The 72,089-nt window shown below is 46.7% G+C and overlaps 3 protein-coding genes, 1 long non-coding RNA gene and 1 pseudogene across 4 annotated transcripts; 2 read left to right on the forward strand and 3 right to left on the reverse strand.

Moving 5' to 3' along the window:
- LOC125536389 (UDP-glycosyltransferase CGT pseudogene) overlaps positions 1 to 522 on the reverse strand; it is a 1,739-nt pseudogene extending 1,217 nt beyond the window's left edge.
- Positions 523 to 5,931: 5,409 nt separating this feature from the next.
- Positions 5,932 to 14,983, forward strand: LOC125521740 (uncharacterized). Its single transcript, XM_087538871.1, has 10 exons — positions 5,932 to 6,244; positions 6,346 to 6,570; positions 6,871 to 7,015; positions 9,301 to 9,366; positions 9,448 to 9,464; positions 9,555 to 9,726; positions 9,806 to 11,208; positions 11,278 to 11,455; positions 11,537 to 12,915; positions 14,633 to 14,983. Exons 1-7 carry the CDS (start codon positions 6,216 to 6,218, stop codon positions 9,905 to 9,907), a joined length of 756 nt encoding a protein of 251 aa, XP_087394997.1. The 5' UTR covers positions 5,932 to 6,215; the 3' UTR covers positions 9,908 to 11,208; positions 11,278 to 11,455; positions 11,537 to 12,915; positions 14,633 to 14,983.
- On the forward strand, positions 7,244 to 8,983 carry LOC147991925 (uncharacterized). Its single transcript, XR_015606885.1, has 3 exons — positions 7,244 to 7,913; positions 8,020 to 8,466; positions 8,566 to 8,983. It is a non-coding gene; the product is annotated as an uncharacterized LOC147991925 (long non-coding RNA).
- Positions 14,984 to 25,968: 10,985 nt separating the features above from the next.
- LOC125521775 (uncharacterized) lies at positions 25,969 to 27,397 on the reverse strand. Its single transcript, XM_048686841.2, has one exon. It carries the CDS (start codon positions 27,301 to 27,303, stop codon positions 26,086 to 26,088), a length of 1,218 nt encoding a protein of 405 aa, XP_048542798.2. The 5' UTR covers positions 27,304 to 27,397; the 3' UTR covers positions 25,969 to 26,085.
- An 886-nt stretch (positions 27,398 to 28,283) lies between these two features.
- Positions 28,284 to 29,506, reverse strand: LOC147991926 (uncharacterized). The gene is made up of 2 exons (XM_087526529.1): positions 29,027 to 29,506; positions 28,284 to 28,940 (listed from the first exon to the last, which is right to left on the reverse strand). Exons 1-2 carry the CDS (start codon positions 29,504 to 29,506, stop codon positions 28,284 to 28,286), a joined length of 1,137 nt encoding a protein of 378 aa, XP_087382655.1.
- Between the last annotated feature and the right edge of the window lie 42,583 nt (positions 29,507 to 72,089).

Below are 72,089 nucleotides of genomic sequence, written 5' to 3' on the forward strand. Positions count from 1 at the left end.
GTGCAGCTCCTTCTTGGCTATGGGGATGACCTGGGAAGCCAGAGTGACGTCGGTGACGAGGGCCGACGCGCGTGGCGTGGCGCCGGCGATGAGCGGGCCGAGGAGGTGGGCGGAGCGGCGCAGGGACTCCCACCTCAGGACGAAGGGGTCCGTGCCGGCGAGGGTGGCGTCGTCGAGCGGCAGGAGGTTGAAGTCGATGCGCCGGATGGCGGGGAAGGCGGCGAAGAGGGCGGCGAAGTGCTCCGACTCGGCCTCCGAGACCGTCGGCAGCGCGGTCACGACGGAGATGTCGACGTTGCCTTGGCTCGCGAGGGAGCCGATGAAGCGGGAGAAGGGGAGCAGGTGGCCCATGCCGGCGCTCGGGATGAAGACGAGATGCAGTGCGCCTCTGCCCTGGTCGCCGGAGCTCGGCGTCGCCGCGAGAGCCATTGATGTGTTAGCTTGTTTTGCGACTGAGAGCTGAGAGGCCTGGCGGGTGTTTGGTGTCGGGTCGGCCAAAGCAATTATCAGTTCTGATCTGCTGGCCGGAGTACTATATTGCTAAGAGCATCTTCAACATACGCGATAAAAATCTTTTACAGCGCCAAGGGGCTTGGTTTCTTTTCCAGAGCATCTCCAACAGGACGCAGCTCCTTTGACTGCCGTTGGCTCACTAACATGTGGATTCGGGCTCATATGTCAGTGGCCCAACGACAGAGCACCGTACGTGAGAGGATCCTTCTCCCTCCAACAGAGGTGCCTATATAGCGCGCGTGACAAAAACAACACTTGAGCACAAGCTGTAAAATAGAGCACGCACAAAAACGGGGTTGTAAATTTAGCGCACCCAGACTACGAGGCTGCAAATTTGAGGCGCCGATTTGTGCGAGTGGCCTGCAGTATGTGGGGCCGCCGAATTGGACGTCGTGTTTTTGTGCGTCTGGTAAACCTTCCGCGCGCAAAAACACTATTTCAGCACTGCAAAACTTTTTTAGCTTGTCCCGCTACCGTGTGTCTGTTGGAGATGCTCTCAGGCGCTGAAAATTTTAGCGCGTTGCTACAGCATAGGCGTTGCAAAATCCAGCGAGCGCATAACACAAACAGTTTCCATACGATGCAATGATAGTTCAAATTCAAGCATAAAAACTAGTTCAAATTGATGCAACTCAAGCGCCACACCACAAACTAGTTCATAAAATGCAAATAAAACTAGACAATGATTGCAAAAAAAACTATACTGCTCCTCGTCCTCCTTGGTGGTGTAGTCCGATGACGTAAACGCGTCAACCCACCAACGATCATCCTCGTCCCAGGTCGACGCAGGTCCAAGCTCACACTGGGCTTCTGCATCGGCCTTCCGCGCACGGTTGTCCGCCCGACGCGTGGCTTGATCCGCCCTCCTCCGCTCCTAGAACTCGGTTCGTCAACGATGTCTTGCAGGCGTGCTCATCCGCCTCGGCGATGAGGACGCGGCACTCCCGCCTTCGTTGGACGCGGCAATCCTCGTCGGTGATGAGTCTCGGGGGAGGCACGAGTTCCTGCACCTACTCGCGTGTCCTCACGTCGGAGAAGCTCATCTGTGCTCGTGGCCTCCCGAGGCGCCACGCTGCCGCGTCTTACGCGCAGGCGGTCTCGTGGGCGGTCTCGAACGTCTCGAGCCCAAGGCGTGTATCACCGGAGCAGATCTCCGCATAATACACGCCGGACGGGCGGAGGCGGACACTGCGGAAGCCGGAGCAGCTTCAGGGGCGCGGGGGCATGGCGGCGGCGGCAGGGCACCGACAGAGGCAAGGAAAAATATGACGGCGCGAAAAAAGAGGTGATGGAGACGGCAGTTGGCGGGCGCCCGCGCGCGGGTTTTATATAGCGCGCTGGACGCCGCGCGCCAAACTGTCGCATTTGTTATTGTTTTTTCACGTGCACAGTTTTTTAAGCGCGCCTCCGCGTGCCAAATCTAACGCGTCCGTGGGAGATGCTCTAAGAAAGCTAATGAGTAACTATATTTGTGCTGATGACATAGTGATCACCATCAATCAATGTTGGTTGCTACGCTCGTTCTGTAAAATAAAAAAAAGTGTGGATCTTCTCATCTTGTAGGTAAGGCTAGTCATAGTGGGAGTAACTTAGGTAGTAACATAGCGCACTACAAGAAATGTTTGCTTATGTGGCATGTAGTTAATGAGGAGAGGATTGCTGTAAACATAGCGCTTTTTGAGAAAGGATGAGTCTACAAACTAATAAATGAAGTCATCTATGACACTACTACTATATTACTACGCACTAGTATGAAAGTAATAGTGAGCTTATAGCCCGCTTACATGACACTTTTGTCTATATGGAGGAGAGAGGTGTGAAAAAGTAAGGGGAGTGGGCTCTCATGTAAGAGACTAGCTATATGCACATTACTAGGTAAATACAATAAATGTGAAGAAAAAGATAGAGTGGAGATGAAAAAAGTACTAGTGTAATAGCTAACCTTATCAAAATTGCATAGAAGCACCTGCGGGCGGAGCCCCCTAATATCTCACCATTGAATATGCATAAAGATCTGCACCACTATATGTATTCATCATTTTAGTTGCATGTATGTTCTGATGTAGAGATGCATAGCGTTGTATTGATGTATTCTCTGCATGCACTGGCCCATTCAACAGCATGCTCCTACTTTAGCCGCCAACATCCAACAACTAAAGCTACATTTATTCAAGCAATGATCACATCATCAGTTAATGCCTTTCCCATTGATTTCATCTATCCCGTTTCATCTTTCTTCAACTCCTTCGTCTCAAACTTAAAAGCCATTTCACGAAATCACACATTTTTACGATACTTATTCATGCGAAGTTATCTAATTAGATTTGAGAGGGTTTCTAAGATATTTTATAGTATTTGTTTTTTTTCTGTTGATTGAGAAACTAAGTACTTATGAGAATAATTCTAAAAACCTATTCTATAATAATCTCAGGTATTATCCTGTTTTAAGAAAGCTGAGAATTTAATGTACATGCTCTAACTCCGGTGTCATCATGCTGTTGGAACTATGCATCTATCACATGTACGTGCTCTAACTCTGGTTCCATCATGCATCTATTACATGCATGTTCTCTAACTACAAACCTCCGGTTGTACACTCCATTTACTACTCACGCGGTAAACCGGTAACATTTCTTCCTCAGCACACTAAACTCCGGCCACAATCATCCATTAGCAGTTTAATACTACATAGTTCTAATGTTCTATCACTAATGAACTGACACTGGATGCCCTATACGCCCCATAAAAGATCAGAGTCATCTAAAAGAAGAACAATACTTGGATCGACATGCCTTAATAGATAACAGGGTTTAGAACTTGTTGTGTTTGGTTTATCTGGAAGACAAATCTGCTCAAAGGAGCTTAACTTGTGTTTGTGTAAGCATCAGCTTCTCACTTAACGGGTTTTACTTATAAAGGAAAATTATCTAATATTAATTATCATCTCCATCCAACAACAATGTGGTATTAATTGCTACATTTATAACTGGCACCCGTATTTTTTTCATGCAAACATAGGTGGTATTTATTGAGAATATTGACTCTATATACGGAGGAAAGGAGTCACAGTGTATCATCAAGTATTTGATATGTATCCGTAACTAGCAAATTCATTGTGCCTTTAATGCAGCCATGCCATTGCAGGAACTCAATGACACAGATATCAGGGTGCGGCGTTGCCGAGAGCCATTCGTCCGCCTCCCCAACCTTATAGCCCACATTATTGTATGAATGCATATGGATGATGGCTATAGATGATATGGCGGTTCCTTATAGCCATCAGCTGGCTGTATTATGAACAATGCTTTTAGACTAGTGTTATATGCATGACACTAGTGTATGTAACTTCTCAGTATGACTAGCCTAAGCTTCACGTGAGCACCGAAACATTTTTCTAAAAGTTAGCACTCAACAGTTGCTTTGCCTCGATTCTTGGAACTGAAAGCTTGCCTTCTTTTTTTTTTTTGCGGGGTAAAAAGCTTGTCTTCTTGTACAGCAAGGGTTCCACGGGTACTGCATTTCCATCATATTACGCCGAGCTCATCTTCCCAGGAAAGCTTAAACTCTGTGCATTACGTGTTCTTAATTCCGGTTGGAACGCAGAATTGGGAAAGATAGAAAAGATTAAAGTAGAGGAGGTCGAAGCGCCGCGTCGAACTCGAGAGAAGGTAGCGAATGGGTCGGCCTGGGCTGCTGCAGGGGCAGGGCGGTCACCACGGGAGAGGGTACGTGGTCACTGGAGCGGGAGATGTCCAAGTCTCTGCCATGCCCTGCTCGTCTGGTCCTCAGATCTCAGTATGGCTGCGCACAATCGCTGTCCAACGCTTTGGCTTTGCCGTCGAGCCTCCGTTCCATTTCGACTATACCTACTACTTCCTCTATCCCATAATATAAAAATGTTTTTAACACTACATTAGTGTAAAAAATGTTCTTATTTATATTATGGGACGGAGAGAGTAATAAAGTAATGTGTGTTTTTGTGAATTTTTCATCCGTTCACTTTCGTTCGGCGACGATTTTTTCTCTCCGACGTAGTACTAAATTTTTGTGTGTTCGTCTATTAGAAAAAAAAACGATTTGTTCATAATCTCGTACCTAGGCCAGGCGCTAAGGCCCATTGAAGCCAGCCCATTTATTTTCTTGCTCATGCAGCCGGGAGAAACCCATTCTTGCTTACACGATGCGTCAAATAGTCAAAGCTTCGCACAAGTCACCCAATACTGAGTCAGGCCGTTTCCCGTGTTCTGTTTTTTTGTCCCTTTCTCTCTTTCTTTCCAATTCCTTTTACCGTTTCTCGCAAAACATATTCCTTTTACTGTTTTTCCCTTCCAAGTATAATTTCATTTTTCATTTTTCATTAATTCAAAATTTTCAACCTCAGCAGCTCAATTTTGTTCAATTTTTTGATAAATTTTCCAAATTCCAAATAGCTCCCATTTTAAATAATGTTATGAACTTTAATTCCTTTTTGTCATTCCAAAATTTGTTCAATACAAAAAATGTTCCTGTTTTTTCAAAAAATCATTGTGTTTCCACAATTATTTGAGATTTCCAATAATTGTTTTTGCATTATTTTCTTAAGTATTCTAGCTGGTCGTTGGTTATTAGGACTTCTGTGTTCGACTAGCTAGTAGCATGTCGTCGGGTCTTTGATATATGCGCTAGAACTAGTAATCCATTTGGTTACGCCATCGTACGAGACATCGACAGCCCCACCACTATGAAGATCTCATGGGCCAAACATGGCATGGGAGAAGACCGCAGCTCCTCGCTCTATCGGCCATCGCTGCAGAGTCTATTTTCGGAGGACACATCATTTCTCTCCCGTTGCTTCTCGTAAAAAAATATCTCTCCGGTTGCAACGCACGGTCATATGTACTAGTAGTAGCTAAGAAATGGAGGCACCATATGAACCGGCCCGATGTATTCAAGAATGATAGAAATAGAAAATGCCAAATGGCGGTCTTAATTTGAAAACTTCAAACTTCAAACTTTTCAGTTTTAAGACATCCTAAAAAAACACATTACATCCTTATAAACATGTGTATTATTTTATAAAATTTTGAAACTAAAAAGTACTGTATGAATTTTGAAATTTTGAAATTAAAGCCTCCATGAAGCCCGGTCTTCAAAAGGACCTACTACATGGGAAATTTTAGACCAGACATTTGCTCAATTGAGGACCACACTGATCGTTAGCCCAGTGGTCACTTCTCTACCCTCCTCGAGCTATTTGTACACTAGCAAATGTAAGTATCACTAGCAGGAGAAGGCGTTGCCGCGGAGCAATTGATCACGAGCTCACAGGAGCTCGGAATCACACTCGTCCAGAATTGCTGTAAGATTTGATACATTGAAAGGAGGTGTCAGTCGGCGGGCTCACGCGGAGTGGGGAAAAAAATTGATATATGCCCATATACTGGCCTGACATATGGGACCTGGTGAACGGAAGTTTCGACGTCGTCGGCGGAGAGAGCCCCGAGCCGTGGCTCGAGATGTCGCCAGAGTCCTGATCCGTGGCCCAGATCACCGGGTTCCGGTAGCACCGTCAGAGTACGCAGTAAATGCGTTTAGGTTGGCCGCTTGGTGCTTGGGCAGATAAGTCGGGTTAGGTATTCTTCCCAGGCGGCGGGACGGCGGCGAAATCTACTGCGCCGACGGTGGCTGCGCTATCCAGGAAGCTCGGAAGTTCACCGGCGGGCATGGAGTTCCTGATGCAACCTATAAACAGGTCAGAATCTGGATGGCTACCCCCTTGCTGATTTCGCTGGATTCGGTTTATTCTGACTGACTGCACTTTTGCCTTACCGAAAATTTGTGTGGATTATCTAGAACACTGCTAGAGGAGGTGAACGAAAATAACAGCAATATGGAGCCGATGCGGTTCCCGGTGAGCGCGCCGACAGAGGTTGAGCTGCCAGCCCAGGCAGCTTCAAGTGCGGACGGCCAGAACTGCCCTGAAGACGCCGCTGCAGAGGCAAGAAGTGCAAGCAAGGCTCAGTGTTCAGAGCAATTGATAGAACAGTTGGACCCAAAAACCCTAGGCTGGACACAAAGGTACGAACGATCGCTGTTGAAATGCATGATGAATTGCACTTCCAGTAGTACAATAAGCTGATAGAATATATGTGGACACTAGGATAATCTAATAGTTTCAGTACAGAATCTAAATATTGTTTTCCTACGTCATATACTGTAGTTGGTATGTGCATCCAATTCATTTATACGAACTTGCTATGCAAATTATCTTCGAATGGAAATCTGACAGTAAGCTGGTTACTATGTCAGTCAGATATATTTCAGTTTCAGCAAACTGAACCAACCTCTCATTTTGTGCTTGTTTTGACATGGGAGCAGAGTGTGTGTGGGTGCTGCTGCTCCAGGCAGGGCTCCTCGTGCAGACAGGGTGACAGCGTTCGAAAAGACCGTTCGGCAATTTGCAGAGGATCCAGGGGACATTGTCATAGTTCCAAAAGATAGGAACAAGTTTCGACAGTTTTGGTGAAGCCTACGACTTTTAAAATTATATTCGTGAGAGAAAGGATTTGGCATTAGATATGGAAAGAGCAGGCTGAATGTGAACCGGACGAAGTGCATGCAAGAGATAGTGTGTGGATTTGCGGTAAGATAAATCATTGTTACCACATCTGATTATTACTTATGTATGGAAATAGCAATAGATGATTTGTACTAACTATGCATTGTTTGTTTGTTTCGGTCCTCAGGGGAAGCCAATCGTTGAAAATACACGGTCTTGTCGCTGTCAATGTCCGGCACTCATAAGACTTTTGTGCTCCAAGGATAATGGGTGGTACATAGCTGAGCATCGGGATATGCACAACCATGCATTGTCGCACACGTATGGACAGACACTGTGTTGGTCATCACACAAACATATTGATCAGTACAGTAGGAACCTTGTGAAGCAGCTAAGTCAAAATAATGTCAATCTTGCCAAGGTGTACAGCATTATCAGTAGCTTATTTAGGAAGATGGAGAATGTACCTTTCACGAAGAGAGCTTTGCGGGAATCTGTGCAGAAAGATAAGCCGTGGTCAGTCCGAGGATGATGTGAGGAAAACAATGGAAGTATTTCAGAGCTGTGTGCAAAGGACCCGCAGTTCACATATCGAGTTCAAGCTGACAATGAGGGCAGAATCAACACTCTGATGTGGGCTACTGGCAACAGCCGGCTGCAATACAGTTTCTTTGGTGATGTTGTTACATTTGATACAACCTACCGGGCGAACCTCTATGACATGCCTTTTGGTTTATTTGAGGGGGTGAACAATCACTTTCAGAGCATTATCCTTGCGGGAGTGTTGGTTCAAAGTGAGACAGTTGAAACATTTGAGTTATTAGGATAATGGGTGGCAATGCACCACAAACAATCCTGACAGGTAATCAAAAAGTGAATTGATATTAGCTCAATTTCGATGCAGTGGAATGATGTAAATCCTGAAAATCTAATACACATCAACTTCAAACTTGTGCTGATCAAAACAGGGCTATGGAGGTTGCCATAAAGAATGTGATGCCTGGCAAGCTCACCGATGGTGCAAGTGGCATGTGCGAAAGAAGGCAAAAGAGTCACTTGGTCTGTTGTACTAAAAAAATAGTGATTTCCGTCCAGAGTACCACAAGGTTGTTAATCACATGTTAACCATAGATGAGTTTGAGGAAGGCTGGAAGTACCTCATAGAGAAATACAACCTGAAGAGCCATGATTATATGACAAATTTGTACGAGATAAGGCCCAAGTGTGTGAAGCCATACTTCAAGGGAGTCTTCTGTGCAAAGATGAGTAGTACGCAACGGAGTGAAAGTGCTAACTACATGCTGAAGAACTATGTGCCTCCTGGAAGCCCAATGCATATCTTTGTCAGGAAGTATATGAGCTTAATATTTGACCGGGAAGCAGAAGAGAATTATGAGGAGAAGCGGACAACAATAGTAAGCACCGTGTACATGATAACAATTGGTATAGTTTAGTTATAAACAAAACGAATAAGTGATATGAGGTACTGATAATCTTTTGTTTACTTTTTCCAGGGGAGGCCACTAATGCGAGCAAATTTGGCTACCGAGAGGCATGCTGGGAAAATATACACTGGGGCTATGTTCGAGCAATTCGGACATATATTGTATGAGTGTGGTGCATATCAGGTGGAGGAGATCGATAAAGGTAAAAACTGTGTTGCAATACATAAAGATGCAGCACGGAGAGAAAAGTGGTGTAAAACTTCATACAAAGTAACAATTATGGAAGGAGGTGATGAATTTGTCTGTCAGTGTGGGCAGTTTGCACACATGGGGCTGCTGTGCAGCCACATCCTAAAGGTGATTTAGATGGCATGGTTATCGGGATATGTGCTCTTTTTGCAACGATCAAGTTATGTGTTCAACCATAGTGCTAAGATGTTGTTTTGTCCGTTAATTATGTAATCTGTTCTGGGCACAAACGCACAATCTGCCCAGAGCGCGCGCGCGGGGGGGGGGGGGGGGGGGGGGGGGGAGTGGGGATGTACCCAAATAGCCTCGTAAGCCGGCGAGATGCAAGAACTGTGGCATTGAAGGCCACCGCCGGAACAATTGCCACAAGAATGCAGAACTAAGGCTGAACTAACAAACTGGAAGCTTAAGAATTAGGCAATGCTAAATGATCAAGTCCTCCTTTTAGTTGTGAAAGAACCTGTGATATGCTTGAACTATGCCTAATCGAGTACTTGGTGTAACAAAATATGTGTATTGTTTCTGTCAGCAGTGTATGTTCTGAATTTTATGAAGATTTTTCTGAAAGTGCTGCTGAAGTGGTTGTTGATTATCATGTATGACCACACGCTGAAGGAGAGTGTACGTACATCGTGCATAAGGATGGTGTGAAGAGCAAAAATGCATTTAAATTCTGTATGACAACTGAATAAATATCCACAGGCTGAATTGATTTTGCAGTATATCTGCCAGCCTCTCATAGACGTACCTATCTGTTTGCTTGCTAAATTAGGGGCATAACTAAATGTGGATGGCAACTGTTCTGTCAGGTGTTGGAGGGTGGCGAGTGTGTACAAATGGGGGTTGCGTCCAACCACATGGAGTAGCTCACAACCATTCAAAGGTGTGAGAGTCCTAATGGCAGATTCAGAAGGGTCTGGGACTGCATCTTCCTTGACCGGGACTAAAGAATGCTCAGAGGCGTGCTATGGTCTGAATCAGGTACGTTGCCTGTGCTGATTCCTCACTGAATGCACGTCTTCCTCGCCATATTGAGGCAACAAATTGCTGTTCATTGCAGGAAAATTGCAAGAGGCTGTGTTGGATCCCCAACTATAAAGAGGATGGACGAGGAGAAGTGCTGGAGAAGATTGGGACCTGCCAACCGTGGGGCCATAAATGAGCACAACGGCTCAGTTGGAACATAATGTACTACGATGGAACGGTCCAATCCGTCATCCTCCGTCTGATCCGTCACGTTGCTAACTCACGGAGTGAACTGAGCAGTGGGCCAGGTCCTATTTCGCTGAAAAGCAGGCAGGAGCATATACCTGATACTATACAGACTGCAGCACACATCGCAAGATATATAAATGGTCCTGATTCCGAGACCCTGTGAGCTCGGGCTCACATAAGCATTTTCGCATTGCATGCTACTTTTGTTTGGAAACTTGAGTAGAGAAAGCTTAGTAGAGGGTCGATGTTGCATCGGTAAAATTATAATCAGGAGCATGTTGATTAAATATTTCAACCCTGGTGGATTAACCAGTTTGTGAATTGTAGATTATTTTGTTGCTGCAAAACATGTGCATAATACTAAATCTGTATGTATATATATATTTGAACATCATAACTTCTAATAGTAGACATTGTAATTTGTAAGGCCGATATTTACACATTTTAATTAGTTTTTCAATATGGAAGTTTATTTATGGATTATGTTTTAAGTTTATATTTGAAGAAGATAGTTTTTTCATCATGCTAATACTTTTTAACATATTTAATCAAGCAGAAGTGTTGAAATTTATTTTTTACATGAGTATATTCTAATTGATTTGCAGTACTGAACGTATCGGCATTATATATCAATGTTTGAGAAGTAGGAATTGCAAAAACGAATTTAAGAGGGCGTACATTTACTGGTTTTCTAAGTATGAACTTACTAGTTGAGTTTGTAGACCAAGATTTTTTGTAGATATATATTTAAAAACATTATAACTGAGCACTTTTCAGGCGCTCCCAGGACCCTATCAGACCATCAACATTTTCAGCCGTTTGATCTGGACTTGTGAGCATTTTTGGTCATTGGATCAACCTCTGATCACTGCAGTTTCCGCAAGTTGGCTCGGGCAGCTGCTCCCGTAACAAAACTGCAATTCTGTGGTGAATTGGGCCAACATGGGCCTTTTGAATGCTTCCTCGGGTGCGATGAGGAAGAGCCGCTTCAGTCCCCCGCATCTCTCTCCTTTCACGCGAATCACAAGTTCATGACCGCTGCGACCGCGTTCGCCCTAGGTCTCCTCGCCGCCATGACGGTTTCCCCATGTCTGAGGCTTCACTCATAGACATCTCCCTCCCGTCCGCCTCCTCCTCATCCGATCCGTCGCATCACTGGGAAGATTCTATTTGGGACCGCAGTGTCAACGTACCAGGTGCGCATGAATATCGATGCCGGGAGGCCGAGGGCCTTCATACAAATTCCAGGTAAATTACCCTACCTTCACTACATTCCTTCTGCTCACATGACTTCTGTTGAAAAAATTGTGTTGATAGATACTACTATGTCGGTGGAGATGAGAAGGCAGTGCAAGACGCATCCCTAGAAGCTCCTTTTCAGCGGATGCGGCGGCGAGAAGCGTCCATATTTCCGTGTCCACCTCCTTCCTCTGGTGGGTGCCTTAGGTGTCTTCTCTGCCCTGCCAAAGCCCAGATCTGGCCGTGGTTGCCACTGGTGAGCCCCGTTTCTACTCCTCCTTGCCCCTTCCTTTCCATTTGTTCTTGGGATCAATGTCCATGTGCTGATATTTGTCAGGTCTTCCTTTTGAGAGACGAGACTGGAAGAGGTTGATTCATGCAATAAGAATCTTCCAAAGGCTCCGAGGTTAATTTTTGTTATGCGATCTCTTATGTGGTTATGACTGAATTTTCACAACAGTTACTTTTGTAATTCATGATGTCAAGGTTTCCCCCATAGCGATGAAGAAAAACTTAACAATCAGCATTAATCAATGTTCTACCTGCACTTGCATACTTACCATCTTTGATTGTCTGAACGATAAGATGAAAACTGTGTGATGGGGCACAATCAAGATACCATCTCTTGTGCATTTTCTGTAGCGTATTAGCATATAAAACCTCTTACGTCACGACGAACTCTAAAACAATGAATTGCGGCCCTGCTCTGTTACGATTGCGTCGCCTGACCATGGCCTCGGATTGCATCGGCGACTGCGCTAGGTTTGCACGGATGAGGCGTACAGCGCCTCTGTGGACCGTTCGGCCGCACGGACATCATTTGGTTGCACGGACGCTAGCGGCACAGCCGGATGGGGCACATACGCGAGCAGCACGGCCGGATGGGGTGTGGCGGCCAACAGCCATGAAGTTCAATCGCAAACGATGATTGATTGAGAGGTTAATTGGCCATTAATGCCAATTGATGCTCCGGACAGGTCAGTTTCATCGCCCATTCATATTCATGCCAATTGATTAATTGAGAGGTTAATCCTGCATTCCAAATGATTAATTGAGAGGTTAATTGTGTCTCCATATATTCATGCGTGCCTATAAAATCCCAACCTTGCCGCTGCCCCTTTCCTACTCTGCTCATTTTTGCAAACCAATCTCCAGTACAAAAGCGATGGGTGATGCTTAGGTTCCACCTCTGTTTGGTTTCAAGGTGATGTGCTGGTTCCAATTCTCAGTTGTTCTCTACATATATATACTGATATGTTCTCTGTCTAATTCTCAATTTGAAATGATTACAGCTTCTCTCCAAGTAGGAATTTTAGCTACGGACTGGTTGGTTTCTTTGGTTCTTTGAGCTGATCCAATGGCAATTTTAGACGCCTGATGTTAAGTCAGGCCCAGTGGGCTCTCTGTTGACTGTTGTAGCACTCTCCGTCTGGCATTAAACCACGCCGCTCCTCCGTCCTTTCGTTAGCAAACCCTCTTGTGGCGTCCGAGGCAGGACGGGCACGGCGGCGCCCGTCCTGCGCCCCTGACCTCGAACAGCGGAGGCAACTGTGACTTGCCAGCTTGCCTTGTGTCCTGATCAGTTCGTCTCAATCGATCTCCCTTCCTGTAACACAGGTGGTTGCCATTGTTTGCTGGGGGTGTGCCGTGACCATACATGCCGGTTGACGTTGACGGCGTGCTTCCTTCCAGTAGCACTTCTCCTCATATTGATCGGTAAGTTCTCCTCATCGGAACCATTATGTTTGTTTTTCATTTTGTACTACTGCCGATAGACACTTCTTTTTTGATATGTGCAGCAGTTATCCAATAAAATATCTTGTTTGATCATGTCACCTGCTACAGATCAGCATATGTACATGAAGTCAATTGTCTAGAGCACTTGACCTTTGTTTAATTGAACATCTGAATTGGCAACAAAGTGAATGCATACGTTCAACCACAAATTAAACACATCTAATGATTCAGAGTATTTGCTCAGTTCCTAAGATGGAAAAACCTAGGTATAATCGCCCATGTTGTTTGCTTACACATCTTTCTTTTTTCCTTTATACCACCTATTCAGTTCATTGTATCTGAATATTATTCAAATAATGTTGAGCCGGTGCAGGTTATATGGATTTGTGATTAGCTCTTCTCAAAATCTATGAACCTAGGCTTTGGAAATACACATGCTGTCTTGACTATTCCTAGGTGCCTGCCTATTTTACCATTTGATGATCACAATTACTATATCATAGTTGCTGTAAGATGAGTTATAAACATATGGCACCTACATATATTATGAAGTATGATTTGATATATATTGCAAAGAAATAACAATGCCTACTTGTTCTGGATATAATTTTGTATCAGTTCACAGCTGATCGTACATATTTATTTGTTAACATAAGAAATCTTTGGCTTCTCCTCATTATACCATTTTTATTTGTACATAAGAAACCTATGACTTCTCCAACCACCGAGTACTGAAGTTTCTATATGTCTGGATTTCTCAATGGTCAATCAATTTGTTACCATATAGTTGAGCACTTGAGCAGTCTGCCAATATACGATTATAATTTTACTGGCAGGAAGCTAAACAAGAAAATATAATTAACTTTGTTAGGTACGTGGAGCAATACTAACTCCTATAAATCATGTGTTAGTATTGTACTAGAATTTACGAAGATTTGTAATTTTGTTCCATGATACATGTTATTGCATGCCCACATTATTTTTCTCCAGGTATTTTTGGATGCTTAAAAAATTACCTCTCAATGGTTTATTGTACCAGAGATTTTATTTTGAGGCATGCCACATTTGAGTTTAACACAATAGAGAATATTTTAATTCACACAAAAAGGGAAACAGCAGCTACATGGGTCAGCCGTATAGTGGTTTGCATGTGCATTATAGCGACAATACGTCACAAAAGGCGATGAATGGGATTTTTCGCCCTCGCTTGCATATTGTTTTTTCCTCCGGCAATCAAGCCAATTCTGCTAGGTTGAAGGCGAGATGGCTGGTGTTCCTGGTATGGACTACTCTGAAAGCCCAAGCCAGTCTTTAGCAGGGTTTTTCCTCTCAGAAATGTAGTTTTTTCTATAAGAATAGATACTGAATCCCGAATATTTTGGTTGATGTGCAGTGAAAGTACCGATATTCACTAACCTTTCTGATTCAGCCCATTGAAGTCTTCTATGTAATGCACTGAGCCATTGGCAGTGTTGAAATTGGAGTAAAGAACAACGTTGAAATTGCTCTGATTATTACTGAATTATGTTGTATTCCTGAACTTGTTAGAGGGTGACAACTTAGAAGTTTCAGGTCTCATTTGTCCATTTTCATTTAGTCATTTTAATTCTAACTTTGAGAGGGCGCCATGATCTTATTAGGAATATCAGCTTATTTTGCATGATTAATTGATGTTTTTTACATTCATATTTTGCAGCATTTTGCTTGGGGTGCTCATGCCTTTTGCCATGCGCAGAGATCAAATCTGTTACAGGCACATGCCAACAGAAATATCGTTAGCAAGACACGTAAGCAGGGGATTATGCAAAAGAATAGTAAAACGTTTGTTGCAAGAATTATATCCTGCTGATGTGCTGCGTATTAAATTGTTTTTCTGCCTCTGAAATATTTCCTGCGTTATTTCAGTCAAACACTCCCAAAGGAAATTTAGGCTCAATTGTATTGTATTGAGACACACATATTTCGTAGACTGTTATAGCAAGATTTAGAGAAAACATTGGTGTGTCAAATATTCATGATATTCCTTCAGTCAATACTTACCCATGTACATGGCTCTGGTTTCCTATATAAATATCAATATTTGCCATCACATTTTGATACACCATATCAGACTAAAATGTATCACCCGCAACATTTCTGCCTTAGCATGCAAAGTTATATGAGAATATCACCTGCAAAAAATATATTATATAAGAATAGAGAATCGTACTGAAGATTGTCCCTGCAACATTTAACGCACGTACTTTTAAACTCATCGGTCAAAGATATGCTTTTTTTCGCTTTCATGTCACATGCCTTCTGAAGGGGGATTGGATGATTTGCCCCACTTTACAAGGGGTTGGATGATTTGCCCTGTGATTGTCTCAATGACAGTGGCCCCGGGCCCCATCCGGTAACCTCTAGGGGGGGGGGCAAATGATCTTATGGGGAAGTAAAGTGGGGCAAAAGATCCAATTTCTCGCCTTCTGAATGTGGCGAGGCGCTTGGCACTCGACTAAGTCCCTAACATTAAAATGATTGCCTCAAATATGTTTGGTTAAAATGAAATTATGCAAAAGTATATACACATAATTGGATACTAGAGTACTAACTTTTGACATTTGGATAAAATACTTCCACATTATTGCATCAACCCCTAACATTTACTATTGCTGAAAGACGGGCGCGGCAACGCGCGCCATCGATGATCTAGTTATCTCTATAAGGCAGTGAAGGTCTATGCGTAGCAGAAAGAGAAGTGAAATTATATGGCAGTTCTTGATATGTATATTGAGTTGTAAGAATATTTCAATTATGAAAACAAATATGAAAGAAATAATATTGGATTAGTGGAAGAAATCATAGTACTGCCTTTCAAAATGTTTGAACATTAAATTATAATAGTTTTGCAGACAGTGGTGAGGCAGTACTGACTCAGGAAGCAGGATAGGTAATAAGATCAAACATGAGTAGTACAAAAGAGTACAAAATGACATTCTTGCATCAGCAGGACATGTGTACGAACAATGCGATACAATAGGAGTAGGACAAGCCTTACAGTCGACAGATCAGAATATAAAACTACTAAGTTGAATATCAAATTCGACCGAGAAACATGACAACGCCTTCAGTATTCTAGTTCTTGATGAATATCAGTATGTCTCGAACTTGGAATTTGCTCCGCTTTAGTACTTCTAGCCGGCCATTAATGATGTCATGATCATCAACAGAACATGTGCAGGTATGTGTGAAGTTATAGTGGGATGTAGAACAATCCCGAGGAAACCTATGCCGTCTATCAGGTTAGGCATGGCATGTTTTGGCAGTTTCTGTCATAAGGAAATTTATGTAAGGAAGCAACAATTACATATACTATAACGAAAGTTTGTTGAAAACATAAAATGAAAAATAAAGCTTACCAAGAGTTTGTTCTTAATGTTAGACTTCGTCAAAGTGTGCAACTGTGCAGTAGTGAAATTTATGGATGATTAAGATACTAAATGTTGTATTCATTTAGAAATGAGTAATATCGCTTAATAAACATAATTGCATTGCCAATGTCTTCCTAGGTTTTTGTTGTACCATCTGTAGTATCAACCCTCTTCACGATTTGTTTCTATGCTTTATCCAGTATGAAATAAGCTAGGACATATGATATAAACCCCATCTTTTTATCCTCGATGGCAACGATACAATACGTGCCTTGCTGCCTCTACCGTCACTGGGAAAGGACACCGCAAGATTGAACCCAAAGCTAAGCACTTCTCCCATTGCAAGAAAGATCAATCTAGTAGGCCAAACTAAACCGATAATTCGAAGAGGCTTGCAAAGATATCAAATTATGCATATAAGAATTCAGAGAAGAATCAAATATTGTTCATAGATAATCTTGATCATAAACCCACAATTCATCGGATCTCGGCAAACCCACCGCAAAAAGTATTACATCGAATAGATCTCCAAGAACGTCGAGGAGAACTTTGTATTGAGAACCAAAGAGAGAGAAGAAGCCATCTAGCTAATAACTATGGACTCGAAGGTCTGTGGTAAACTACTCACACATCATCGGAGAAATTATGGTGTTGATGTAGAAGCCCTCCGTGATCGAAACCTCCTCCGGCAGATCGCCGGAAAAGGCCCCAAGATGGGATCTCACGGGGTACAGAAGGTTGCGGCGGTGGAAAAGTGGTTTGGTGGCTCCCCTGGATGTTTTCAGGGTATAAGAGTATATATAGGCAAAAGAAGTAGGTCGGTGGAGCTACGAGGGGCCCACGAGGGTGGGGCGCGCGCCTCCCTACCTCGTGGCCGCCTTGTTGCTTCCTTGACCTCCACTCCAAGTCTCCTAGATTGCGTTTGTTCCAAAAAAGATCCTCGCGAAGGTTTCGTTCCGTTTGATATTCCTTTTTTGTGAAACACTGAAATAGGAAAAAACAGAGCAATTTGCACTCGGCCTTCGGTTAATGGGTTAGTCCCAAAAATAGTATAAAAGTGTATATTAAAGCCCATTAAACATCCAAAACAGATAATATAATAGCATGGAACAATAAAAAATTATAGATACGTTGAAGACGTATCAAGCATCCCCAAGCTTAATTCCTGCTCGTCCTTGAGTAGGTAAATGATAAAAACAGAATTTTTGATGTGGAATACTACCTAACATAATTTTCAATGTAATTCTCTTTATTGCGGCATGAATGTTTAGATCCAAAAGATTCTAGACAAAGGTTTAATATTGACATAAAAATAGTATTACTTGAAGCATGCTAACCAAATTATGTCTTATCAAAATAACATTGACAAAGAAAGCTTATCCTTACAAAATCATATAGTTTGGCCATGCTTCATTTTTGTCACACAAAATGCTCCCATCATGCACAACCCCGATGACAAGCCAAGCAATTGTTTCATACTTGGCTTTTTCAAACTCTTTCAACTTTCACGCAATATATGAGCGCGAGCCATGGACATAGCACTATGAGTGGAATAGAATATGATGATAGAGGTTGTGGGAGAAGACAAAAAAAGTCTCACATTGACGCGGCTAATCAACGGGCTACGGAGATGCCCATCAATTGATGTCAATGCAAGGAGTAGGGATTGCAATGCAACAGATGCGATGCACTAGAGCTATAAATATATGAAAGCTCAACAAAAAGAAACTAAGTGGGTGTGCATCCAATTTGCTTGCTCACGAAGACCTAGGTCATTTTGAGGAAGCCCATCATTGAAATATACAAGCCAAGCTATATAATGAAAAATTCCCATTAGTATATGAAAGTGACAAAATAAGAGACTCTCTATCATGAAGATCATGGTGCTACTTTGAAGCACGAGTGTGGAAAAGGGATAGTAACATTGACCTTCTCTCTTTTTCTCTTATTTTTTTGTTTGAGCTTCTTTGGCCTCTTTTTTTATTTTTATTTTTCGTCCGGAATCTCATCCCGACTTGTGGGGGAATCATAGTCTCCATCATCCTTTCCTCACATGGGACATTGCTCTAATAATGAAAATCATCACACTTTTATTTACTTACAACTCGATACTTCGAACAAAATATGACTCTATGTGAATGCCTCCGGCGGTGTACCGGGATGTGCAATGAATCAAGAGTGACATGTATGAAAGAATTATGAAGGTGGATTTGCCACAAATACGATGTCAACTACATGATCATGCAAAGAAATATGACAATGATGGAGCGTGTCATAATAAACAGAACGGTGGAAAGTTGCATGGCAATATATCTCAGAATGGCTATGGAAAATGACATAATAGGTAGGTATGGTGGCTGTTTTGAGGAAGATATAAGGAGGCTTATGTGTGATAGAGCGTATCATATCACGGGGTTTGGATGCACCGGCGAAGTTTGCACCAACTCTCGAGGTGAGAAAGGGCAATGCACGGTACCGAAGAGGCTAACAATGATGGAAGGGTGAGAGTGCGTATAATCCATGGACTCAACATTAGTCATAAAGAACTCACATACTTATTGCAAAAATCTGCAAGTCATCAAAACCAAGCACTACGCGCATGCTCCTAGGGGGATAGATTGGTAGGAAAAGACCATTGCTCGTCCCCGACCGCCACTCATAAGGAAAGCAATCAAAGAACACCTCATGCTTCAAATTTGTCACACAACGTTTATCATACGTGCATGCTACGGGACTTGCAAACTTCAACACAAGTATTTATCAATTCCACAATTAATAAACTAGCACGACTCTAATATTACCATCTTTATATCTCAAAACAACTATCAAGTATCAAACTTCGCATATTATTTAATGCACTCTATATGAAAGTTTTTATTATACCCATCCTAGATGCCTATCATATTAGGACTAATTTTGTAGCCAAAGCAAATTACCATGTTGTTCTAAAAGACTCTCAAAATAATTTAAGTGAAGCATGGGAGATAAATAATTTCTATAAAATAAAACCACCACCGTGCTCTGAAAAGGTATAAGTGAAGCACTAGAGCAAAATTAATCTAGCTCAAAAGATATAAGTGAAGCACATAGAGTATTCTAATAAATTCCGATTCATGTGTGTCTCCCCAAAAGGTGTGTACAACAAGGATGATTGTGTTACACTAAAAAGCAAAGACTCAAATCATACAAGATGCTCCAAGCAAAACACATATCATGTGGTGGATAAAATATAGCCTCAAGTAAAGTTACCGATAGACGAAGACGAAAAAGGAAGATGCCTTCCGGGGCATACCCAATCTTAGGCTTTTGGTTGTCCTTGATTTTTACCTTGGGGTGCCTTGGGCATCCCCAATCTTAGGCTCTTGCAACTCCTTGTTCCAAAATCCATCAAATCTTATCCCAAAACTTAAAAACTTCACAACACAAAACTCAACAGAAAATCTCATGAGCTCCGTTAGTATAAGAAAGCAAACCACCACCTTAAGGTACTGTAATGAACTCATTCTTTATTTACATTGGTGTTAAACCTACTGTATTCCAACTTCTCTATGGTTCATACCCCCGATACTAGCCATAGATTCATCAAAATAAGCAAACAACACACGAAAAACAGAATCTGTCAAAAACAGAACAGTCTGTAGTAATCTGTAGGTTTCGAATACTTCTGTAACTCCAAAAATTCTGCAAAATTAGGACGGCCTAAATAATTTGTATATAGATCTACTGCAGTTGGAATTTATATTTTATCGCTCTTTGGTAAAAAATGAAAATTATTCTCATGAGCGCAAACGTTCTGTTTTTTACAGCAAGATCAAACAATAATCACCCAAGAAGATCCTACCGGCTTTACTTGGCACAAACACTAATTGAAACATAAAAAACACAATAATAATAGAGGATGGATGATTTATTTATTACTAAAAAGGAACAAAAAGCAAGGAACAAAAATAAAATTGGGTTGCCTCCCAACAAGCGCTATCGTTTAACGCCCTAGCTAGGCATAAAAACAAGAATAGATCTAGGTATTGTCATCTTTGGTATGCAATCCATAAGTAGCTTTCATAATTGATTCATAAGGTAATTTAATTTTCTTTTTAGGAAAGTGTTCCATGCCTTTCCTTAACAGAAATTGGAATCTAATATTTCCTTCTTTCATATCAATAATTGCACCAATCGTTCTAAGGAAGGGTCTACCAAGAATAATAGGACATGTAGGATTGCAATCTATATCAAGAACAATGAAATCTACGGGCACATAGTTCCTATTTGCAACAATAAGAACATCATTAATCCTTCACATATGTTTCTTAATGGTGGAATCTGCAAGATGCAAATTTAAAGAATAATCATCAAATTCTCGGAAACCTAGCACATCACACAAAGTTTTTTAAATCGTGGAAACACTAGCACCCAAATCACAGAAAGCATAACATTCATGATCTTCAATCTTAATTTTAATAGTAGGTTCCCACTCATCATAAAGTATTCTAGGGATAGAAACTTCTAATTCAAGCTTTTCTTCATAGGATTGCATTAAAGCACCAATGATATGTTTGGTAAAAGCTTTGTTTTGATCATAAGCATGAGGAGAATTTAACAAGGATTGCAACGAGGAAACACAATTTATTAAAGAGAAATTATCATAATTAAATTCCTTGAAATCCAAAATAATGGGTTCATTGCTATGTAAAGTTTTGACCTCTTCAATCCACTTTTACCAATTTTTGCATCAAGATCTAAAAACTCCAAATCATTGGGACGCCTTCTAACTAAAGTTGACTCATCTCCAGTCCCATCTTTATCAAGATTTGTATTGGAAAACAAAGATTTAATAGGAGATACATCAATCACTTTTAGATCTTCATCATTATTATCATGAAAACTAGAAGAACACGCTTTCACAAAGTAATCCTTTTTAGCACGCATCCTAGCGGTTCTTTCTTTGCACTCATCAATGGAAATTCTCATGGCTTTGAGTGACTCATTGATGTCATGCTTAGGTGGAATAGATCTAAGTTTCAAATAATCAACATCAAGAGAAATTCTATCCACGGTCCTAGCCGACTCATCAATCTTAAGCAATTTTTCTTCAAGCAAAGCATTGGAATTCTTTTGTGGATTCATAATTTCTCTAACACTAGTCTCAAAATCAGAGGGCATCTTATTAAATTTTCCATAAGAGTTGTTGTAGGAATTGCCATAATTATTAGAGGAATTACTAGGGAATGCCCTAGAATTAAAATTTCCTCTATATGCGTTGTTACCAAAATTGTTCCTACCAACAAAATTCACATCCATAGATTCATTATTATTCTCAATCAAGGTGGACAAAGGCAAATAATTAGGATCAGAAGAAACACTTTTACTAGTAAACAATTTCATAAGTTCATCCATCTTTCCACTTAAAACATTAATCTCTTCTATTGCATGAACCTTTTTACTAGTGGATCTTTCGGTATGCCATTGAGAATAATTAACCATAATATTATCTAGGAGTTTAGTAGCTTCTCCTAAAGTGATTTCCATAAAAGTACCTCCCGCGGACGAATCTAAAAGATTTCTAGAAGCAAATTTTAATCCAGCATGATTTTTTTGTATAATCATCCATAAATTCAAACCATGTGTAGGGCAATTACGTATCATTAATTTCATCCTCTCCCAAGCTTGTGCAACATGCTCATGCTCAAGTTGCTTAAAATTCATAATATTGTTTCTAAGAGAGATGATCTTAGCGGGAGGAAAATACTTAGAGATAAAAGCATCTTTGCACTTATTCCATGAATCAATACTATTTTTAGGCAAAAAGAGAACCAAGTTTTAGCATGATCTCTAAGCGAAAACGGAAATAGCTTTAATTTAACAATATCATTATCCACATCTTTCTTCTTTTGCATATCACACAAATCAATGAAGTTGTTTAGATGGGTAGCAGCATCTTCACTAGGAAGGCCAGAAAATTGATCTTTCATAACAAGATTCAACAAAGCGGTATTGATTTCACCAGATTCAGCATCGGTAGTAGGAGAAATCGGAGTGCTAATAAAATCATTATTGTTGGTATTTGAAAAGTGACACAATTTAGTATTATCTTGAGCCATCGTGACAAACAATCAATCCTACACACAAGCAAACAAGAGTCAAGCGAAAAGAGACGAACGAAAAAGGGCGAATAACACGACAAAGGTGAAGTGGGGGAGAGGAAAACGAGAGGCAAACGGCAAATAATGTAATGCGAGGGATAACAGTTTGTGATGGGTACTTGGTATGTCTTGACTTGGCATAGATCTCCTCGGCAACGGCGCCAGAAATCCTTCTCCTACCTCTTGAGCATGCGTTGGTTTTCCCTTGAAGAGGAAAGGGTGATGCAGCAAAGTAGCGTAAGTATTTTCCTCCGTTTTTGAGAACCAAGGTATCAATCCAGTAGGAGACTACACGCAAGTCGCTTAGTACCTGCACAAACAATCAAGAACCTTGCAACCAACACGATAAAGGGGTTGTCAATCCCTTCATGACCACTTGCAAAAGAGAGATCTGATAAAGATAATAAGATTTTTTTTGGTATTTTTGTTGTATAGATTGAAAAGTAAAGATTGCAAAATAAATAGTAAACTAGAATTATAGATCGGAAACTTATATGATGTAAAGTAGACCCCGGGGCCATAGGTTTCACTAGTGGCTTCTCTCAAGATAGCATATATTACGGTGGGTGAACAAATTACTACCGAGCAATTGATAGAAAAGTGCATAGTTATGAGAATATCTAGGCATGATCATGAACATAGGAATCACGTCCGTGTCAAGTAGACTGAAACAATTCTGCATCTACTACTATTACTCCACACACAGACCGCTATCCAACATGCATCTAGAGTATGAAGTTCATAAGAACAGAGTAATGCTTTAGACAAGATGACATGATGTAGAGGGATAAACTCAAGCAATGTGATATAAACCCCATCTTTTTATCCTCGATGGCAACAATACAATACGTGCCTTGCTGCCCCTATTGTCACTGGGAAAGGACACCGCAAGATTGAACCCAAAGCTAAGCACTTCTCCCATTGCAAGAAAGATCAATCTAGTAGGCCAAACTAAACCGATAATTCGAAGAGACTTGCAAAGATATCAAATCATGCATATAAGAATTTAGAGAAGAATCAAATATTGTTCATAGACAATCTTGATCATAAACCCACAATTCATCGGATCTCGACGAACACACCGCAAAAAGTATTACATCGAATAGATCTCCAAGAACATCGAGGAGAACTTTGTATTGAGAACCAAAGAGAGAGAAGAAGCCATCTAGCTAATAACTATGGACTCGAAGGTCTGTGGTAAACTACTCACACATCATCGGAGAGGCTATGATGTTGATGTAGAAGCCCTCTGTGATCGAATCCCCCTCCGGTAGATCGTCGGAAAAGGCCCCAAGATGGGATCTCACGGGTACAGAAGGTTGCGGCGGTGGAGAAGTGCTTTCGTGGCTCCCCTGGATGTTTTCAGGCTATAAGAGTATATATAGGCGAAAGAAGTAGGTCGGTGGAGCTACGAGGGCCCCACGAGGGTGGGGGGCGCACCTCCCTACCTCGTGGCCTCCTTGTTGCTTCTTTGACCTCCACTCCAAGTCTCCTGGATTGCGTTTGTTCCAAAAAAGATCCTCGCGAAGGTTTTGTTCCGTTTGAATTTCGTTTGATATTCCTTTTCTGCGAAACACTGAAATAGGTAAAAAAACAACAATTTGCACCGGGCCTTCGGTTAATAGGTTAGTCACAAAAATAATATAAAAGTGCATATTAAAGCCCATTAAACATCCAAAACAGATAATATAATAGTATGGAACAATCAAAAATAAGTTGGAGACGTATCATATTGCTACGGTTAGCCGATACCCGGAGGTGCCAGATGCTTTCTCCTGGACATGCTCGGCATCGGGAGACTACTCTGCTCGCTCGGTGTACAACAACCTTTGCTCCAACTTGCCAAGATCCCCCATGGCAGAGTGCATTTGGGGGAGTTGGGCACCCCTCAAATGCAAGTTGTTTGCATGGCTCGCCATGCAATACATGATATGGACGTCAGACACGCGAGCACTGCATGGCTTACAGGAAGTTCCCTCACCCTGCTACACGTCCCTTCAAGATGAGGATAACGCAGATCACTTTCTTACTTGGTGTATATACGCCAGTGAGGTCTGGTGCACGATATGGGACACAAATTCAGATCAATGTAAATGACCCACTCCCCACGGACACCACTCTCGGCTGGTGGCTGAGAGAAAGAGGAAACTTCCACATGGCGGAAAAGCGAGGTTTCGACACACTAGTCATTGCGCTCACCTGGTCCTTATGGAAGCAAAGGAATGAGAGGGTTTTCAACCGGATGGAGCAGCAAATGAGGCCAAGAGATTTAGCTCATACCATCCTACGGGAACTGGAAGAATGGAGGCAGTCGGTTGGTGGTGTCGGAGGTCTACAAAGATTTGTGAGAGGATAGCCCTAATGTAATCGTAGGTGTTGGAGTGGGGTGTCGTGCACGCACAAATGTACGCATTTGCGCGGCACATCTTGTAAATACTATTACTATCTTCTATAAAAATATGGTACGTCATTAGCGTACTCTCCAAAAAAAAACCCAGGCAAAAAGGGTGTATGGAATATTCATTGGAATGGACAGAAGTGCATGAATTGATGAGTATGAATCAGGTAAAGGAAATAAATTGAATAGAAGCAAAAGCAATAGGGAATGTAGACTGTTAAAGGATTGAAAGGAAAAACACATGTGAGGCAAATGGGAAGAGTATGGACATGTTGAACTGCAAGAAGGGGGCGAAGTAAGAGAAGATGGACAGTGTGACGAATTCCTGTAACAGGGTATGTAACAGAACGGGGGATGCAGCATATGGACAGGTAGAAAGACGTATAACAGCTTCAGACAAAAGTATTTGTATAGAATAAACGCATATATTGTCTCGTATTTAGAGGATTACGAATTTGCATCCGTTTTTCAATAAATTTCCGCCACAACAACTTCTCATATCACGACGTAGATCGACGTCTGAAGACGTTTCCGCAGGTGCGTGCCTCTACAAATCTTCGAGGGGAGGGGAGGGGAGGGGGGGGGGGGTGATTCATTTGTGTATCGTCAATGTGTGACTTGTTGAAATTTATTTTGGCTTGCTTGAATTGGTGGATCATGATGCTTTTTTGGTTGGTTTGAATTGTTGAACTGGTGAATTGATTATGTACTATATGATCTATGTGCATGGATTTATATAAATAAAATTTTAAATTTTAAATAAGAGGGGTGTGGCTTCCCGGACACGGATAAATGGGGCACCTTGTTCCTATGTGGGCGCACTCGGACGCTGTTCGTCGAATACAGGAGGCCAGATTTGACCGGTCCGACTGTACTATTGTTCGTTACTTGAGAAGAAGAAACCAACGTTTTACACAGTACGCAGAACGTGATATAGACCAAGTTCATTGTAGGGTTCTGGAAATTGTTTCCACGATTATTGTGAAATGTAGCATCCCGCGTGTATGTATGCGGGACAGTACACCTGATAACGGCAGCTTTGAAGAGCATCGTCCACACCGCATCCCTATCGCAATTACTCCTCTGTTTCGCAAATAAAAATGATCCATTAACTTTTTTTCCAGAAAAATACACATCCACGGGTCCATGCATGCATCCAAGTCCACGTCTCAATCGTCGCATACGTCAAAACCGAGCACACCTACCGGCGGCGCGTCACCGTCACGTCTGGGCCGCTCACCTCGCCACCGCCGCCGGCTCTACCTCCGGCCGGTAGACGCGCGTCCGAGGCGGCGCCGACGGCGTCGACGGTCCTCTTGGACATACAGCCCATCAGCAAGCCGCTGCCGTTGCTTCGTCTCCTCCGGCTGAACTTCCCTCCTGCCGCCGTGTGCCGCGTCGTCTCTCCGTCGCCGTCGTTGAAGTAATAGTGGCATCCCGAGGCCGCGCTGGAGAAGTTGCCGGACGCGGCGCCTTCCGCGGTGACCACGCTCCACACCACGCTCGCCTCGCTCGGCGGGCACACGCTCTCGAGATCGCCGGAGTCGCGCCTCCTGCTTGGTGGGGAGGGGCTTCCTCTGGCGCCGCCGCCCGCACTTGCAGTTGCGGCACCACCCCGCGCCGTGCTTCCCGCCACGATTGTGATGGCAGAGCCTTGGCCTGCCTGGTGAAACATGTCCAAAGATTCCCGCCGGAGCCGGTCGTTGTACGACGCGTTGGCTGCCGGATCCAGCATCCTCATGGACAATTCGCCGGAGTTTGCAGCTCGACTGTGCGTAGCTTCCGCGAGCAGCAGGGTAAGTGGTGCGTCGCCGTCGTCGACCCTCTTTCCAGATATCACCCTCGCCGTGGTGCCGTCCTCCACGGCGATCTGCTTGCTCGTCATTCTTGGCAGCGCCGCATCCGCTTCGGGGCTGCGTTTCTGGCCACCAGAGCCGGACTCCAATTCATGGTGACTCAGGTCTTCGGTGCCAACCGACTCCTCGCCGTGGCCCCAGGCGCAGGCGCGCCCTGCCATGCCGAGAAGCCAACGTCGCAGGTGAGACGACGACGAGCGTGCCTTTCTTCCGGTCTGATCACTCTCTGCCCTGGAATCCGGCTTGCTCTCAACGGGCGAGGGGACTGCCATCGCCGGACGGTTAGGCAGAAGCGCAGAGCGGCTGTTCCAGCTGGCCTCCGACGAGCTGGTGGCAGCCGTCGGCGTCGGGGCAGACCCGTCGTGCTGCCATGTCTTGAACGCGGACGAGAACGACGACGACGAGCGGTCGCACCACAAAGCGTCCTCGGCGGCGAGGGCGCCGTTGAAGTAGCGCTCAGCGGTGAAGACGCCGAGCTCCTCTTCGTCCAGCTCGGATTCGTCGTCGGCGTGCCAGCCACTAATCCGCGACGCCGGCGGCGGTGCTGCTCTGCGTCCGTCCATGCTCTGCTCGGCCCAGCTTCTCACGCCACAAATTTTCCTGGGACGAGTTTGTGTGATGACTGGTGAGTGGTGACGAGCTTGCACGAACGGAGACATATAATCACGCTGACACAGAGGATATGCGCGCTTTGCTAAGAGCATTACTAGTAGAATCCTCAAACCCTCACTAGCGTTTTAAGGGTCCAAAAATGATTTTTTATGCACTTTTACGAGTTGAAAAACAGAGACAAAGATTAAAACCCTTAAACCCAACCCTTATAACGGAATATTCCCCATGAACGACGATGTCGTTGCGCGCGGGAGGTCGACGGGGCGGCCGCCGGCGACGGGGGCGACTAGCAGCGGCGGTCGCGGGCGTGGGCGTGGGAGTTGGGAGGATTTTTTCCTCCCGCGCGAGGATAACCGCCAAATGAAGGTTGGGATAGGTTTTGCTCCCCAACCCTTACTTTTAAGGATTGGGAGAAGGTTCGAGGATTGGACCTTTAAAAAAATTTGAGAGTTTAAGGGTTAAGGGGTTCTAGTCTACGGCTTTTTTTCGACGAAAACTGTAAAATAGCAGTTATTTTTAGGGGTTTGAGGGTTTGAGGGCTCTACTAGACTTGCTCTAAGAGCATTCCGTAGAACCCCTCAAATCCTTAAAGCAGTTTTAAGAGTTGAGAAGTGCCACTTTTTAACACTTTTAAGGGTTGAAAAACAGGGGCAAATACTAGAACCCTCAAACCCAACCCTTAAACTGCTTTAAGGATTGGATTTGAGGGTTCTAGTCTTTGCCTCGACCCCAACCTTTAAATCTATCATTTGACATCTCATAATTTATGACAATAAGAACACAATCAACTTCCAAACAAACTACCAAATGACAATCATTGATGCATGGTTTAATAGTTTACATCACAAAATCATCATCTTCCTCTTCTCATCGGCACCATCACGAAAAAGTTGCACCTCGGCGCCATCTCCTAGACCACATGCGGGCTCCATCAAGCATCTCCATGGGCACCGGTGGAGTCGTACACACCGCCATCACCACAACTACTCATCGGAGTGTCACCTCGAAAAGTAGAGGACGCAACACGGAACATCCTCTTCCTCTCCGCGATGTCGTCCTTGTAGTTCTTCCACCATTCCAATTGGTCTTGATCCATGTCCTTCTTGGACATCATCATGTGCTCTTTCTCTTCCACTATAAGTTCTTTCCATACCTTTGCCTCTTTGAGCTTGATCATCCTCTCCTCCAACTCAGCCTTGCGCTTTGCTTCTTCACGCTTTGCTTCAACTTGTGCAAGCTTGACCTCTTTCTTCTTCTCGGTGATAAGAAGCTTCGTCTCCAATGTCTTCATTGTCAATTCCTCTCTTGCCTTCATCATGTGGTCCATCTTCTCCCTTAGGCTTGACGCCTCTTCTTCCATCTTCACCCTTAGCTTGCCCTTCTTGGTTCCCTCGGGCTTGCCCAAGTTCCTCTCCTCCTCATCTTCACTATCATCCATCCTAAGCATTGCCGACTTCTTGGGTGCGGTCTCTTGATCCCTCAACTTCCACTTGTCAAAGATTTGAAGAATTGTCCAAGCATGCTTAAATGGGAATGGCTTGCCCTTGGAAGCGGCCATCTCCTTGTACCTCATGCCGGCAATTGTCTCCTATCAACCACACATAAATCACATAAGAACCCACCAATAGCATAGTGCACACACATAATCAAAATAGTGAAGAAATATGTACTCACATAGTCACTCTCCACGGTTCCACTAGGTGGTGCATCCCTCACTTGGTCCATGGCCACACTCCAACGAGCACAAGCGGGCTTGATCAACTCCCACCGGTCTTGAAGCGACCGGTAAGTGCGAGAGATGAACCCACTATTCTTCGGCTTGATCCTACAATAGGTGTCCTCGATCCTTTGCCAATACCGTTTACCGGTTTGATCGGTGCCGGTGGTTGCATCCATTCCCACAGCTGCCCAAGCACGAACCAAGAGGATATCTTCCGCCTCGGTGTAGTTTGTCGACCGCGCGTGTGGACGGGAAGCGGCGGTGAATGCCTCCTCCCCTATCTCGGCCACCTCCTCCTCATCATCCCCTTCATCCTCCTCATCTTCCTCCTTTTCCTCCAAGTCGTCACCAACCCTAAAGGGGTCTAGAGGCGGAGCTTCGAGGTCCACCTCCGCGTTTTGGAGGAGGTCCATGAACGAGGATGGGGTTGCCATTTCCTCGAACACCTCGTGCGCGGCGGGAGGAGGTTCGGCGACGGCGGCGGGCGGGGCCGCGGACGAGCCAACGACCTTGGAGGCTGCCCCTCGCGGCCCATGAGAGGCCGCCTTCGGCCGGCTCTTCTTGGTGGCCGGGGCGGGAGCCGGGGAGGCGGCGAGGGCGGGCGCCGGGGCGGTGACGGTGGCCGGGGCGGGAGCCGGGGAGGCGGCAGGAGGAGGTGCGAGGCCCGCCCGCCGCCGCTTGGCCCCGACGTGGGTCGTTGCCACCACGTTGGTCACGGTCGGGTGGGCGGGGGCGGGCGCCGGGGCGGGCGAGGCGGGCGGGACGGGCGCGACGGGCGGGGGCGCGGCGGCGGCGGGGCCCTCCATGGCCGGCGCGGCAGGAGGCGGCGGGAGGCGGCGGGAGGAGGAGGCCGGAAGGAGGAGGAAGTTTCCTCCCGCGCGAGAGAGGAGGAGGATTGCGGGTTGGGGGGAGATTTTCCTCTCAACCCCCACTTCTACAGGTTGCAAACTGGTTTGAGGGTTGGACCTCTAATTTTTTTACAGGTTTGAGGGTTTAGAGGTTCTAGTCTACGGCGTTTTTTTGGCGAAAATTGTAAAAAAAGCGGTTATTTTTAGGGGTTTGAGGGTTTGAGGGCTCTACTAGACTTGCTCTAAGGGCATCTCCATAGGTGTACACCAAATCGGCCCTAAATGTTTGGACCTCGTGTCCGGACATTTTACGACATCCAACATCGTGCCATCGGCCTCACCTCCAATGTGCCTCTAAAAAAATCTCACAAATTGGCACCAAACCGAGGAGGTTTGCGGGCATCTGAACCTCGGTCACATAGAATTCCAACACCCCTGGCCCATCTGAAACCTCATTTGGGGTCGTGTTTTTCTCAACCCCCCCACCCCATATCTGCTCCCTCCCTCCCAGACTGATGCCACCGTTGTACCACCCCGGCCACCCGCCCAACCAGACCTCAGCCACCCACTCATGTGCATGTCTGCCTTGGAGTCCACCGCCGTTCCTCCAAATGCATCAGCAAATTCGCCATCGAGAAACTCATGAGCAGCTTTGGGATGGTCTTATTGAGCATATGTGGGCACTTACAGAAGAACTGGAACATATGCGTCAATAAGTTGAATTTGAGTTTGAACTATTTTATTAGAAAATTAATGTTTGAAATATTTATATTTAAACTATTGTTTCATTTGAATATTTGCACTACTTGATTAATTATTTATGCTATATATGCAGTGCGACGGACATAGGAAAAAATAGAGGCAGATGGAGTTGGATGTTTGGTGCATAGGATTGGGTGGCCGACTCCTGTATGGGTCCGCGGATGTGTTTAGTGTGCCCACTTTGGGATACGTCATTCAAGATGCCCTAATCCAAGAATCTTCATGTTATTCACACGTAGTTTGTCCATCATCACAATGAACACTAAAGAGATTATTGTGTGGGTGAAATTAAGAGTGTGTTTGGTTGGGAATCAAGTGGAATGTAATGTGATGGTTCCATTCCAAAGAAACCGGTCAATTCCATTCTTGTGTTTGGTAGAGGTAGAAAAGTATAATAGGTTGATTCTTTTATGTGTTTGGTGAGATAGACTGAGATGAATATGTTAAGCTAGCTGAACATGTTGTTCCATTGCAGAGAAGTATTGCTATATTTAAGTTGCATGGACATGTTTTCATTGAAAACTAAGACCAGTGCAAATAAGCTGAAGGAAATGTAATCTAAAGAAGTGTGAACCTTGCACTATCAATGGATGGCAGCGAAGGTGAAACCCTCGTAAGAATCCGGGGAGCAGCACACACCGATGGGCTCATCTCCTTCCCTTTGGCCCGATGGAGGAAGGGGAGAAGGCTAGTTGGATATAAAGAAGAGGGGATGGAGTAGGGCATTGCTAGATCGCAGGAGAGGTTGTGTCGACGTTAAGGAAGGGGCAGAACACGAGAGGCGACAGCGATCGGGGCAAAAGGGGGGGTGTCTGTGTCAAAACCGGCGGATCTCGGGTAGGGGGTCCCGAACTATGCGTCTAAGGTGGATGGTAACAGGAGGCAGGGGACACGATGTTTTACCCAGGTCCGGGCCCTCTTGATGGAGATAATACCCTACGTCCTGCTTGATTGTTCCTGATGATATGAGTATTACAAGAGTTGATCTACCACGAGATCATAGAGGCTAAACCCTAGAAGCTAGCCTATGGTATGATTGTATGTTGTCCTACGGACTAAACCCTCCGGTTTATATAGACACCGGAGGGGGCTAGGGTTACACAGAGTCGGTTACAAGGGAGGAGATCTACATATCCGTATTGCCTAGCTTGCCTTCCACGCCAAGGAGAGTCCCATCCGGACACGGGACAAAGTCTTCAATCTTGTATCTTCATAGTCCAACAGTCCGGCTGTCCGGAGACCCCCTAATCCAGGACTCCCTCAGTAGCCCCTGAACCAGACTTCAATGACGATGAGTCTGGCGCGTAGTTTTGTCTTCGGCATTGCAAGGCGGGTTCCTCCTCCGAATACTCCATGGAAGATTTTGAACACAAGGATAGTGTCCGGCTCTGCAAAACAAGTTCCACATACCACCGTAGAGAGAATAATATTTCCACCAATCTAATCTGCTGACATGTTTTGACAGCATGACATCACGCCATGACCCGGTCATTATTCGAACCGTTTTTCTCAACCAGCGCCGCACATATCGTGAGGTGGTTTTCTTGACACGTCTTGTCAAAGCAGAGATCATGTTCTCCTTATTACGGGATTCTCATCAATACGGACGTGGGTAACCCAACCGCGCCATCAATTACGGCGCTTGGGGAATAAGCGATTTTACCAGGCAAGTGGGGAGGCGCATCGCCTCTTCCGCCCTTATAAAGGGATTAGGATTCACTCTTTTCACCCACGCCTTCTTCCTCCTTGCTTAACCATTCTCGCACACTCGAGCTCCAGCGCCCAAGTTCGCGTCTTTCTTCTCAAACCACTCCAAGCATGTCCGGAGCGGGAGGCAAGTGGATGGTCTCCTTCGTCACGGAGGAAAACATCACAAAGTTACGGGAAGCCGGATATCTGGCCGCGGATATCGCGCACCGGCTGCCAGATGCAGGGCAGATCATCCCTACGCCCGAACCCCATGAGAGGGTAGTTTTTCTTACCCACTTCGTCCGCGGACTGGGATTTCCTCTCCACCCGTTTGTCCGCGGGCTCATGTTCTACTACGGCTGGATTTTCATGATCTGGCCCCCAATTTCATCCTCAACATCTCGGCGTTTATCGTCGTGCGCAAGGCCTTCCTCCGCATCGGGCCCCATTTTGGCCTGTGGCCGAAGACCTTCAATGTCAAACCGAAGGTGGTGGTTGGCCAGCAAGCAGAGTGCGGAGGCGCCATGGTGGGCAAAATGCCTAACGTCACCTGGCTCGAAGGTTCCTACATGGAGACCATAAAGGGGTGGCAATCGGGGTGGTTCTACATCACCGAACCGCGCGACACCAACTGGGTGGCGGCCCCCAAATTTCGATCCGGAATCCCCACGCGGCTCACTTCCTGGAAAGAGAAGGGCCTGTCCTGGGGTTCTTGGTAGAGATGACCGGACTCCAGACCTGCATCAGGAACATGATAAGCAAGAAAATCAAGCTCGTCAATGTGGTCCAGGTCATGCTCTTCCGCCGGATTCTCCCGTGTCAACGACGGGTATTCAATTTGTGGGAGTTTGACCCGGCCAAGCACCAGACACTGCGAGAGCTCTACGACATGACGCACAAGGACGTCTGGAGGGTGCTGTTCAAGGGCGCCGAGGTACCTCCTTCCCTCACCGAGGACCACGGACTCAGCGCAAAGCGCCATGCCAATCCGGTAAGTTTTGATATCTCACAGGGTATTTATTTGCCCCAGTTAAATCATGTGCGGGATCTAAGCTTACATGTCATTAAAAGGACTGGATAAAGACAGCGGAGGAGCTCGATTGCCCAGCCCCCCTGCCTGAAGATCCTGCAGATGCTCTCCTAACGGGGATGCTGGCTCCGGCACCTTACGAGGTGCCGGCGAAGAAGACCAAGAAGAAGGCCACGGGGACCCGAAAGGGTCTCCGACGCAAGGTTGTATCAGACTCATCGTGCGATGACTCCAACGCGCAGTCCTCCCATGAAAATGAGAAGGAGGAGGAGGAAAGTTCTCCCCCCAGCCGGGAGAGACAAGAAAAGGAAGGCCGACCCAACCGGGGAGGCCGAAGGGTCCAAGAAGGGAAGGACCCTCCCTCCGGACTGCTCCACGACGGCCGCCTACAGCGGCGACGAGTGGCTACCCAGGGTCAAGCCCCTGGCGAAGTCGTAAGTATCCAGACACCATAGTAATTCATGGTATGTTTTATTGCACTGCTTCTCCTCATGCCGAACATGATTATGCAGTCCATCCCGAGCTCATCTCGACGTATCTTCGTCGAGCGGTTCATTGGACTCGTCGGATATGAACAGCGGTTCTCTTCCGACTGCCTCCACCCCTCGCCCTATGGACAACGTTGAGGTGTTGTCTCGAAAGGCACCGAGCTAAGGGGCGGTGGTCCTGGGGGCGCCTCGAGGCGACCTCCCAGACCCTGGGCGCAAAGGGAGCAAAACTCCCACGGGCTCCGAGTTCGGCCCCCAGCCGAACACTGCGCCAGAACCTTCGATGGTTCCGGACTTCGGCAGGTGATCCCTCGTTAAGGGGGGCCAGCCGCCCGTGCCGGTGTCCTTTGTCCATCCAGAGGCACTGGATAACTTGCTGGAAGCGCTTTGCGGCGCTTCACGGCGCTTTCATTGACGAAGAGGACCGCACTATCATGAGTGCGGTGATCGAGAAAGTTTAGTCCGCCAAAAACGGACTGGCCAAAGCTTGCGCCAGCCTCCTAACAGGCTTTGAGGTAAGCAATCAAAATTGTAGCACCCCGGCTCAGAGCGACCGGTTTACCCTGCATTGCTAGCCCAGAGGCCATGTCTTCTGGCAACACACAACAAATTGGTACAGAAAACAACCGCTTTATTGATACTAGCGGAACAGAGTTCAAATTACAACAGCGGCCGAGGCCAAGCGGCACACTCGGTGCGGCCGAACAATATGTACATTATTTAGTGAACATAAAGGGGCCTCGATCCGAACAACTACATGGCAGCGGAATAACGTCGTAGCGGAAGCTCCATATCACAGGGACACCGATGTGGACATGATCTAGACTCGAACATCGCTCCTTTCCAACGAGACTTTCCTGAAAGCTGGCATGACACGCCAGGTCAGTACATTGAATGTACTTGCCAGCTCACAACAAGCATAATCATAATGAAAAACAATATCATGATATTTATCCAATTATTAAAGATGCAACACTATATGTCAACATGTTGTGATCATGCTCGAACGTCCCTCAGGACAACTTACCAACCGTGATCATCCTCTGATCACAAACACCACCAATGTGGTAAAACACACCACCAACGTGGTAAGATACACCACCAACGTGGTAAAACACACCACCAATGTGTTCTTTAACAAAATGACTCGTGATCCTTACGACGATCACAACCACGACCAATATCTGGTCCCAAGATCCGCGATGGCCTTCCTGCCATCCTTGACAATGCAAGGTTTACAGCTTAGTGTGCAATTTTTATCATTCGTTGACTCATGGTGTCCTTAACCGTGGACGCGGCTATTGATAGATTATACACTCTGCAGAGGTAGCACACTGGACCCACACCACGGAACCCATGGCCTCGCACTCCCATTCGGGTGGACCAATGGCATTCTGACGAGACCCCTCCATTGCCACAACACTCTCCCGGCCACTCCGACCCAAATCCACAACGGGCTGGTCCTGGGTGGCCCCGTGTCTATCAAAGACACCCTGACTACCGTCGTGGTCAAACTCCCACTCGGGGAACTCGGTACCATAATCTTATCAACGAGCACACAAGGTTAAGTCTTCTTGCCGGGCCAGGGCAAACACGACATAACCTTCCCTAGATGGAGGCACCAACCAGAGGCCGTGTCAATGGACCGAATCAAGGCCCCCCATAAAGGCAAATGTGGTTGCACTGGAAAGACTCGATTCAGCGGCACCATGATCCAATCAACGATGTATTCAAGTTGAGTTATTTTCAGTTTCAACTTTAAACTAACAATGACCGGTGTCATAGCATGCCATGAAATGCAAAATAACACATGTACCATAAAAATAACCGATGTCATATATGCACCAAGCATAACCGTCAACAACTCACGTTACTCTACAGATGACTCACAACTTAATCAAAATATTTTGCAACAAGTTTCATTGATTTCTTACGCAAGAAAGCAATCCCGATAACTTATTCATATGCATAACAAAAGATTTCACTATCAACAATTCTTACTTTCTCTATCACTAAATTAAGTTCAAACTTTCTGTAAAACCAGTAATATGATTTACCAGAATATTTAATAGAATATTTCTAACAAATTCTTATCAATTTTAGGAAGGCAAAAATATAGTTAAGATAACTATCATGCATAACAAAATTATTTCTAATATCACCTCAAATAAATCTTAACTTGCTTTATCCACTAAACTAGTTTCAACTATTCTGTGAATCAAGCATAACAACTATTCAACCTTTAACAGAATACAAATAACTCAATATTTATTTAGATGCATGGATTAATTATTTCATCCAAGTAAGAAAATCACAAATATTGAAATGGCATCATAAAAATGTTGCTGTGGCTTGCCTTAGTGCAGGTGAGGTTCACAAGCCTCCTGGTGATCCTCAAGACAAGCCTCACCTTCTGAAAATAATTTTAAACACACAAGGAAAATATCAAGAACACTTATGAAATTCACCAAAAATTCTAAACAGCTCAGAAAAATATCATCTTTGGTGAGCTGTTAGATTTTCTTTCAAAGAACACAATGCAAAAAGAATCAATTCATTTGGACTTATGGTTAAAAAGTTATGAGTGTTTGAAGTGTTCTGTAAGTTCAAATGAATTTTAATAAAAAGAAACAGACTGGGGGGTGATGTCGAAGGCGTAAAAGCCTAGGGGCGCCACCACTCGTACTGCTTCGCGTGTGTACAGAGAGACTGACTAGCGGGCCCCACTTGTCAGGTGGGGGAAGAGGGAGAGAGAAACAGAGACGACCGCAGCTTCGCCGGAGCTCTCACCGATGACGAGGGCTCTTTGGCCAAAATGAGAGGGAGGGATGGCAAGAGGAGGTCGAGGCGCACCTGCCCGTACCCGTAGCGTAGCTAGGGGTGGTCGGATGGCGTCAGAAACTTGCTCGCGGGCGGAGACAGAACGGGGAGGTCGTCGGAGTTGGGGAAGACGGCGAGCAGAGGCCGTTCCAGGGGCTCCAAGCGGGCGAGACGGCCTCACCGGAGAGAGGCGGAGGCCCTGGAGAGGTCGCCCAGGCCTGGGAGGGGCTGGAGCTGCTGCGGCAACTAGAGGGGATTGCCGGCGAGCTCGAGATCGGGGACGGCGGCCCGAGGCCTGCCCGGCCAGGCTATGGATTCCTACTCTACCGTGGAGTGTGTGTGAGTGCTGGAGGATGCTCGGAGAGGGTGGGGCTCTATATATAGGCGAGCGGCGAGGGTGCTTCGGGCTCCGCCGGTGGACACCTGTCCACGGCGCCCGGCGATGAGCAGCGTCAGTGAGAGGGGGAGCACGCGACGGAGGTCACGCGGCCACTGTGGGCGAGCGGAGACGAGCACAGGGTCGAGGGGGGTGACGACGAGCACAGTGCGCACGCACTGTTGGGCTATCCGGACCTTGCCCGTGCTTGCTGCAGCGAGCTCTGGCGTCGGCGAGTGCCAGGGTGGAGTTAATGGTGTCGAGACGATGATGATGGCGAGCTTTGGCTAGGTTTGGCAGGTGGGGGAAGCGAGCATGCGCGAATAGAGCGCTCAGCGGCTCCCGGAGCGCATCGACACGCATGCCTGGCATCATGGACACGCGTGGTCACCGCGTGAACTCCCTCCATAGGCTGGCCTTCGTCCAAAAACCATCTCTGGCATGTTGTTCGTGGTGGTTTTGAAGTTTACCATGGTTGGGTTTGGATCCAGGTGCAGTAGAGAAAGTTTTACAAGTCTGGTAAGTTTCTGGACAGTAACTTTGAGGTGTTACTGTGGTCAAATGGCTAGGAGTTTGAAATTGTGCTTTGGAGGCTAGCTTAGAGTTACTAAGGTAAATAAGCACAAGAAAGATCAGGTCAAATGGAGCAAGTAAAATGGTAGTTGCTGTAGAAACCACCATTTCTGTCCAGAACAGAAAAGATTTTCTGTAGCAAAAATATCCCAAAAAGTGATGAAATATTTTTGCTCAAGGAGGTGACCTAGGGTCTCTAGAATATTTGTGAATTATCTTGGAATTTTTTGAGCCATAAAAATTAGGGTTGCTTTGGAGCAAACAGGTTTGGCTTAGGGTTTTAGAGAGAAATTGAATATTTTTCATTATTTTGAGGTGGATCATAAGTGAAATGATGGTTTGGGAGTGAAAAGAACACTTGGGTGAAAGCCAAGGATGCCCAAGTGTTTAAGTCCAAATGAAAAGATTCAAAAACCCCAAGTTTCAAAAAAATTCAAATGAAAACTCAAACAAATGAAAGAGGGCAAAAACCAGGCTGTCACAAACCTCCCCCACTTAGAATGAATCTCGTCCTCGAGTTTCGGTTGCTTGGGAAAACCACTCTGGATACCGACCCTTAAGGAATTCTTCCTGCTCCCAAGTTGCTTCTGACTCTGTGTGATGCTCCCACTGAACCCTGTAAAATTTTCTGGCTTTGTTGCGAGTGACCCTTCCCATTTGATCCAAAATTTTGAACGGTCTTTCTTCATAAGTTAAATCCTCTACCAATTCTATCTCAGTCATTGCAGTCCTTTTCTCAGGCGGGGATATGCATTGTCTCAATTGCGAAACATGGAACACATTGTGTATATCCGACAACTCCGGGGGTAGTTCCAGTTGGTCTGCGATCGTACCCACTCGAGACATAATTGGGAATGGACCAATGAATCTGGGTGCCAGCTTTCCATGAGTCTGAAATCGCTTAACTCCTTTCATAGGAGTGACTCGGAGGTACACGTGTTCTCCAGACTCAAAACTGACCTGCCGATGCTTTGCGTCATAATAACTCTTATGACGGGATTTGGCCAATTGCAGTCGGTCTCTGATTTCCCGGGCTTGTCTCTCAGCTTCCATCATGAGATCGGTTCCGAAGATATGGCTATCCCCAGCTTTAGACCAATTTAGAGGAGTGCGGCACTTACGACCATATAGAGCTTCATATGGCGACATCTTTAGACTGGTCTAGAAGCTGTTGTTATATGAGAACTCGGCGTATGGCAAACAATCTTCCCATTTTGCCCCGTTGGCTAGTACACGGGCTCGCAACATATCTTCGAGTATTTGATTTACTCGCTCTGTTTGACCGTCCGTCTGAGCGTGATAAGCAGTACTATATTTCAGTGCTGTCCCCAAGGCTTGATGAAGACGGGACCAGAAAGCGGAGGTAAACAAAGATCCTTGGTTGGAAGTGATGGTTCGGGGTACTCCATGCAGACTGACGATTCGGGATACATACAGTTGTGCAAGTTCGTCTGCTCTGTATCTGGTGCTAATCAGGATGAAGTGAGCAACCTTGGTGAGGGTGTCCACTATAACCCAGATGGCATCTTTGCCTCGTTGAGTCCTAGGCAATCCGGTGATGAAATCCATGTAAACATTATCCCATTTCCATTGTGAAACTGGCAATGGTTGGAGAAGTCCAGTTGGCTTCTGATGATCTGCTTTCACCTTGTTGCATATGTCACAACAGGCTACAAAATATGCAATGTCTTTCTTCCTCCCATCCCACCAGAATATCCGTTTAAGGTCTTCATACATTTTCGTACCTCCCGGATGAATGGAATACGAGGATTATGTGCTTCTGACAAGATTTTCTTCTTCAAGTCCGGTTGATCTGGTACACAAATTCATCCACGGAATCGGAGGGTACCGAAGTTGTCCTTAAAGAAATCTGGGGATTGCTTTGCATGTTTTTTTAGCTCGACATCTTCTGGCTGGGCCTTGCGGATATCCATCTCAAGTGTGGGGGTAACTTCCAAAATATTAGTGAGGCCAGCATCCATGATGACCAAGTTGAGCCAAGTGATCTCCTCCTGAAGTTCGATAGGCAATGATTTTAGCATGACATTTAAGCTGACGAGCTTTGGACTGAGCGCATCGGCAACGACGTTGGCCTTGCCTGGATGGTAATTTATTCCAAGGTCATAATCCTTGACCAATTCTAACCATCTTCGCTGACGGAGATTTAAATCTTGGTGAGTGAAGATGTATTTGAGGCTTTTGTGGTCAGTAAAAATTTGGCACCTTTTTCCAATGAGATAGTGTCTCCAAATTTTTAATGCATGAACCACTGCAGCCAATTCCAAATCATGAGTAGGATAATTTCCCTCGTGTGGTCGTAGTTGTCGTGAGGCATATGCTACTACCTTGCTGTCTTGCATCAATACACAACCAATACCTTGTCTGGAGGCATCGCAGTATACATCAAAGCTGTGATAAATGTCTGGAAGAGTCAATACCGGTGCGGTCGTCAGACGCGTCTTTAGCTCATTAAAACTCTTCTCACAGTCCTCTGTCCACTCAAACTTTGTATCCTTTTTGAGCAGTTCCGTCATCGATTTAGCAATTTTGGAAAACCCTTCAACGAAACGACGATAATATCCAGCTAATCCGAGAAAACTCCGGATCTGTGTTACAGTCGTGGGTGGTACCCAATCGAGCACATCCTTTACTTTGTTCGGGTCCACGGCTATACCTTCGGCGGATAGTACATGTCCAAGAAACCCAACTTGCTTGAGCCAAAATTCATGCTTACTGAATTTGGCGTATAATTGATGGTTGCGAAGCCGTTGTAGCACTGCTCGGAGGTGATCTTTATGCTCTTCTTCACTCTTGGAGTAAATGAGGATATCGTCGATAAAGACTACCATGAATTTGTCGAGGAAGTCCATGAACACTTTGTTCATCATATGCATGAAGAAGGCAGGGGCATTGGTGAGACCAAAGGACATCACAGTATATTCGTAAAGACCGTATCGTGTAGTGAATGCGGTCTTAGGAATATCTTCCTTTTTAATCTTGAGCTGATGATATCCGGTCCGTAAATCGATTTTTGAGAATACTTCAGCCCCACTGAGCTGATCAAATAGATCATCAATCCTTGGTAGTGGGTATTTATTTTTGATGGTGACCTCATTCAGCTGACGGTAATCTATGCACATACGGAGACTGCCATCCTTTTTGCCCACGAAAATTGCAGGTGACCCCCACGGTGACGAGCTGGGACGAATATAACCCTTCTGGAGTAATTCGTCAAGCTGTTTCTTTAGTTTCACTAATTCTGATGAGGGCATCTGGTAATAGTTCTTGTATATTGGTGCGGTTCCGGGCACAAGATCTATGGCAAACTCCAGTTCCCGATCTGGTAGCATGCCAGGCAGTTCTTCTGGAAACACATCAGGGTACTCACTGACCACAGGAATAAATTCCAACTCAACCACAGCGGTGCAAAGTAGTTCTGGCTTGGGAACATGCTTGCGAGCATAGAATTTGACGAGCTGCCCATTTAGACCAGTCAAACTGACTTCTCGGGTTGCGCAGTTTATACAGACTTGGTACTTGGTCAGCCAATTCATCCCCAATATAATATCCAACTGTTCAGACTCAATGATTATCAGAGATGTTGGAAATTGGACCCCGTCGATATTGATCTCCAGATCACGGCAGACTAGATTGCTCTTGATTATAGATCCCGGGGTTTGCACCAGCATATTTTTGCCCAAAATGGTGCAAGGAAAATTGTTTTGGGCGGCAAAACTCCGAGAAATAAAAGAATGGGAAGCCCCAGAGTCAAATAAAATTACTGCAGGTATGTCATCAACAGAAAACATACCAATGACGACTTCTGGCTTCTCTTGGGCTTCCTCGGCGGAGATATGGTTCACATGCCCAGTTGGCCCTGACTCCATAAAGTTGACTTGTGGCCTGCTCACGGCATTCACCTTGTTGTTCTTGGGGCACTGTTTGGCATAATGTCTGGCCTGCCCACAAATGAAACAAGTATTATTGCGCTGGCGCTCCTCATGTGTTGGACTGGTTACAATATTCTTGACTTGAGTGGTGGTCCTATTAACATTCTGCTGCCAATTTGGCCTGTATTCCACTTGAGTTGGCTTCCAGGTACGAGCTTTTTGCACAGGTTGTCCATCCTTCTTTGGCTCAAACTTGCGCTTGTTGTCGTTGTTAGCAGACCTATTATCCAATATAAGCTTGTGCTCCCGTTCAGCAATGAACGCTTTGTCCACCAGAGTTTGGAAATCGGTGAAATCAAACATACTGAGAGCACACCGAAGTTGTGGATTTAAACCTCCAAGAAATCTGTTAATCTTCCTTTCTTCAGTGGCCACGTCATATAGAGAGTAACGGGACAAATGATTGAATTTTTGCAGGTACTCAGCCACAGAATGATTTCCTTGGACGAGCGCGAGAGATTCACGCTGTTTGGCCTTCATAACTCCAGTAGGGATGTGATACTTGTGAAACTTATCCTTGAATTTTTCCCAGGTGACTTCCTCATCAATCGGCCACATGGCTTTTGTATTTTCCCACCATATGGAAGCTGCGCCCTCAAGGTAATGGGTTGCAAATGGGACTTTATCATTTCCTTCAGTACGGGCGATCTCAAGCTTTTTCTCCATGGTCCACAACCAATCGTCTGCATCCAATGGGTCAACAACCTGACTGAAACTGGGGGATTGTGTTGGGATTCGTAGTAATTTCAAAAAAATTCCTACGCTCACGCAAGATCATGTGATGCATAGCAACGATAGGGGAGAGTGCTGTCTACGTACCCACGCAGACCGACTACGGAAGCGTTGACGCAACGTAGAGGAAGTAGTCGTACGTCTTCCCGATCCGACCGATCAAGCACCGAAACTACGGCACCTCCGAGTTCGAGCACACGTTCAGCTCGATGATGATCCACGGACTCCGATCCAGCAAAGTATCGGGGAAGAGTTCCGTCAGCACGACGGCGTGGTGACGATCTTGATGCACTACAGCAGCAGGGCTTCGCCTAAACTCCGCTATAGTATTATCGAGGAATATGGTGGCTGGGGGCACCGCACACGGCTAAGGAATAGATCACGTGGATCAACTTGTGTGTTCTAGGGTGCCTCTACCTCAGTATATAAAGGACCAAAGGTGGGGAAGCTGGCCGGCCACAAGGGGTGCACCAGGAGAGTCCTACTCCCTCTGGGAGTAGGATTCCCCCCCAATCCTAGTTGGAATAGGATTCACGGAGGGGGAAAAGAGAAGGAGGGGACCGGCCACCTCTCCTAGTCCTAATAGGACTAGGGGAAGGGGGAGGCGCGCCGCCCATGTAGGGCTGTCTCTTCTCTTTTCCACTAAGGCCCATCATGGCCCATTTAGCTCCCGGGGGGTTCCGGTAACCTTCCCGGTACTCCGGTAAAATCCCGATTTCACCCGGAACACTTACGATATCCAAACATAGGCTTCCAATATATCAATCTTTATGTCTCGACCATTTCGAGACTCCTCGTCATGTCCGTGATCACATCCGGGACTCCAAACAACCTTCGGTACATCAAAATGCATAAACTCATAATATAACTGTCATCGTAACCTTAAGCGTGCGGACCCTACGGGTTCGAGAACAATGTAGACATGACCGAGACACGTCTCCGGTCAATAACCAATAGCGGGACCTGGATGCCCATATTGGCTCCTACATATTCTACGAAGATCTTTATCGGTCAGACCGCATAACAACATACGTTGTTCCCTTTGTCATCGGTATGTTACTTGCCCGAGATTCGATCGTCGGTATTCCTATACCTAGTTCAATCTCGTTACCGGCAAGTCTTTTTACTCGTTCTGTAATACATCATCCCGCAACTAACTCATTTAGTTGCAATGCTTGCAAGGCTTAAGTGATGTGCATTATCGAGAGGGCCCAGAGATACCTCTCCGACAATCAGAGTGACAAAACCTAATCTCGAAATACGCCAACCCAACATGTACCTTTGGAGACACCTGTAGAGCTCCTTTATAATCACCCAGTTACGTTGTGACATTTGGTAGCACACAAAGTGTTCCTCCGGCAAACGGGAGTTGCATAATCTCATAGTCATAGGAACATGTATAAGTCATGAAGAAAGCAATAGCAACATACTAAACGATCGGGTGCTAAGCTAATGGAATGGGTCATGTCAATCAGATCATTCAACTAATGATGTGATCCTGTTAATCAAATGACAACTCTTTGTCCATGGTTAGGAAACATAACCATCTTTGATTAACAAGCTAGTCTAGTAGAGGCATACTAGTGACACTCTGTTTGTCTATGTATTCACACATGTATTATGTTTCCGGTTAATACAATTCTAGCATGAATTTATCATGATATATAAGGAAATAAATAATAACTTTATTATTGCCTCTAGGGCATATTTCCTTCAGTCTCCCACTTGCACTAGAGTCAATAATCTAGATTACACAGTAATGATTCTAACACCCATGGAGCCTTGGTGCTGATCATGTTTTGCTCGTGGAAGAGGCTTAGTCAACGGGTCTGCTACATTCAGATCCGTATGTATCTTGCAAATCTCTATGTCTCCCACCTAGACTAGATCCCGGATGGAATTGAAGCGTCTCTTGATGTGCTTGGTTCTCTTGTGAAATCTGGATTCCTTTGCCAAGGCAATTGCACCAGTATTGTCACAAAAGATTTTCATTGGACCCGATGCACTAGGTATGACACCTAGATCGGATATGAACTCCTTCATCCAGACTCCTTCATTCGCTGCTTCCGAAGCAGCTATGTATTCCGCTTCACACGTAGATCCCGCCACGACGCTCTGTTTAGAACTGCACCAACTGACAGCTCCACCGTTTAATGTAAACACGTATCCGGTTTGCGATTTAGAATCGTCCGGATCAGTGTCAAAGCTTGCATCAACGTAACCATTTACGATGAGCTCTTTGTTACCTCCATATACGAGAAGCATATCCTTAGTCCTTTTTAGGTATTTCAGGATGTTCTTGACCGCTGTCCAGTGATCCACTCCTAGATTACTTTGGTACCTCCCTGCTAGACTTATAGCAAGGCACACATCAGGTCTGGTACACAACATTGCATACATGATAGATCCTATCGCTGATGCATAGGGAACATCTTTCATATTCTCTCTATCTTCTGCAGTGGTCGGGCATTGAGTCTTACTCAATTTCACACCTTGTAACACAGGCAAGAATCCTTTCTTTGCTTGATCCATTTTGAACTTCTTCAAAATTTTGTCAAGGTATGTTGTTTGTGAAAGTCCAATTAAGCGTCCTGATCTATCTCTATAGATCTTAATGCCTAATATGTAAGCAGCTTCACTGAGGTCTTTCATTGAAAAATTCTTATTCAAGTATCCCTTTATGCTATCCAGAAATTCTATATCATTTCCAATTAATAATATGTCATCCACATATAATATCAGAAATGCTACAGAGCTCCCACTCACTTTCTTGTAAATACAGGCTTCTCCAAAAGTCTGTATAAAACCAAATGCTTTGATCACACTATCAAAACGTTTATTCCAACTCCGAGAGGCTTGCACCAGTCCATAAATGGATCGCTGGAGCTTGCACACTTTGTTAGCTCCCTTTGGATCGACAAAACCTTCTGGTTGCATCATATACAACTCCTCTTCCAGAAATCCATTCAGGAATGCAGTTTTGACATCCATCTGCCAAATTTCATAATCATAAAATGCGGCAATTGCTAACATGATTCGGACAGACTTAAGCATCGCTACGGGTGAGAAGGTCTCATCGTAGTCAATCCCTTGAACTTGCCGAAAACCTTTTGCGACAAGTCGAGCTTTGTAGACAGTAATATTACCGTCAGCGTCAGTCTTCTTCTTGAAGATCCATTTATTCTCAATTGCTTGCCGATCATCGGGCAAGTCAACCAAAGTCCATACTTTGTTCTCATACATGGATCCCATCTCAGATTTCATGGCTTCAAGCCACTTTGCGGAATCTGGGCTCACCATTGCTTCTTCATAGTTCGTAGGTTCATCATGATCAAGCATCATGACTTCCAGAACGGGATTACCGTACCACTCTGGCGCGGATCTTACTCTGGTTGATCTACGAGGTTCAGTAGTATCTTGTTCTGAAGTTTCATGATCATTATCATTAACTTCCTCACTAACTGGTGTAGGTGTCATAGGAACAGTTTTCTGTGATGTACTACTTTCCAATAAGGGAGCAGGTACAGTTACCTCATCAAGTTCTACTTTCCTCCCACTCACTTCTTTCGAGAGAAACTCCTTCTCTAGAAAGTTTCCGAATTTTAGCAACAAAAGTCTTGCCTTCGGATCTGTGATAGAAGGTGTATCCAATCGTTTCCTTTGGATATCCTATGAAGACACATTTCTCCTATTTGGGTTCGAGCTTATCAGGTTGAAGCTTTTTCACATAAGCATCGCAGCCCCAAACTTTTAGAAACGACAACTTTGGTTTCTTGCCAAACCACAGTCCATAAGGCGTCGTCTCAACGGATTTTGATGGTGCCCTATTTAACGTGAATGCGGCCGTCTCTAGAGCGTATCCCCAAAACGATAGCGGTAAATCAGTAAGAGACATCATAGATCGCACCATATCTAGTAAAGTACGATTACGACGTTCGGACACACCATTACGCTGAGGTGTTCCGGGTGGCGTGAGTTGCGAAACTATTCCACAATTTTTCAAATGTACACCAAACTCATAACTCAAATATTCTCCTCCACGATCAGATCGTAGAAACTTTATTTTCTTGTTACGATGATTTTCAACTTCACTCTGAAATTCTTTGAACTTTTCAAATGTTTCAGACTTATGTTTCATTAAGTAGATATACCCATATCTGCTTAAATCATCTGTGAAGGTGAGAAAATAATGATATCCGCCACGAGCCTCAATATTCATCGGACCACATACATCTGTATGTATGATTTCCAACAAATCTGTTGCTCTCTCCATAGTACTGGAGAACGGTGTTTTGGTCATCTTGCCCATGAGGCACGGTTCGCAAGTACCAAGTGATTCATAATCAAGTGGTTCCAAAAGTCCATTAGTATGGAGTTTCTTCATGCGCTTTACACCGATATGACCTAAACGGCAGTGCCACAAATAAGTTGCACTATCATTATCAACTCTGCATCTTTTGGCTTCAACATTATGAATATGTGTATTACTACTGTCGAGATTCAATAAGAATAGACCACTCTTCAAGGGTGCATGACCATAAAAGATATTACTCATATAAATAGAACAACCATTATTCTCTGATTTAAATGAATAACCGTCTCGCATTAAACAAGATCCAGATATAATGTTCATGCTCAACGCTGGCACCAAATAACAATTATTTAGGTCTAATACTAATCCCGAAGGTAAATGTAGAGGTAGCGTGCCGACCGCGATCACATCGACTTTGGAACCGTTTCCCACACGCATCGTCACCTCGTCCTTATCCAATCTTCGCTTAATCCGTAGTCCCTGTTTCGAGTTGCAAATATTAGCAACAGAACCAGTATCAAATACCCAGGTGCTACTGCGAGCATTAGTAAGGTACACATCAATAACATGTATATCACATATACCTTTGTTCACCTTGCCATCCTTCTTATCCGCCAAATACTTGGGGCAGTTCCGCTTCCAGTGACCAGTCTGCTTGCAATAGAAGCACTCAGTTTCAGGCTTAGGTCCAGGTTTGGGTTTCTTCTCTTGAGTAGCAACTTGCTTGCCGTTCTTTTTGAAGTTCCCCTTTTTCTTCCCTTTGCCCTTTTTCTTGAAACTAGTGGTCTTGTTGACCATCAACACTTGATGCTCCTTCTTGATTTCTACCTCCGCAGCTTTCAGCATTGCGAAGAGCTCGGGAATAGTCTTGTTCATCCCTTGCATATTATAGTTCATCACGAAGCTCTTATAGCTTGGTGGCAGTGATTGAAGAATTCTGTCAATGACGCAATCATCTGGAAGATTAACTCCCAATTGAATCAAGTGATTATTATACCCAGACATTTTGAGTATATGCTCACTGACAGAACTGTTCTCCTCCATCTTGCAGCTATAGAACTTATTGGAGACTTCATATCTCTCAATCTGGGCATTTGCTTGAAATATTAACTTCAACTCCTGGAACATCTCATATGCTCCATGACGTTCAAAACATCGTTGAAGTCCCGATTCTAAGATGTAAAGCATGGCACACTGAACTATCGAGTAGTCATCAGCTTTGCTCTGCCAGACGTTCATAACATCCGGCGTTGCTCCTGCAGCAGGCCTGGCACCCAGCGGTGCTTCCAGGACGTAATTCTTCTGTGCAGCAATGAGGATAATCCTCAAGTTACGGACCCAGTCCGTGTAATTGCTACCATCATCTTTCAACTTTGCTTTCTCAAGGAACGCACTAAAATTCAACGGAACAACAGCACGAGCCATCTATCTACAACCAAACATAAACAAGCAAGATACTAATCAGGTACTAAGTTTCATGATAAATTTAAGTTCAGTTAATCAAATTAATTAAAGAACTCCCACTTAGATAGACATCCCTCTAATCCTCTAAGTGATTACGTGATCCAAATCAACTAAACCATAACCGATCATCACGTGAGATGGAGTAGTTTTCAATGGTGAACATCGTTATGTTGATCATATCTACTATATGATTCATGCTCGACCTTTCGGTCTCCGTGTTCCGAGGCCATATCTGTATATGCTTGGCTCGTCAAGTATAACCTGAGTATTCCGCGTGTGCAACTGTTTTGCACCCGTTGAATTTGAACGTAGAACCTATCACACCCGATCATCACGTGGTGTCTCAGCACGAAGAACTTTCGCAACAGTGCATACTCAGGGAGAACACTTCTTGATAATTTAGTGAGAGATCATCTTATAATGCTACCGTCAATCAAAGCAAGATAAGATGCATAAAAGGATAAACATCACATGCAATCAATATAAGTGATATGATATGGCCATCATCATCTTGTGCTTGTGATCTCCATCTCCGAAGCACCGTCGTGATCACCATCGTCACCGGCGTGACACCTTGATCTCCATTGTAGCATCGTTGTCATCTCGCCAAGTTTATGCTTCTACGACTATCGCTACCGCTTAGTGATAAAAGTAAAGCATTACATCGCAATTGCATTTCATACAATAAAACGACAACCATATGGCTCCTGCCAGTTGCCGATAACTCGGTTACAAAACATGATCATCTCATACAATAAATTCAGCATCATGCCTTGACCATATCACATCACAACATGCCCTGCAAAAACAAGTTAGACGTCCTCTACTTTGTTGTTGCAAGTTTTACGTGGCTGCTACGGGCTTAAACAAGAACCAATCTCACCTACGCATCAAAACCACAACGATAGTTTGTCAAATAGACTCCGTTTTAACCTTCGCAAGGACCGGCGTAGCCACACTTGGTTCAACTAAAGTTGCAGAGACTGTCGCCCGCAAGCCACCTATGTGCAAAGCACGTCGGGGGAACCGGTCTCGCGTAAGCGTACGCGTAATGTTGGTCTGGGTCGTCTCGTCCAACAATGCCGCCGAACCAAAGTATGACATGCTGGTAGGCAGTATGACTTATATCGCCCACAACTCACTTGTGTTCTACTCATGCATATAACATCAACATAAATAACCTAGGCTCTGATACCACTGTTGGGATTCGTAGTAATTTCAAAAAAATTCCTACGCTCACGCAAGATCATGTGATGCATAGCAACGAGAGGGGAGAGTGCTGTCTACGTACCCACGCAGACCGACTGCAGAAGCGTTGACGCAACGTAGAGGAAGTAGTCGTACGTCTTCCCGATCCGACCGATCAAGCACCGAAACTACGGCACCTCAGAGTTCGAGCACACGTTCAGCTCGATGACGATCCCCGGACTCCGATCCAGCAAAGTATCGGGGAAGAGTTCCTTCAGCACGACGGCGTGGTGACGATCTTGATGCACTACAGCAGCAGGGTTTCGCCTAAACTCCGCTACAGTATTATCGAGGAATATGGTGGCTGGGGGCACCGCACACGGCTAAGGAATAGATCACGTGGATCAACTTGTGTGTTCTAGGGTGCCTCTACCTCAGTATATAAAGGACCAAAGGGGGGGGGGAAGCTGGCCGGCCACAAGGGGTGCGCCAGGAGAGTCCTACTCCCTCTGGGAGTAGGATCCCCCCCCCCCAATCCTAGTTGGAATAGGATTCGCGGAGGGGGAAAAGAGAAGGAGGGGGCCGGCCACCTCTCCTAGTCCTAATAGGACTAGGGGAAGGGGGAGGCGCGCAGCCCATGTAGGGCTGCCTCTTCTCTTTTCCACTAAGGCCCATCATGGCCCATTTAGCTCCCGGGGGGTTCCGGTAACCTTCCCGGTACTCCGGTAAAATCCTGATTTCACCCGGAACACTTCCATATCCAAACATAGGCTTCCAATATATCAATCTTTATGTCTCAACCATTTCGACACTCCTCGTCATGTCCGTGATCACATCCGGGACTTCAAACAACCTTCGGTACATCAAAATGCATAAACTCATAATATAACTGTCATCGTAACCTTAAGCATGCGGACCCTACGGGTTCGAGAACAATGTAGACATGACCGAGACACGTCTCCGGTCAATAACCAATAGCGGGACCTGGATGCCCATATTGGCTCCTACATATTCTACGAAGATCTTTATCGGTCAGACCGCATAACAACATACGTTGTTCCCTTTGTCATCGGTATGTTACTTGCCCGAGATTCGATCATCGGTATTCCTATACCTAGTTCAATCTCGTTACCGGCAAGTCTCTTTACTCGTTCTGTAATACATCATCCCGCAACTAACTCATTTAGTTGCAATGCTTGCAAGGCTTAAGTGATGTGCATTACCGAGAGGGCCGAGAGATACCTCTCCGACAATCGGAGTGACAAAACCTAATCTCGAAATACGCCAACCCAACATGTACCTTTGGAGACACCTGTAGTACTCCTTTATAATCACCCAGTTACGTTGTGACGTTTGGTAGTACCCAAAGTGTTCCTCCGCTAAACGGGAGTTGCATAATCTCATAGTTATAGGAACATGTATAAGTCATGAAGAAAGCAATAACAACATACTAAACGATCGGGTGCTAAGCTAATGGAATGGGTCATGTCAATAAGATCATTCTCTTAATGATGTGATCCCGTTAATCAAATAACAACTCATTGTTCATGGTTAGGAAACATAACCATCTTTGATTAACGAGCTAGTCAAGTAGAGGCATACTAGTGCCACTTTGTTTGTCTATGTATTCACACATGTATTATGTTTCCGGTTAATACAATTCTAGCATGAATAATAAACATTTATCATGATTATAAGGAAATAAATAATAACTTTATTATTGCCTCTAGGGCATATTTCCTTCAGATTGGTCCTCTAAAAATCTGACAACTTTGAGTGGTGACCATTCTGATTTCCATTTTGTCCAACCATAGCTAGCACACTTCTCAATATTTCAATCAGATCATTGTTCCTTTTCTCTTCAAACATACGCAGAACTTGCTCGGTGGATGGAGGATCAGGCGGTGGAGGTGGTGGCTGAACATTCGGCTCGGGAGAATATCCTGCCTGTCGTGCGGAACGACGAATAGGAGTTCTTGCGCGAACGTTGCTACTGCTGCCTCCCCGCGTCATCCTATTGAGTATTTTTTCCCAAGGCAACGCAATCGAGATGAGACACATCCAAGAATAAAATTGGGGGAAAAGCCAGCAACAACTCTCGAAAAAGACCAAAAAGAGCGAAGAAAATACGACGATTAAAGTCCCAACATAATTATACATAGACTCATACATGATAATTAAACTACAAGGCTGGTTCCGCTACTCTCATACATGAAGCATCATAACTCATACAACTACATCCGTGCACCATCTAGATGACTGCGAATTCTCAAAGATACTACTGCTCTGCTGGTGCTGTGGCGTCCTCCCCTGAAGCGGTCTCAGATCCCGTACTGACATGGTTAACAGAAACCTCCGGGTTAAAGATAACGCGACGACGCTGCCTCGAGGGCTCTCCCTCAAGGGTAGGGGTAGGATGAAGCATCGGGGCTGCAGGGGTAGCGAGAAGTGAGACCCACTCGGCAGGACACTGAGAGGGTTCACAGCGGAGACGCCTGTGCTACTCGGGGGAGTAACCGGCGAAAGAGGAGAGCTAGAACTAACTGGGACATACGGGGTAAATCCCAGTGAGGACGGAGTAGTGGTGGATCTAGTAGTGACCAAGGTAGCGGCTAAAGCAGTGCGAGCACGAGTCAGCTCTCGAGCCAGCTCGTGGATCATCAGATAGCTAGCAGTGATATAATGATCAAGATGGCTAGCAACACTATCAGATTCCGGGTCAACGAGGGGAAAACGGACACGACCGTTGTCGTGCAGAGATGGGTAGTAATAGAAACCTGGGTGGTGCTGCATTTGAACCTCGGTATAACGAAGCTCGACAAGGATCTCAAATGCGGCAAACTGGACAGCCTGAGAAGCGGTGGAGGCGTAACCACTCCGAGAAGTGCGAGTGTCGGTGTCGAAACCGGCGGATCTCGGGTAGGGGGTCCCGAACTGTGCGTCTAGGCGGATGGTAACAGGAGACCGGGGACACGATGTTTTTACCCAGGTTCGGGCCCTCTCAATGGAGGTAAAACCCTACGTCCTGCTTGATTAATATTGATGATATGGGTAGTACAAGAGTAGATCTACCACGAGGTCAAGGAGGCTGAACCCTAGAAGCTAGCCTATGGTATGATTGTTGTTCGTCCTACGGACTAAAACCCTCCGGTTTATATAGACACCGGAGAGGGCTAGGGTTACACAGAGTCGGTTACAATGGTAGGAGATCTACATATCCGTATCGCCAAGCTTGCCTTCCACGCCAAGGAAAGTCCCTTCCGGACACGGGACGAAGTCTTCAATCTTGTATCTTCATAGTCCAGGAGTCCGGCCGAAGGTATAGTCCGGCTATCCGGACACCCCCTAATCCAGGACTCCCTCAGTAGCCCCTGAACCAGGCTTCAATGACGACGAGTCCGGCACGCAGATTGTCTTCGGCATTGCAAGGCGGGTTCCTCCTCCAAGTACTTCATAGAAGATTTTGAACACAAAGGTAGTGTCCGGCTCTGCAAAATAAGTTTCCACATATTACCATAGAGAGAATAATATTTACACAAATCTAATCTGCTGACGTATTCCGTAGCGTGACATCACACCACGGCCAAGTCTTTATTCAAATCGTTTCACTGTCCCACCTCAGCGCATTTAGCGAGGCGGTTTCCTTGGCACGTCTTGTCAAAGCAGAGATCGTGTCCCCTTATTCTAGGATTCTCATCAATACGGGCGTGGGTAACCCAGTCGTACCCGTTGGTATGTTTTCTCGATCAAAGGTGAGTCCCAAACGGTCACGGGGAGGGCCCTTGGTATTCAACCTCTTATAAAGAGACCAAGGCCTTACTCCTTTCTTTCAATCTCAAACGAGTTCGCCCTTCGCCTCGAGTTCCAACACCCAAGGCTCCAGATTTCAGGCGCTTCGGACCTTCGACAATGTCCGGTTCCGACCTTCGAGGCCGATGGATGCCCTCCTCCGTCACGGAGGAGGGAGTGCTGAAGTTGAGAGAGGCCAGGTTCTTGACCGGCGAAATCTGGCATAGGCTGCCTGCTCAAGGGCAGGTCATTCCCACTCCCAAGCCTGGTGAGAGTGTGGTGTTCATGTCTCACTTCCTTCGGGGGCTAGGCTTCCTGACGGATCCCTTCGTGAGGGGGCTCATGTTTTATTATGGTCTGGAATTTCACGACTTAGCCCCAGAGTCCATCCTCCATATTTCCTCATTCATCGTCGTGTGTGAAGCCTTCCTCCGTATTACTCCTCACTTCGGACTATGGCTCAAGACCTTCAAAGTAGAGCCGAAGATGATCGAGGGATGGCACGCGGAGTGCGGAGGTGCTTTTATAAGCAAGAATGCTGGTGCTCCATGGCCCGACGGCTCTTTTCAAGAGGAGTCTAGCTTATGGCAAGGAGAGTGGTTTTATATCACCGCTCCCAGGAGCACCAAGTGGGTGGCGCCACCTGCCTTTCGCTCGGGTTCCCCACCACAGCTAGTGTCATGGGTCAATAAAGGATTGGACTGGGGGCCATCCAAGGACGTGCCCTTGTTGCAGGGACGCATTCGAGATCTCTTAGAAAGAGACATTAGCCTGGTCGTGGTGACGTAGGTCATGTTGATCCGCCGAGCCTTGCCCGGCAAACGTCGCCCCCTTCGCCTATGGGAGTTCAATCCGGAGGGACCATGAGCTCTCCAGCATTTCATGGGCGCAACGCCCATGGAGATGTACAAATTGTTCTTCGGATCACAAGCAATGTGTCCGGACTTGACCGAGGACGCAGGCCTGAGCTGCAATCGCCCGGATGCTCAAGTAAGTAGCCTTGTGCCCGGACTCGCTATCTGTATATTTATCATAAAATTGCCCCTAAAAGAGCTGTCCTTTAAACAGGAGTGGATAGCGAAAGCAAAGCTAATCAGGTGTCCGGCCCCCTCCCCGAGACCACGCCGGATCCCGTGCTAGTCAGGATGTTGGAGGTTGTGCCTTCAGAGGAAAGGAGGGAGGGGACAAGGAACCTACAGCCTCCTCGAAGAAGGTTGTACGGAAGGGAGGAATTGAAAATTCCTCTCCTCGGGGGAAGAAGAGGACCACCTCTGACGACCCGGAGACCATGGCCTCAAAGCGGGGGAAGAAATCTTCATCAGAGGATCCTGCGTCGGGGGATACTTCGGCCGAATTATGCCCTCAAGGGGATCAGCCCTCCACCGAGTCGTAAGTAGAGAGGAGTTTTCCTTTTTAAGAAATGAGAGAAATCCTTGCGTTATATCTGAGAAGAGTAATCGAAAATTTACCTTGTAGCTCGGACCTTAGCCCTTCTCAGCAGAGCTCGTCTTCGGGGATCTTCTTCCGGAGATGATGGAGAGTGGAACGCCTCCCCCTGCCGTACCTCCTTGCGAGGCGGGCGACCCTGAGGTATCGTCGCGGAGGGTTTCTCCGAATCCGGCAGGGCCGGAAGGTAGTCATATGGCCCCCCAAAGCCCTCAGCGTCCGGCCTTCGAAAAGGGCCGTCGGACGAGTCCGGCACCGTCTGGTGCGCGGTCGGAGGAGCTGAAGGATCTGCTAGGGCGAGCATCTATCTCAGAGGAGCACCATGCATTGATGGGTACGGTGATTGAGAGGATTTCATCTACGGAGAGCGGATTGCACGAGGCCGTCAGGAGTTTACTGACAGGTTTTGAGGTACGCGAAATAATGTACCCTTTTTGGATAGTTGCGCATAAATAAGATGCGCCATGTGTAGATAGTAGCCCCTGAGACTCTGTGCGTTGTCAAAAGTGACGGCGCGCAGAGGATCATAATACCAGGTCTAATATGCCGCCTTCATACGTAGGTGGCGAAGTGTCGGGTGGCCAGCCGGACTGATGAATTTGCCGAGCTAAAGCGGCAACTTGACGTGGCAGATGCCGACATCGCGCTTGTCAACAAGTGGCTTGACGAGGCACAAGGTATGTAATTACTCCAGCGGCACCTGGTAAGAGGAGCCTTATGCCAGTATCTTACAATGTGTGCGCTTGATGCAGATGGTGCTGCTGCCATGGAGAATCTTCGGGCGGAACTTGCCCGAGCCAAGGAGCAAGCCAGGAAAAGTGATGCGGCTGCCGGAAAGGCAATTGAAGAGCTGAAAGCTGAACAGGTTGCTCACTGCCGAAGCAAGAAGGAAATGGCCGAGATGGCTGTGAAGCTGAAGAGCACTGCTGACCGTTGCAAGCTTCTTGAAAAAGAAGATCAGGCGGAATAGACGGACCTAGAGAAGGCCGTTGCCGATGCCAAGGATGCTCGCTCTGCGATGAGAGCTATGAAGGAGGAGCTGCGTCAGGCCGGAGAGATCGCGGCTGGAAAGCCCTTTATGCTGCGGAGGAAGTTCTGTGATCCTAAACATGCTCCGTTAGACCGGATGTGGAGTACGGCGGACATCTATCTGGATTTGGCAGCGAGTGCCGCAGATGCGGCCGAACACTTCCGAGATCAAGAAGATCGCAAAATGGAAAAGCTCTTTTGGTCGCAGTTCCACAATCCGGAGCGTCCACTGTCATTAGCCGATCGTTTGGCCGAATGGGCCAAGCTAAATAGGCTGTCCGGACTCGCCATGAAGTATGTCATGAGTCATCTGTGGCCTAAGAGGCCAGAGCCGAAAATTTATTTCAACTTGGTGCAGCAGTTCCTTGGTGCGGCGCCGCATATCAATGCGATGAAGAGGTCAGCGTGCATAGAGGGTGCGCGGATGGCTCTTGCCCATGTCAAGACATACTGGGCGGAAATGGAGGCCACCGCTGTTGCATCCCCAGATTTGGATGGAAGCCGAGTACCTGCCGATCACTATTTTCAGGAAATTCTGCAAGGCGCTCGTTTAATAGAGACGCGGTGCTCGAAGGATACTATATTCGAATAGCATATATTATTGTAAAACAATATTTTGATAAATTGTAGAAGCTTTTTATACTTGTGCCTGCAAGTATTATAATACCTCCTGTGCGGCCGTTTAACATATATGTATATATAATCTGAAAGATGGCAGTCGTCGGCTTCAGCCCCCACGCACATAATGCGGGGGTGTTCGCAGAAGGCGCATTTTCACACTTGATCCAATGTCTTGGTCCTACAAAGGAGGTGATAGCGCAGCGAACTAGGCAATCGGACTATGATGCTTTATCACTTTCACTTAGCCATAGGAGTTTGACAGTGAGGCTACTTATATAGCCCCTGGTGGCGCCTGCGCTCGCCCGAACTCGGGGCGCGTATGTGCCTGGCCGGGAAGCGGCCCTTCGTTAATGCAGAGGAATCCTAAAGATTCCGGTAAGTCATCGAGTGGTTGACCAGTCTCACGCTATATCATGATAGTCAGTTTTCGGCTTTCTCTACTGAGGTGCTCGCCTGGCCGAGCCGGGGCACAATCACAGTAGTTCTCCTGGTGTCGCCTTAGCCGATAGAGCGGAACGTAAGGTAGCAAAACACAGGAGCCGGGCAAACCCAACATTTGACCAAAGACATGATTCAGAGCTGATGCATATAAGGCCAAACTCGTGATGCCGAACACTCCCTAAGGTATTCGGTCTTTATGAGGGTGGGCGGGATAACGCCCTTAGTAATAAGCCCCTAGTGTCCAGGTATGCGCAAAACTCTGACGTGGCCACATGCCAAAATGCCAGCCTCCTCCTTGGTTATACCAAGAAACCAGGGGATGTGTATCAACAAGAGACAGTAAAAAAGGTTTATGCAGGGTCTTAATCTGAAAAGAATCCTTGGAACGGGTCCCTGCTGCACGTCTGCGCCTGTGTCTCCGTTGTGCTGTATCCTGGACGGGCGTAGCACGGTGTTCATCTGTAAAAGAGAGGAACTTAGCTGAAGAAAGATTGTGCCGAACATGAGTTATACTAAATAAACAAAGTATAAATCGAAATAGGTAAAATTGAGCTTTATTGTCTCTTGTTTTATATGCGCGGAGCCCCTAGTACAGGGGTATACGGCTATTAAGCCTTTATCAATTGTATGTTTATGCCAAACTCGTCTAGCCGTGTCCATGGTCTTGACGACCTGTTTAGATGCTTTGGCTAGTGAAGCCGCTTTGTTGTGGGGCTGTCAAGGTAGCCGCACTGTCTTCCGCGCGAGAGGAACACTCAATGTTTTCCCTTTAATGAGATGGTGCCTCGTGGACCAGGCATCTTAAGCATAAGAGATGCATAATGCGGTATTGCGTTAAAGCGGGCGAAAGCTTCGCGTCCCAGCAGTGCTTGATAGCTACTTGAGAATGGGGCGATGTGGAAAGTTAGCTGTTCGCGACGGAAGTTATCGGTGGAGCCGAACATAACTTCTAGCCGGAGAGAACCCATGCAGCGGGCATCCGGGCCTGGCGTTACCCCTTGAAAGGAGGTTTTGCTATGGCGAATTTTTGTTGGGTCTATCGCCATGTTGCGGATTGTGTCCTGGTATAACAGGTTTAGACCACTGCCGCCGTCCATCAGGACATTTGTAAAGTGGAGTCCGCTGATTATTGGATCTAATACCAAGGCAGTCCAGCCTGCGTTCCGGATATTTCTAGAGTAATCCTGATGGTCGAAGGTGATCGGCTTCAACAACCATTGGCAAGACTCCTTTGGGATAGGCCGTATGGCGCGTATCTCTGGTGGCGCCATTCTGTTCGTCACGTGAATTAAGTTTACTGTTTTGACTTCTTGTGGGAAATCCTTTTGTTTCCTGGTGCTCTGCTTGTGGGGTTCGTCGTCGTACTCACTTGGTGTGTCGAGCCCCTTGTGTTCGGCGTTGAGTTTGCCGGCTTGCTTGAAAACCCAACAATCTCTGTGGGTATGGTTCGCAGGCTTCCCGGGAGTACTGTGTATTTGACATATCTTGTCCAAGATTTTGTTTAAGTTGGATAGCTCGTCCCTATTATCCTTGAGGGGCGGCTTTCTCTGATTCTGCTGCGAGCTTTTGAATCCGGCGTTGACCGCCGTGCTCTTTGGGATGTTTCCCTTATTCCGGCGCTGGTCCTTGCTGCGTCGGGGTTTTCCGTTTCCATCCCTAACTTCGGATGTACTTGGGTCGCTGGTGCTACATCTTGCCAACCAGCTGTCCTCTCCTGCGCAAAAGCGGGTCATGAGGCTTGTTAATGCGGCCATTGTTCTTGGCTTTTCTTGGCCGAGGTGTCTGGTGAGCCATTCGTCTCGAACGTTATGCTTAAAAGCTGCTAGGGCTTCGGCGTCCGGACAGTCGACTATCTGATTCTTTTTAGTAAGAAATCTGTTCCAGAATTTCTGGGCTGACTCTCCGGGCTGTTGAGTTATGTGACTGAGATCGTCTGCATCCGAAGGGCGGACATAGGTCCCTTGAAAATTTGCCCAGAAAGCATCCTCAAGCTCTTCCAACTTCCAATGGTGTTTTCGGGAAGGCTTTTGAGCCAATGCCGGGCTAGCTCTTTAAGCTTGAGGGGTAAGTATTTTATGGCGTGGAGGTCATCTTCTATGGCCATGTGTATGTGGAGGATATAATCCTTGATCCAGACCCCAGGGTCTGTTGTTCTGTCCTACGCCTCTATGTTTACGGGCTTGAATCCCGCTGGAAATTCATGGTCCAGCACCTCATCGGTGAAACATAGGGGGTGTGCGGCACCCCTCTATTTGGGTGTGCTGTGATGTTCGGATATTTGTTGTGTTGCATTGCTTACTAGAGCTTGCTTTCTTGGCCCGTAGATAGATCTGGCTGGGCCGTCTTTTTGATGCGGATCCTTTGGTGGATCGCATGCCGGCTTGTGTGCGGCGCCGCTTGCCGTTCCATGCTGGCCATGCGGTCGTCTATCCGACCGGGTGGCTTTCCTATTTTTTGACTGCGGGGGCTCTAAGGCCTCCTCGTCAAATTTAGGCAGTAGCTTTCGCTTTGGATAGCTTTTTGTGCGGCGACTGCCGCCATATTTGTCTGCGGAGTTGCGTACTTTGCTCCATCTGATTCTAAGTGCATCTTCCGCAGTTTTGAGCTTCCGCTTCTGCTTTTTCAGGCTATGCGCAGTGGCGACGAGCCTTTCGTGGAGGTTCTTCTGCTCCGTGAGTTTATCCGGCGTAAGGTCATCCGGACTGTTGTTTTCGCCGGGGACGGGGTGTTCGGTTTGTTTATCCAAGTTGCCCTGTTCGGACGTTTGTTCGAAGGCATGTTCGTCGTCCGTCGGCTCGTCCTGCTCTATGGCTAGGTCTGTATGGCTGCTGTCTCTGTCGAGGCGGGGCTTGGAGCGGCGCTTACGTCGCCGCTTTGATTGCTTTTCGAGTGAACGATCCCTCGTTGCATCCCTGTGTTCCTCGTCGTCGCTTCCTTTGGGTGTGTCCACCATGTATACATCATGAGATGAGGTGGCTGTCCAGTGCCTTATAGGCGTTGGTTCATGTTCATCTCCTACATCATCGTCCATACCGTCGATGTCTTCGGAGTCGAAGTCGAGCACGTCCTTTAAATTATCGACAGTGGCTACGAAGTGGGTGGTGGGTGGGCTTCGAATTTCTTTGTCATCCACATCCCAATCTTGCCGGTCATAGTCCGGCCAAGACTCTCCTGACAAAGAGAGAGACCTGAGTGAATTCAGAATGTCGCTGAAGGGCGAGTGCTGAAAGATGTCTGCGGCGGTGAACTCCATGATCGGCGCCCAATCGGATTTGATCGGTAGGGGCGCGGAGGGCTCGGAGTCCGAAGAGGAGTCCGGCACCTTGGAGTCACGGGCTTCGCAGAGGACAAGGCTGGTGTTCGGCTTTATCGCCATAGAGATTGCAGCCCCCGAGGCGGTGTCTAACCACCCATCCTTGATTGGTGTGATCGGCTCCGAGCTAGGGGTCGGAGCGGACACAGGTGCGGCCTCCAGGGCACTGTTCGGCGGCAGAGCTATATCATGCCCATCGTGATAGTGTGGCGCGCTCGGCTGTGGCTCAAATCCGTCGAAGATCAAGTCTCCGCGGATGTCGGCCGTGTAGTTCAAACTTCCAAATCTGACCTGATGGCCAGGGGCGTAGCTTTCGATCTGCTCCAGATGACCAAGCGAATTGGCCCGCAGTGCAAAGCTGCCGAATACGAAGATCTATCCGGGGAGAAAAGTCTCACCCTGGATCGCATCGCTGTTGATGATCGGAGAAGCCATCGAGCCTAAAAGTGACGACACAGAGGAACTCTCAATGAAAGCACCAATGTCGGTGTCGAAACCGGCAGATCTTGGGTAGGGGGTCCCGAACTGTGCGTCTAGGCGGATGGTAACAGGAGACCGGGGAGACGATGTTTTTACCCAGGTTCGGGCCCTCTCGATGGAGGTAAAACCCTACGTCCTGCTTGATTAATATTGATGATATGGGTAGTACAAGAGTAGATCTACCACGAGGTCAAGGAGGCTGAACCCTAGAAGCTAGCCTATGGTATGATTGTTGTTCATCCTACGGACTAAAACCCTCCGGTTTATATAGACACCGGAGAGGGCTAGGGTTACACAGAGTCGGTTACAATGGTAGGAGATCTACATATCCGTATCGCCAAGCTTGCCTTCCACGCCAAGGAAAGTTCCTTCCGGACACGGGACGAAGTCTTCAATCTTGTATCTTCATAGTCCAGGAGTCCGGCCGAAGGTATAGTTCGGCTATCCGGACACCCCCTAATCCAGGACTCCCTCAGCGAGTGTAAGAGCCGGAATCAGAACTGGTGCGTAGAGAAACCATTGCGTGATACTCATACACTGAGTCTGCTAGACGCTCCCGGTACACACGGTAGACGGGTTCGTCTCCGTGAGGGTACAACCGACGCCACACGTTGCCGAGAAGGTGCGGTGACGTGTACGGCATCAGCTGCAACTGGCACGGATACGACACCGGAGCCATCTATACTCACAACCATTAACAGGTTAGCATAACAATAATAATCCAATGACTAGAATGCAACAACCAGCTATAACTGCTACCGGCACTCAATTTTTCTCGCACCTAGCGTCCAGTTAACACGTCGTAGTCTAGCGTGGCCTACAGTCAGCGCGGCTCTGATACCAATCGTTGTGGCACCTCGGCTCAGAGAGACCAGTTTACCCTGCATTGCCAGCCCAGAGACCATGTCTTCTGGCAACACACAACAAATTGGTACAGAAAACAACAGCTCTATTGATACTAGCGGAACAGAGTTCAAATTACAACAGCGATCGAGGCCAAGAGGCACACTCGGTGCGGCCGAACAATATGTACATTATTTCGTGAACATAAAGGGGCCTCGATCCGAACAACTACGTGGCAGCGGAATAACATCGTAGCGGAAGCTCCATATCACAGGGACACCGATGTGGACACGATCTAGACTCGAACAACGCTCCTTTCCAACGAGACTTTCCTGAAAGCTGGCATGACATGCCAGGTCAGTACATTGAATGTACTTGCAAGCTCACAACAAGCATAATCATAATGACAAACAATATCATGATATTTAGCCAATTATTAAAGATGCAACATTATATGTCAACATGCTGTGATCATGCTCGAACGTCCCTCAGGACAACTTACCAACCGTGATCATCCTCTAATCACAAACACCACCAATGTGGTAAAACACACCACCAACGTGGTAAGATACACCACCAACGTGGTAAAACACACCACCAATGTGGTCTTTAACAAAATGACTCGTGATCCTTACGGCGATCACAACCACGACCAATATCTGGTCGCAAGTTCCGCGATGGCCTTTCTGCCATCCTTGACAATGCAAGGTTTACAGCTTAGTGTGCAATTTTTATCATTCGTTGACTCATGGTGGGACCTACTATGAGGTGTCCTCAACCGTGGACGCGGCTATCGGTAGATTATACACTCTGCATAGGTAGCACACTGGACCCACACCACGGAACCCATGGCCTCGCACTCCCATTCGGGTGGACCAACGGCATTCCGACGAAACCCCTCCATTGCCACAACACTCTCCCGGCCACTCCGACCCAAATCCACAACGGGCTGGTCCTGGGTGGCCCCGTGTCTACCAAAGACACCCTGACCACCATCGTGGTCAAACTCCCACTCGGGGAACTCGGTACCATAATCTTATCAACGAGCACACAAGGTTAAGTCTGCTTGCCGGGCCAGGGCAAACACGACATAACCTTCCCTAGATGGAGGCACCGACCAGAGGCCGTGTCAATGGACCGAATTAAGGCCCCCCATAAAGGCAAATGTGGTTGCACTGGAAAGACTCGATTCAGTGCCACCATGATCCAGTCAACGGTGTATTCAAGTTGAGTTATTTTCAGTTTCAACTTTAAACTAACAATGACCGGTGTCATAGCATGCCATGAAATGCCAAAATAACACATGTATCTTCAAAATAACTAATGCATATATGCACCAAGCATAACCGTCAACAACTCACGTTACTCTACAGATGACTCACAACTTAATCAAAATATTTTGCAATAAGTTTCATTGATTTCTTACGCAAGAAAGCAATTCCAATAAATTTTTCATATGCATAACAAAAGATTTCACCATCAACAATTCTTACTTTCTCTATCACTAAATTAAGTTCAAACTTTCTGTAAAACCAGTAATATGATTTACCAGAATATTTAATAGAATATTTCTAACAAATTCTTATCAATTTTAGGAAGGCAAAAATATAGTTAAGATAACTATCATGCATAACAAAATTATTTCTAATATCACCTCAAATAAATCTTAACTTGATTTATCCACTAAACTAGTTTCAACTATTCTGTGAATCAAGCATAACAACTATTCAACCTTTAACAGAATACAAATAACTCAATAATTATTTAGATGCATGGATTAATTATTTCATCCAAGTAAGAAAATCACAAATATTGAAATGTCATCATAAAAATGTTGATGTGGCTTGCCTTAGTGCAGGTGAGGTTCACAAGCCTCCTGGTGATCCTCAAGACAAGCCTCACCTTATGAAAATAATTTTAAACACACAAGGAAAATATCAAGAACACTTCTGAAATTCACCAGAAATTCTAAACAGCTCAGAAAAAACTCATCTTTGGTGAGTTGTTAGATTTTCTTTCAAAGAATACAATGCAAAAAGAATCAATTCATTTGGACTTATGGTTAAAAAGTTATGACTGTTTGAAGTGTTCTGTAAGTTCAAATGAATTTGAATAAAAAGAAAAAGACTGGGGGGGGGGGGTGACGTCGAAGGCGTAAAAGCCCAGGGGCGCCACCACTCGTACCGCTTCGCGCGTGTATAGAGAGACTGACTAGCGGGCCCCGCTAGTCAGGTGGGGGAAGAGGGAGAGAGAAACAGAGACGGCTGCGGCTTCGTCGGAGCTCTCGCCGGTGACAAGGGCTCTTTGGCCAAAACGAGAGGGAGGGATGGCAAGAGGAGGTCGAGGCGCACCTGCCCGTACCCGTAGCGTAGCTAGGGGTGGTCGGACAGCGTCAGAAACTTGCTCGCGGGTGGAGGCAGAACGGGAAGGTCGTCAGAGTTGGGGAAGACGGCGAGTAGAGGTCGTTCTAGGGGCTCCAAGCGGGCGAGACGGCCTCACCGGAGAGAGGCGGAGGCCCTGGAGATGTCGCCCAGGCCTGGGAGGGGCTCGAGCTGCCGTGGCGACCAGAGGGGATTGCCGGCGAGCTCGATCTCGGGGACGGCGGCCCGAGGCCAGCCCGACCGGGCTACGGCTTCCTACTCTACCGTGGAGTGTGTGTGAGTGCTGGAGGATGCTCGGAGAGGGTGGGGAGGGGCTCTATATATAGGCAAGCGGCGAGGGTGCTTCGGACTCCGCCAGTGGACACCTGTCCACGGCGCCCGGCGACGAGCGACGTCAGTGAGAGGGGGAGAAGGCGACGGAGGTCACGCGGCCACTATGGGCGAGCGGAGATGAGCACAGGGTCGAGGGGGGTGACAACGAGCACATTGTGCACGCACTGTTGGGCTGGCCGGACCTTGCCCGTGCTTGCTGCGGCGAGCTTCGGCATCGGCGAGTGCTAGGGTGGAGTTAATGGTGTCGAGACGATGATGGTGGCGAGTTTTGGCTAGGTTTGGCAGGTGGGGGAAGCGAGCACGCGCGAACAGAGCGCTCGGCGGCTCCCAGAGCGCGTCGACACGCATGCCTGGCATCTTGGAAACACGTGGTCACTGCGTGAACTCGCTCCACAGGCCAGCCTTCGTCCAAAAACCATTTCTAGCATGTTGTTCGTGGTGGTTTTGAAGTTTACCATGGTTGGGTTTGGATCCAGGTGCAGTAGAGAAAGTTTTACAAGTCTGGTAAGTTTTTGGATAGTAACTTTGAGGTGTTACTGTGGTCAAATGGCTGGGAGTTTGAAGCTGTGCTTTGGAGGCTAGCTTAGAGTTACTAAGGTAAATAAGCACAAGAAAGATCAGGTCAAATGGAGCAAGTAAAATGGTAGTTGCTGTAGAAACCACCATTTCTGTCCAGAACAGAAAAGATTTTCTGTAGCAAAAATATCCCAAAAAGTGATGAAATATTTTTGCTCAGGGAGGTGCCCTAAGGTCTCTAGAATATTTGTGAATTATCTCAGAATTTTGTGAGCCATAAAAATTAGGGTTGCTTTGGAGCAAACAGGTTTGGCTTAGGGTTTTAGAGAGAAATTGAATATTTTTCATTTAAGAAAAATATTCCAAAGGTTATTGTCGGTGTCAAAACTGGCGGATCTCGGGTAGGGGGTCCCGAACTGTGTGTCTAGGCCGGATGGTAACAGGAGGCAAGGGACACGAAGTTTTACCCAGGTTCGGGCCCTCTCGACGGAGGTAAAACCCTACGTCCTGCTTGATTAATATTGATGATATGGGTAGTACAAGAGTAGATCTACCACAAGATCAAGGAGGCTAAACCCTAAAAGCTAGCCTATGGTATGATTATTGTTGTCTATGTTGGCCTACGGACTAAAACTCTCCGTTTTATATAGACACCGGATGGGGTTAGGGTTACATAGAGTCGGTTACAATGGTAGGAGATATACACATCCGTATCACCAAGCTTGCCTTCCACGCCAAGGAAAGTCCCTTCCGGACACGGGACGGAGTCTTCAATCTTGTATCTTCACAGTCCAACAGTCCGGCTGTCCGGACACCCCCTAATCCAGGACTCCCTCAGTAGCCCTCGAACCAGGCTTCAATGACGATGAGTCCGGCGCGCAGATTGTCTTCGGCATTGCAAGGCGGGTTCTCCTCCAAATTCCGTGTACCTGTTTGAATAAAGTCCGGTTTCCTGTAGATGTTGCGCTCCTTGGCTTCTACGCCCAATAATGGCTGCTTCCCACGTGTCAAACGAATATGAAAAGTCTGAGTGTTTTTACATTCACACCCCTAGCCGCGTAAACGAGCTGCCCTATTTAAGGGGACGAGGATTTAGATCCAATCCACACCTTCTCCCCTATGCGAGTGTTCATCAGAGCGCATCCGACAAAGGTCCATTCCACCATGGCCAGCCGTCGCAACTCCTCCCCTCGCCCTTCCAGCCCTAAGCCTGGATATTGGGAGAGATGTTCCATCCCGCATAGCGAGCTAGTGACACTCCAGACCAAGGGATTTCTCCCCCCGGCCTATATGGTCCTGGTTCGAGCCGGTCTTGCCGTCTACAACGGCGGAGAGCAAGCAGAGAATGCCCCTAACCCCTCCAAAGGAGAGCGGGTGTGCCTCGTCCCTTACTTAATAAGGGGGATCGGATTTCCAATCCATCCATTTCTCCGGGGGTTGCTGGAGTTCTACGGCCTCCAGCTACATAATCTCACGCCTGCCTCAGTACTGCATATTGCGGGCTTTGTAGCCCTCTGCGAGCTGTTCTTGGGTGTCGAAGCTCATTTCGGACTGTGGAAGGAGCTATTTTGCCTCGTGCCCCATTCCAAGAAGGGGTCAATGTATCAAGTGGGCGGAGCCGAAGTGTGGCGCATCGCCGGGACCGGATATCTGTCCGGAACCCCAAAGAAGGCGTCCGAAGACTGGCCCTCGGAGTGATTTTATATTGAAGACTTCCCGCTGCCGGATCCTGTCCGGATCGGCCTCCCTGAATTCAACAGTGCTCCCTTAAAGAAGCGCCTAAGCTGGCGCCCACGGAGCCCTCAGAGGGGAGGTGACAGGGACATCATTTACCTGATGGGCCGAATAAGATTGTTAGCCCATTCTGGACTAACCATGATCGGGGTTATGGCCGAATGCATTATGCGGGGGGTGCAGCCGCTTCAGTATAGAAGCCACCCCATGTGGGACTTCAACGGGGAGGACGACGCCACCCGCTACGGCCGTAAGGGGCCAGATTCAGCTGCCGCTCTACTAAAGATCTTGTCCACTTTGTATAAGCGAGAAGAGGAGGAATTTCTCCGCGTCAACCCTAAGGTGGATTCTCCATGCACAATCCCCCAAGCTGGGTAAGCGGCCGTATTTACTTGTCCATCCATTTTGTATTCCCATTGTTAAATATTCAGTCTAACGACTTCAACGCAGGAACTGCGCCGGGTTGTTAAGGAAATAAGCAGCCCTCCTCCACAACCCGAGGACCCAGGACGGTCCCTCGACCCGGTCTCCCAAGAGGATCCGGACATATCTGTGGAGCTGATTGATGGAGTGTTCCATCAATTGAGCAAGGACAACGCCTTGGTGGCCATTACGGCCGATTACCCAGGGCTAATCCTGACCCCCCAGGTACCTGAGATCGAAGTCCCAGTACCCCGAATAGGTGTCCGCCCACTCGTGTTCAGTTTCCTGATTGCAACCGAACTTTGCATGTGAGATATTTAAGGCGGAAGGCCGAACCTGCGGCGACAAGCCAACGAGGGGCTGTAGAGCCCCGCGGGCAGAAAAGAAGTGCAGTCCGGACCGAGGCGTCAGTGCAAAGGTATGGCGCGCCCCCTTATCCCAGGTATTATACCTTCGAGGCATATTGACACTCGCACTCTTTTCAGGACAAAGAGACCTCGTCGGACTACATCCGGAGAGGCTGCCAATCGCGCCTCCACCAGCCAGGCTCCAAAGCCTGGTCAGGAGGCGGAGGCAAACGCAAGGCGCGCGCCAGACGCTCCTCCGACGGAGGATATGGACGGGTTGTCTGCCACCAACTCTGAGGTGGAGAGTGCCATGAACCACAGGCGTCGCCGGACAATTCTTCATGACGCTTGTTTCTCCCAAGGGGCGTTAGATGCCTTCAACTCGGGAGATGCGTATCTCCGTGCCGCTCAAAATGGTCTAGCCAGAGCCACGGAGCAGTATGTAAAAGACATACGGGTAAGAAAATTCTGGTAATTATATGTATATACCAGTAGCCCCCGAGACTTGAAACAGTTAGAATAACTGATTTAAGGATCATTTGTGATGCAGGTTCTTACGGAAAAGAATTCCCTACTATCCAAGGAGCTGGAAGAGTGTAAAGCCCAACTTGAGGCCGCACTAGCCGCGGCAGGGGAGCCCAAGGAGACCCCCTCTGGTAATATACACTTTGAAAGATAAGTATTTTGCGAAGCACGGCTTTGGTGCGAATCTGACAAATGAAATTGCAGATGGCGCCGGATTGAATCCGAAAGGCAACACCTCCTACGCCAGCTAAAGGCTGGTGAGAAGGTGCTGACAAAGGTGAGGCGGGAGAAGAACGATCTCCAAGATGCCAACACCAAGCTGGGCGTCGAGCTGAAAGATGTTCGTGCCTAGCTGTCAGACTCAGTGAAGGAGAATCAGCGGCTTCGGCACGACATATTTAGTAAGTGCTTGAACGAACCTTTGAAAGAAAGTTCGGCGGGGAAGTCGACTAACAGAGCAATGTCTGTAGGTGTGGTAACAGGTCGTCCTGCAGAGGAGATGCCCGGTTCTACAGGTGACCTTCTTCCCGAGCTCTCGCAACTACTCGATCGAGTTCGGCAGGCGATGCAAGGCGTCGCCCAGGCCCTGTGGCCATCCGTCTCCATGCCCGAAGGTCTTGGAGAGCTTGCGGAGAGGCTAAAGGGAGCACGGCAACGCTTCCGATTGTGGAAGATATCAGCCTGCCGTCAAGGCGCTAGGGAGGCCTGGGCCATGGTGAAGACGCGGTACGCAAAGGCTGACCCCAACCACATGGCCGAGGTCGGTCCTGTAGGGCCCGATGGGAAGGAGATCCCTGTAAGCTTAGTATACGGCCAAGTAGAGTTGGCCGCAAAGTATTCCCAGCAGGACTGTAAATTAGACAGCCTGTTAGATGGTATTGAAGAGGAATACAACCAGTCAAAATGACTATGTAATTTAATTGACATTTATAATGCCTTCTAGCCGGATTGTAGATCATTTGTCATGGCCGACCTTTTCGCTTCAGCCTCGGGACCTGACGGTCCGGAGTGTGTCCGAATTCCCATGCAGTTATATAGGAACCGGGGAATGCATGGAGATCAGGCGTAGGGGTCATTAGGGCTTGAACAGACAAGTGCCCGACTAGTTATGTTATATTACATGGTTAGTAAGAAACATCTTCCAGGGAGAATAGTTCCGTTAGGGGTTCCTTTCCCTGGGAGGCATGCCCTAAGGTGCATGTCCATCCTGCGAAAAGAAACACAGGAAAAACATCTGGGGGCGTATAGATAAAAAAAATCATCTTTAGTTCACCGACCGAATATTCCCTTAAGAACGCTAGCTTTCGGGTTCACCCAGTCTGAGGTACACGTCCGGCTGACCCGGCAGTAACAATCGCAGAGGTGCTCCCTTTACCACCTAGCCGAACAATCGGGAACGTAGGGGTAAGCACAGGAGCCAGGCAACCTAGCTTGGCCAAAACTTAAGTCATATCGATCCATATAATGGTGAATAAAAGGTACATGCGGAAGTGTGACACATGTGTTGGGCATGAAGCCCGTATGAATAAGCTTCTATTTAAAGAAGCCCCCAGGTTTAATGAGCGCGGATAGCGCGTCACCTTATGAGTCTTTAGAGGCTATAAAAGAGAGAGAGAGAGAGGAAGAGAAATGTAAGACAGAAAATATATAAAAAATGGACAGAGGAAGGAGACGAACACAAAGTCCGGTGCTAGGCATAGAATCTTCGGAGACGTGCTGCGTTCCATGGGTTTGGCTCGAGTCGGTTATCCGATGCATCCCGCAGGCGGTACGATCCACCAGTCAGGACTTGGTCAATTATGAAGGGACCCTCCCACTTGGGCTTGAGTTTGTCCTTTTTCTTGTCCGGTAGTCGTAGAACTAATTCGCCAACGTTATAATTTTTGGCCCGTACTTCTCTGCTTTGCTATCTTCGAGCCTACTGTTGATAGAATGCGGAACGGGCTTTTGCCACGTCACACTCCTCCTCCAATGCGTCCAAGCTGTCCTGCCGATCGAGTTCGGCTTCTCTTTCTTCGTACATGCGCACTCGAGGTGAGTCATGAATTATGTCGCAAGGCAAAACTGCCTCTGCGCCGTACACCATAAAGAATGGTGTGTATCCGGTGGTGCGATTCGGTGTGGTCCGCAGCCCCCAGAGTATGGAGTCGAGCTCCTCTACCTAGTGCGTGTTAGATTCCTTGAGGGACCACACTAATCTGGGTTTGATGCCGCTCATGATAAGACCATTTGCACGGTCGACCTGGCCGTTAGTTTGTGGGTGATAGACGGAAGCATAATCGAGCTTGATGCCCATGTTTTTACACCAGAGTTTTACCTCATCAGCCGTGAAGTTCGTGCCGTTATCAGTGATGATGCTGTGGGGGACGCCGTAACAGTGTACAACCCCGGATATAAAGTCTATCACCGGTCTGGATTCGGCCGTCTTAACAGGCTTGGCTTCTATCCATTTGGTGAACTTATCCACCATGACTAGTAAGTATTTTTGCTTGTGGGTTCCGCCTTTAAGGGGTCCAACCATGTCAAGCCCCCAGACCGCGAAGGGCCAAGTAATGGGGATAGTTTGGAGGGCGGTGGGTGGCATATGGCTTTGGTTTGCAAAGAGCTGGCAACCGGTGCATCGTTGGACTAAGTCCTGAGCGTCTGCCCGGGCCGTCGGCCAATAAAAGCCTGTACGGAAGGCCTTGCTTACAAGGGACCGGGCTGCAGCATGATGACCGCCGAGTCCGGCATGAATTTCAGCCAGGAGGTTCCGCCCCTCCTCTTCGGAGATGCACCTTTGAAGGACTCCGATGGTGCTTTTCTTATAAAGCTCTCCCTCATGGACTATGTAGGCTTTAGATCGCCGCACTATGCAGCGTGCCTCATTTTGGTCCTCGGGGAGTTCCTGCCTAGTAAGGTAGGCGAGGAATGGTTCTGTCCACGGGGCGATGATGGCCATTATTACGTGGGCTGAAGGTGTTATTTCATTGGCAGAGCCTCCGATTGTGTCAAGATGTTCGGTGTCGGGCAGTGCGGTTGGGTCCGGGCTGTTATTGTTCAGCTCCCCTTCCCATACTACGGATGGCTTGAACAGCCTTTCCAAGAAGATGTTGGGGGGGACTACATCGCGCTTTGCGCCGATGCGTGCCAGGACATCTGCCGCCTGATTATTTTCCCGGGCTATATGGTGAAATTCGAGCCCCTCGAACCAAGCTGACATTTTTAGGACGGCGTTGCGGTAAGCTGCCATTTTTGGATCCTTGGTATCGAAGTCTCCATTTATTTGGGATATTGCGAGGTTCGAGTCCGCGCGCACCTCTAGGCGTTGGATGCCCATGGATACTGCCATCCGGAGACCATGTAAAAGGGCCTCATATTCGGCTGCATTGTTGGAGTCCGTGTACATAATCTGTAGTACGTATTGAACTATGTCTCCTGTGGGGGACGTCAAAACGACGCCAGCCCCCAGTCTGGCCAACATCTTGGAGCCGTCGAAATGCATGATCCAATTTGAATATGTGTCGTATTCTTTAGGGAGTTCGGCCTCCGTCCATTCTGCGACAAAGTCGGCCAAGACTTGCGATTTGATGGCTCGTCGAGGCTTATAAGTTATGTCAAACGGGAGGAGCTCAATGGCCCATTTTGCAATCCGGCCCGTTGCGTCACGGTTATTTATAATATCGTTAAGTGGTACTTCCGAGGCTACTGTTATTGAACACTCTTGAAAGTAGTGTCGTAGCTTCCGGGATGCCATGAATACCGTGTACACAATCTTTTGATAATGTGGGTACCGTGATTTGCAGGGAGTGAGGACAATGGACATGTAGTAGACCGGCTTTTGAAGGGGGAATTTGTGTCCGTCCGCTTCTCGTTCGACGACGAGTACTGCGCTTACAACCTCATGTGTTGCTGCAATGTATAATAGCATTGGTTCGCCAATGTTTGGCGCGGCCAGGACTGGGTTTGTTGCCAGTATGGCTTTTATTCCGTTGAGTCCGGCCGTGGCTGCATCCGTCCATTTGAAGTGTTCGGTGCGCCGAAGGAGGCGGTAAAGGGGTAGGGCCTTTTCTCCCAAGCGGGGGATAAAGCGGCTTAGAGCCACCACGCATCTGGTTAACTTTTGTATTTGTTTGAGGTCCTTTGGGATATCCAGTTGCGATAGAGCTCGGATCTTGGCTGGATTTGCTTCAATTCCTCTACCGGATACTATGAAGCCCAAGAGCTTTCCGGCTTGAACACCGAAAACGCATTTTTCCGGGTTGAGCTTGATGTCGTATGTTCGGAGGTTATCAAATGTGAGCCTCAGGTCATCTACTAGAGATTCAACATGTCTTGTTTTGACGACCACATCATCTACATATGCCTCCACTATTTTGTCAATCTGGATTGCCAGACATGTCTGAATCATGCGCTGATATGTTGCGCCGGCGTTTTTGAGCTCGAAGGGCATTGTGTTGAAGCACAATGGCCCGTATGGTGTGATAAATGCCGTTGCGGCTTGGTCTGGTTCTGCCATCTTAATTTGATGGTAGCCAGAATATGCGTTGAGGAAACACAACGAATTGTGTCCTGCGGTAGCGTC

Source organism: Triticum urartu, chromosome 1A (assembly GCF_056163025.1).
Source record: "Triticum urartu cultivar PI428250 chromosome 1A, HENAU_Tu73, whole genome shotgun sequence".
Taxonomy (NCBI): Eukaryota; Viridiplantae; Streptophyta; class Magnoliopsida; order Poales; family Poaceae; genus Triticum; species Triticum urartu.

Coding starts and splice junctions, on each gene's coding strand:
- LOC147991926 (XM_087526529.1), bottom strand. CDS start 29,506: ATGGCAACCCCATCCTCGTTCATGGACCTCCTCCAAAACGCGGAGGTG. Junction 28,941..29,026: donor GAACCGTGGAGAGTGACTAT/GTGAGTACATAT, acceptor TGTGGTTGATAG/GAGACAATTGCCGGCATGAG.
- LOC125521740 (XM_087538871.1), top strand. CDS start 6,216: ATGGAGTTCCTGATGCAACCTATAAACAG. Junction 7,016..9,300: donor ACAAGTTTCGACAGTTTTGG/TGAAGCCTACGA, acceptor AATTTTATGAAG/ATTTTTCTGAAAGTGCTGCT. Junction 9,727..9,805: donor CGTGCTATGGTCTGAATCAG/GTACGTTGCCTG, acceptor TGTTCATTGCAG/GAAAATTGCAAGAGGCTGTG.
- LOC125521775 (XM_048686841.2), bottom strand. CDS start 27,303: ATGGACGGACGCAGAGCAGCACCGCCGCCGGCGTCGCGGATTAGTGGC.